We start from the raw sequence: 72,089 nt of genomic DNA on the forward strand, positions 1-72,089 counted from the left end.
CGTGGAGGAAGAACAGAGGGGGATGCGGAGGAAGAATGGAGGGGGACAGCAGCAGACCGGAGGGGGGCACGGAGGAAGAACAGAGGGGGGCACGGAGGAAGAACAGAGGGGGGCACGGAGGAAGAACAGAGGGGGGCACGGAGGAAGAACAGAGGGGGACACAGAGCAAGAACGGAGGGGGACAGTCAGCAACAGAATGGAGGGGGAGGGGGACAGCAGCAGAATAGTACACTAACCTGGACGTTTGTCAATCTCTGTTAAATCACTGCAGGCAAACTTGGGGACCTCATGGGCGGGAGGAGCCTGGACTCTGGAGGAGGACTCTGGGACAAGGAGACTCAAGCTGGCTGGCTGCTCAGGAGACAAATTTAAGTGTGGCGCTCTGTCCCTGTGTCGTCAGTGGCGTCACTCTGCGTGGGGGGGGGGGGGTGCACTGCCCACACTGACTGCCAGTGTCAGACCAGTTCCTGTCAGCCCGCCCCTCAGGCCTCAGCTGACGTCACTGGTTGCTAGACGCGGGGCGGCCCCTAGCCTAGCAACCAGACTGCCAGCCTATGACAAGTCATCCTCCTGTGCTGTGATCGTGAGATGCAAGTGAGTGAAGTGAGTGTGAATGTGGCGGCGCCACGGCGGCAGACAGGCAAAGTCGCGGAGCGGACTGATCTGGTGGTCACTGTTTTTTTTCATTCCGGGACACTGTATTGTCCCGGAATGAAGGTGCCCGGGAAACGGGACAAAAATTTTAAATCAGGGACAATCCCGGGTAATCCGGGACATGTGGGCACCCTAGTGACGTTTATACCATATAAAAAAAATTGCTGTGTCCTGCAAAATTGTTCAGGTTTTACTTGAAGAAAAGGTGGCAACCCTATCAGTGCTGTGTGTGTCTATGGACGTGCACAGCTCGACTCGGGAGCGCACATGAGCACCTAGCTTGCTAAAGGAAGCATCCGGAAGAGGGGAGAGCTAATAGCACGCACAGGGGATTTCCAGAAGAGAAGAAAAGCAGCCTTTCTATGTAATATTGTTGCACATAGCAGGTAAGTATAACCTCTTCTTTATTTAGTAAAGATAAATTTGCCCTAGTAGCACTTTAAGCTTGGGTTCACACTACACACAGACATTGCATGTGATTTGCACCCGTACTGCTGTGCCAATCACATGCAATATCTGTGCAATGCGAGTTTAGCCATACAGTTGGATTTGCAGAATAAAAAGGTGCAGAGACTTTTTTTTTTCTTTCTTCCTTCCCCCTGCACTGGAATCGGATCATGTGGGTGTTCACACCCACGTGATCTGATTCGTGTCCGAATCCACAGTTCGCACTGCGATCTGTGAACCGATCTGGGGGTGTCATTAACATTGTATTGACACCCGCAGCAGTTTGCAGAGGGCAGTGTGAACTGCCTGTGGGAGAGATGCAATGCGGGAACCGGTGCTGGAATAGCTCTGGTTCCCGCTTGCCTATTGTTTGAACCCAGGCTAGAACAACGTTTTAACCACTGGCCGACCACATAACATAGAGCCATAGCTCCCAACTGTCCCTGAGTTGAAGCAATGTCCCTCTGCCCCCCTCATTTGTCCCTCATTTTGGTCAGATCTACATAGTTGTATATAAAATGCACTTTTTATCTTTCAAAAAGTGTTTACCAGTGCTAAACCTTTCATCCAATTTCTAAATGGTGGAATTTGTACATTTTAAAAGCCAATATAAAGGAATAGTAGTGGTAAGAGGAAAAAAAAAAAAAAAGACCTTGTGGATTTAATTAACCTTTTTTTTTTTTTGGTTGATTCTCCTTTAAGGGGGTGTGGCAGGGGGCGTGTCCTATGCCTACATACATTTGTTAGTAGGTGTCCCTCATCCCCCATCTCAAAATGTTGGGAGGTATCAGGGTCGCCAACCACCCGCATTTTTTTATTTATTTATTTTTTTTACTGACAAAACATGGAAAATGTACTGGCAGAGCACAATTTTTACTACCAATAAATATGAGAAATTAAAGAACTCCTACTGAAAACCAAAACTGTGAATATTTTAATAGTATAAACATGATATGGAAACGCTGACAATACCTATAACAAAGTCATTTGCTTGATTTACACTTAAAAAGTCAACACAGCATGAAATTATCAGCCCCTGATACTTACTGGCAGTTGTAAAAAAAAATTTTTTTACAAACTGTCAGTAAATTTACTTGTAGTTGGCGGGAGGTATGTAGATCTACAGTGGCAAGTCGACCCTGCTGCACCAGATCAAATATCTAGTACATTATCTGACACATCCAGGGAAGGGGGGGCGTGCTTATTCCGGTTATTATTACAGCGGAAGCCGATGGGCTGGATGCCCGCCGATCATTAGGCAGAGAGCCATAACTGCGATCTGCCTATGTAAACAAGGCAGATTGCAGTTCTGATAGGAAGAAATGGAGTTTGTGTCCTGCAAAGCAGCGAATAAATTCCATGTCTTCCCCTAGTAAAAAGCACCTAACAGTGTCGTTGGTAGAACACTGGCTAGGTACACTGTTAACCCTTTGATTGACCCTAATGTTAACCCCTTCCCAACCAGTGTCATTAGTACAGCGCATATTTTTTTTAGCACTGATCACTGTTTTTGTGTCACTAGTCCCCAAAAAGTGTCAGAATGTCCACTGCAATCTCGCAGTCGCTGATCACCGTTATTACTAGTAAAAATTAATAAATAAATCTATCACATAGTTTGGTTTGCACAAAAGTTATTGTGTCTACAATCTATATACGCTTATTGGGATCTTTTTTTATTTTTCTTTACCGAAAACATGGAGCAGAATACATATTGACCTAAATTTGTGAAGAAATTCGATTTTTTTCTATCTTTTTTTTATTAGATATGTTTTTTAGCAAAAAATAAAAACTACTGTTTTTATATTTTTTTTTAAATTGTCCTTTTATAGTGCAAAATATAAAAAAAAAACTGTAGCTGTTAACTTTTAATATAAGGACATTTAACTGTCCAGTAAATGTCCGTACTGTCCGCGACGTCAGCACCCCAAGCCGATTTCTTCATCGGCTTCAGGTGCAGGTCTCGGCATTGCAAGGTTTCTTACTGTGCAAGCCCAAGTTGCGCTCTGCTTTCTGAATGGTCCCGTCGTCTTTTTGGACACGCACAGGTCCCAGAAGGCAACAGGGGGAAGGAGGAGGGGCTGGACATGACATAGATCGCTAGATCGATCTTACCAGGAAGTGGGAGCGGGTACCTGTCAAAATTAGGTACCCGCTCCCCTCGAAGAGTGATCAAATGCCACTAGAAGAAAGCGCTATGTGTGGGAGGGAAAAAAAAGGACAGCAATTTTATTTGGGTACAGCATCGCATGACCGACCGTGCAACTGTCAGATAAGCTCTACAGGCTGACTAAAGTTGTACCTAGCCAATTATTGGACACTTCAAATTATATTTATAAAAAGATCGCAATTGAACATTTTTTGTTAGTTATGTATGCAGTCTGCTCAGTGCTTTATGCAGTTTTTATATTGTAAGGAATTCTGCTTTTTTTTTTTTTTATTTTTTTTTTTTATTAATACTTCTTTTTCGTTTTTGTACTTTGAACGTTGTTGAAAAATGAGGAAAGGAATATTGCAACTTGAAGTAAGTTTCACTGTCGCAAGAGACACGAGCAACTCTAACGTCTTCTCCAATTTATTTTCAATCACGAGGAATAAACAACTGCAGTGACGCGAAATTTACAGCAGATTGTTCCTCCTCGGGCACCGTACGCGTTCGTACGTCCTGGAAGTGCACACGCAGCGGACTTTGCGTACCGCTGTAGTGATTGGCTGGAGGATTGAATGACGATTAGTAAGCGCCGGAAGTGTGCGACAGCTAGTGGAGGTGGTTGGCACACAAAGATACGTTTGTTTATATCATGGAGAATAGCAACGAGAGGAAAGTAAGTGGGGGTTCAGCAGGAGAGAGGGAAGTTTTGTAAGGGAGTGAATGATTATCGTAAGGGTAATAGTATGTCTTCTCACAGTAGCCAGCTTATCAGACCCCATACTAATGGTGGTTACACACACACACACACACACACACACACACACACACACCTGTATGGGACTTACTTTTCTCTGCTTCCTGCACAACACTTTGTGCATATATCACCCTTAGATGTAGGATGACAAGTAGGGATGAGCTCAGGTGTATTCGCATGCTCCACGTGCAGAGCCCGCCAGGAAGTCGGCGCAGTGCTGCGCTAATCACAGGCAGTGAGACATTGCCTGATCTCTGTAGCTGCACATCGGGGCAATGTCTCGCTGCCTGTGATTAGCGCAGCACTGCGCCAACTTCCTGGCGGGCTCTGCACGTGGACAATGCGAACACGCCTAAGCTTATCCCTAATCACAAGTATCACTGGTCAGGGCCCAGTTTAATTAAAGAGGGGGCAGCAAGGCCAGGAAGATATAGGTATTGCACACTGCTCAGACGTTCAAATTCTTCCATTTACATCACTTGTAACTACAAACAGGAGGAGAATATAGGGGGAGAAATTGAGAATAGTAGTATGTACTACATTACTCAAAGTACCCTGTTTCCCCTAAAATAAGACCTAGCGTGAGTGTCAGTGATGGCTGCAATATAAGCCCTACCCCCCAAATAAACCCCACCCTCTTTCCCCGAAAATAAGCTCTACCCTGAGAATAAGACATAGAAGGACTTTAACTAGGGCTTATTTGGGGGGTAGGGCTTATATTGCAGCCATCGTTGACAATCACGCTAGGTCTTATTTTGGGGGAAACAGGGTAGAACTATAGGACAATTTTTTTTTCTTATTTTAGAGCAAGGAAAGGCTATAATCCCTGCCATTTTTATTTATGATGGTTTTAGAGTTTATTTTTGCCATCTTTGTCCCATTGCAGAGCTTACCCGTCACTTCCTGTCTCATAGCCAAAATAGGAATTAGAGGAACTCCCTGTGAGTTAAGGGAATCTATTGCCTCCCCAGGGTCTCCACAGAACTTGTGTCCCCATTTGAAGATTTACCCTCTATTACTTTTCTGGGGACATTCCAAACTTTGGGATTTTCTTTTACTTTCACTTTCAATGACAACGATAAACAGAAAAAATAGACAAGAGTGAAACTCCCTAATGGGGGCACAGACAGCAATAAAAGCCTGACAGGCGTTCTAATCCATCTCTCCGGAAAAAAAGTTTTGGTTTTAGTTACACTTTAATTTAGAACATGGGGAAAAAGTAAAGTTCCACCTAAGAACAGCTTCTATATAAGACTTGTTAATAAATTAGAAAATTTTATATTTATATATTATTTTTACAGCAAGCTGCTTAAAAACTGCTCACCATTTCTTACTTTATTTTGCAACAAAATGGAAGGGAACTGTAACGTAGTTGTAGTGCATATAGATAGCGTTGTACTGCGGTTTGTACAATTCTTATTCTCCGGATCAGTGGGATGTCAGAATGAGCACTTCACAATGGGGGTCACATAAGCTCCCCAGCCCTATGATAACAGTTCATGATCTTACTATAATAGCTTTGTAATTTAATTCAAATGAAAGAGGACTTCAATCAAGAACATGCATGCGCAGGATGTGATTATGCCAAAGTTCTGGGCTAAGTGTTAGGAGATAATTTTTCATTTGAAGTGGAACTAAACCCATTAATTTAAAGTAAAACTTTACCCTTAACAACTTGATAAAAATAATGTTCTCTAGCAAGGAACATACATTCTACGTTAATAATTATGTTACCAAAATGAATGTGCTCTGTAAATTACCTCCAGCAGTGTTCCTGTTTCTTTTTTGCTGGAGGCTGCCATTTTGCTGAAGCCCAGAGCCCCAGCTGTAAACCATAAAGCAGAACTAAACCCTTTGATTTACCAGTTTCAAAAAACTGTTTGTTTTGATTGTGTCCTCAACCAAACGGTCAAACCATTAAACGACTGGTGTCATAACTGATCACATGTGCAGCACCATGGCATTTGCAGTTCAAACAGAAGCAGCTTCATTGGCTGTAAAGGATGAGGGTTTAATTCCACTTTAAGGCTGTCAGCAGATAGGCCTCTACAAACTCAGCAATGCCTAAAAATGGAGAGCAACTGAGCATGTGCAGAGCAGGGTCAGATGGTGTGTTACTGAATTTTAAATAGTATAGGGACTTTTTTAATGATTTACATAGCTAGACCTGTAAAAGAGGCGAACCGGAAGTGCTCTAGCACAGTGGTAATCAACCCTGTCCTCAGAGCCCACTAACAGGTCAGGTTTGCAAGATAACTGAAATACATCACAGGGGATATCATTTGCTGCTCAGTGATTGCAGTATTCTAGTCTGCATCTCCCCAAGGTAATACATAAAACCTGGCCTGTTAGTGGGCCCTGACTAAAGTTCTTCTTTAATGGTTTAAAAAAAAAGTTACATTCCCAACATGCCAGGACTGCAAACTGTCACATTTGCTTGTGCTTTCAATGAATTTGTCAAACTATCACATGGCTCGTGTCATAGCTGATGACATGTGCAGCATCATAGTAGTTGCAGATAAAACAGAAGCTAAGATGGCAGCTTCCTTCGCTGAAAAGGATAGGAGGGTTTAGTTTCACTTTAAACTGAATTCTGCTTAATGTCCCACAACCCCAACGTTTTATGTAACCATTAAAGTGAGCCCTATCACTTAACCTTGATTTGGCCATGCTATTTTTTCGGTCTGCGCCAGGAACTAATGCAGTAGTGGCATGTGGGTCCTGCACTTCAATTATGCAATGATGAGATTCCTTATGCCAGAAAAAGCTGCTCTGCTGATTTAATCAGCAAAAGCATTTGTTCCATTTAATTGTAAGTTTTAATGACTAATGCCACGTACACACGATCGGAATTCCGGCCGGAAAAAGACCAATGAGAGATTTTCATCGGAAAATGCGACCGTGTGTATGCTCCATCGGAATTTATCTGTCCGAATTTCCGACAGCCAAAACTTGATAGCATGTTCTCAATTTTCCAGACGGAAAAACTTTCTATAGGAAGTTCCGATCGTGTGTATGCAATTCCGACACTCCAAAAATCATGAATGCTCAGATTCAACTACGAGACGGAAGCTATTGGCTATTGAACTTCCTTTTTCTAGTCCCGTCGTACATGTTGTACGTCACAGCGTTATAAATGATCGGAATTTGGTGTGACCATGTGTAGTCAAGACAGCTTGAGCTGAATTCCGTCGGGAAAACCATCAGAGCTTTTTCTGACGAGAATTCTGATCGTGTGTACGCGGCATTAGTCTTTGAGAATGTGTTTTGTGTGGTACAAGTAACTTTCTTTTTGTGGCGCCACTTTGTTTTTAAGAAAAAAAAAATAATATTTGGAAATGTAAACCTTTTATTTAAAAGGGCATTATTGCCTGTTTTAGAGTTTTCTTTTTCAGCATGCGTTTGGATTTAGTTTTTGTAGAAGAACCTTTCGTTTGGGGTGGCACCTTAAATTTGATTAAGTGGAATAATTTAACCCACAAAAACAGCCATTCTTAGCCATGGTTACTTCAGAGGTTACTAAGGGTTCAATGAGCTTTGTCTAAGGCTGCTTTCACACTGCAGCGGGAGCGGCGTCGGCGGTAAAGTGCCGCTATTTTTAGCGGCGCTTTACCGTCGTTTTAGCGGCGGTGTGCGGGCGCTAGCGGGGTGGTTTTAACCCCCGCTAGCGGTCGAAAAGGGGTTAAACCCGCCCGCAAAGCGCCGCTGCAGCGGCGCTTTGCCGGCGGTATTGCCGCGGTGTCCCATTGATTTCAATGGGTAGGAGCGGTATAGGAGCGGTGAATACACCGCTCCTTCACTGCTGCAAAGCTGCGGCTAGCAGTACTTTTTTCACCATCCTGCCAGCGCATCGCTCCAGTGTGAAAGCCCTCCGGCTTTCACACTGGAGTTAAAGGGGCCGGTTTTTTTTCAGGCGTTACACAGGCGCTATTTTTAGCGCTGTAACGCCTGAATACCGCCCCAGTGTGAAAGCAGCCTAATTGTCTTTCCATCTGATGGTGCCTGCATAGTTCCTGGTTCATCGCCACTAAACAGAGGCAACAGCTTGACAACAGTTATTTATTTTTTATCTTACTCTAAGGGTGGCAATAAAAACTGTCACTGTAAAGGGGGCATTCTTTCTACTGACGACCAATGAAAGGGGCATTTTCCTTATGACCCCTGATTGACTAATCTTACCAGGGGTTCCTTGAGACCTGAAAATTGTTTCAAGGTTTTCTTTGGACTAAAAAGTTTAAGAAATGCTGCTCTAAAAATATAGTTTATTCAAAGACTAAACAAAGCTTACACGTGTAAACAGGAAAATTAAACAAATTAAAATAATCCCAGGATATATTGTATTAAAATATAAAAGTTAATATACATCCACAGAGGCTGTCCATCTAAATATAATAAAATACGGGATCAATGGCTAGAACACTCAGCCATTTGTATGTAAATACCCGTATTGTAATGTGTGGAGGGCTTGTACAATGATCCTCGGGTTGTTCTCTATCCACCCAATCTTTGCCCAGTCATATTGATACTTTGTGGCAAATAGCCTATAAACCTCCTTCATCTTGTTACCTTAGCACCTTTTAATTATGTTACCTCTCACCTCTATAACCTCAAGTATTATTTTATTCTGTATATACACATATGTGTGTACTTACATTGCTGTAAGTCACAGTCTATTAGGTTGTGTTTAACATTGTCTTTTTTTACTTGTACTGTATATGTGCAAAGAGTCTCAATAATGAACTTATTTCTTTCAATATAAAAAAAAAAATGCCTGTGTTCCCACAGAGAGCCCATCCAGAGGATGAAGAGCCTGAACTTTCGGAAGATGAGGACTATGTACCCTATGTTACTGTCAAGGAAAGAAAAGCTCAGATGGTATATTGTTTTCTGGGTTCTTACCTTGAGATTTAATCATTTGTGCAATCCAAGAAGCAAATTCGATTTTACATTTACAGTCAAGTCAACCATCAGATGTGTCATGATGGTGCCACTGTGAAGTTTCATAGCAGCAGAATATTTAGGGACATCAAACCCTTCTGTATTATATAACCGGTGTATAGCGTGCACCTTTTCTACAAGATTCAGTCAGACCATGGAAACTTCAACTTTCTCAGGCTGAACCTGATTTTTTTTTCTGTAATATACAATGTAATATATATAAGCTCCTTAAAAAAACAAAAAAAAAGGGGGGGGGGGCGGCAAACGAAAGGACTTTAGAATAAAAAAAGGCAATTTTTTTTTCTCCTTTTTAAAAGTATCCGATATAAAATGTGTGTGTGTGTTTTGGTGTTTTTTTTTTTTTTTTGTTCCTTATCCATACAGGTTTCATGTGCAGTACTCACCTCTGACATTCCCATATATAAAATATGACTACATAAAGTTATTTCACAATTCATATTTCCATTGTTGATTTAGGTGAAAATCGAGGAAATTTCATATGGATTGTGAAAAAACGTTATATATGTTCTACTTTATGTATTTGAATGTCTGGGGTGAATTGCTGTACGTGAAATATGTATGCAGCACATACACATATTATCTTGAATACATTTAAAAGGGAAAAAATTAACTTCTTTTTTTTTTTTTTTTATAGTCAGTTTTTGATTTGATAAATAACAAAACTATTTGTGCTGCTACCTAAATAAAAATATATATGTGCAAGTGAGTGAACCAAAATAATATTCGTAGCTGTTCACACCTTGTATCACTCTCCTCTGTGCATATACAAATCTACAAATCAAAATGGTACAGCACTACTTCTATCCATATATTAGTGTGCAGATTACAAATGTAGCCAATTTTACATGTTTAAACTAATGTTCCATATACACCAGCCTCTTGGGGTCTTTCTTATTCTTTCATTAAAATTATGATGTGTAAAATATCCTGTTCGACCAATCACCAGATGTGCTCTCACCTTATACATGACTTACACAAACTGTAAGTTCAAGTAGTGCATGTGACCCTTTTTTAAAAGAGATGCATTTCTTTCCAGCCAGATGCTCCTTTTATCCTCCCTCTCCTGCTCTTGGGGTTGTAGAAAAAAATATGCTACATAGTGTTTACCCTGTAAAATATCTTTCATTCTTATCCACTCATGTAAACTCACATTTCCTGGTTTGCAGAGTACATTGTGATGTCATCCAAAGCCCCGCCCAAGGCTTTTCGTCAAAGGGACACGTGATTTCCTTGGGGGATCACCATCTTATGGAAGGGTGATCTACCTTCGATTCTACAACTTAACTTCATAACAAGTCATAAAAAAGAATTAAACACTTTGCAGAATTTAAAAGTGCCATAAAATATACATAAAACATGGTTAAAAACCTAAGAGGAAATTCTCTCAACAGACATAAGCACAAACCTGAATTACATAATTGATAATATAATTTAAATTCACAGACTGAAATATTGGACAGAGAAACATAAGCTAGTATTAATGAAACCATTCACATCCCATTCTTTAACCAAATGGGGTGAATGTTTTTAAATCATAGATCCAACGAGTCTTCAGTTTAGAAATGTCCTGTCTAATTTGACTACCTCTCCAATTTGGAATAAATTGATCAAAAGCCATAAAAATAGTACCCTCTGGATTTTTTTCTATGATGAACCTCATAGTGCTTTGAAACACTACGTCCAGAAAAACCCCAGCCATATATTTACATGTTTATTCAGATGGGTTTGTAACATTCGTACTAGAGCAGGGGTCTCAAACTGGTGGCCCTCCAGCTGTTGCAAAACTACAAGTCCCATCATGCCTCGGCCTGTCGGAGTCATGCTTGTAACTGTCAGCCTTGCAATGCCTCATGGGACTTGTAGTTTCGCAACAGCTGGAGGGCCACCAGTTTGAGACCCCTGTACTAGAGGGTCAATACCTTCTGGTAAGGAGCTTATGTTACTCACTGTTGGTAGCACTTGGGTAAATACTACTTTACATAATTCTTTTTATGGTTTGGAGGTGGTTCACATTTTTCTACAAATATTTTCATTTTTTTGGAATTCAGATGGATTCATTTCTTTTTAGCACTCCCTAAAAGAACTTTATTTTTTCTTTTATAATATTTTTATATTTAAAGTCTTTATTGGAAGATTATTCATGTATTGTGGGTTAGCACTACACTTGCATATATCATTTTACAATTTTATGTCAACAAATTGTGTTAGCTGCTCTTATACTTTGAAAATCCATGAGCAAGGTGGCATTTTGAAATATTTTTTCACCTGGTTGCACTGCAGGTTCACGATAAGCATTCTGAAATTTTATTTCAGTTTCTAGAATGGATGTGTATTGAAAGCATGCTAGAGAGGTGGATACAGTGGTGGGGAACTGGCTGCAGGCCTCCAGTAGTCAATTCAGAAATGTGATTACGGTATATAGAAGCTCAGTGTAGAGATTTAGCTGGAAAGAACTTGTACATATATGCAGGCAAGAGTGCATATTGGAAACTTTGCAAACAAAAAAATTGATGATTGTTAAATAATCACAACGCAGATTTGTCAACACCATTTAGTTTCACATTTTGATCGATGTTAATGTTTTCCATAATCGCAGCTCCGAAAGCGACTACAGATGCGAAAGAAGGGTGTTATAGAAGTAGAGCAGAGGGACAGTGGAAGTGATCAACGAGGGGATGAAGATGACATTCCTTTGGGACCCCGGTCTAATGTCAGCCTTTTGGATCAGCATCAGCATCTAAAAGAAAAAGCAGAAGGTGTGTGATTTTTCTATGTGTTAAGTGATTTTTTATTTTTTTTTGCACAAGTTTTGATGCATGATATTTAAACAAGAATTGGTTGCTGTATTAATTGGTGCGCATCTTTCACAGCTAGAAAAGAATCTGCCAAAGAGAAGCAGTTGAAAGAAGAAGAGAAGATCTTGGAGAGTGTTACAGAAGGAAGAGGTGAGCATTTTGGGCATATTTAATGCACTGTCACATGTAAGTTTCAGATACCGTCTACTGTGTAGTGCTAATTGTGAGTTTTAAATATTTTAGTTATACAAAAAAAAATAACAGTTAAATACAGTTCGTTCTTCATACAAAAGATAAGATATACACATTACAGCTTAGGTTGTTACTTGGCGTATGCCAAACAACATAAGGAAAGATGCTTTCTCTTCAAATATATATTAAAAAGCAATATATGTTAAAAAAACATTATTAAATGTTTGTCACTGTTAATGTGACAGGCTTGAGAGCATAGAGATAGATGGGCCTAAGATTGGGGAGGACAGCCAGGGGGACCGAATTTTTTGACAACCCTTATCTTTTAAGTTTGTTTTCTTCCTATCTAGGATGGTCATTTGTCCATTGTAGAAAAGTTGAGGGGATGGCCATCTTTGATCATTCAGTTTGCGAGCAAGAAATTGTAAACATACTAGTAACAGCTTAGACATTGGAGGTACCCTATCCTCTGGTATTATACTCGAGCAATTTTGAGGTGAATGGGTAATTGGAGTGATCACAGATTGTTTGAAAAATGGATGGCCAGTAGGGAAATGGCTTGGAGCACCTCCAAAGCATGTGAATTAAGGTGCCGATATCCCTAGAGCATCTGGAACAGCAGAAAGATGTAGCTTGGCTCCAAAGGGAAATTTTACTTTTTTTCTTTCTTTTTTTTTCTGTGATTGATAATTGATTTGCACAGGTCACCAGATTCCCATTTATTTCAATTTTTGCAGTGTGGGTGACAGTTATGAGGCTGTTTTGAACCTACTTTTGCATCACTTTTCTTTGAGCAACCTTTTGAGCACCTAACTGCTTAAATATATTGGCCTCGGAAGGAAGCAGCTCACCCATGATCCTGGTATCATTTTTTATTTTTTTTTATAGTTAGCAATTGGCTTCACTGTAAAAGAGATCCGAGTGGCTGTACAGCCATCCGGTCACTTTTACAGCATTCAGAGGGCCTATCGTTCCTTTGCTTTCCCGTTCCACCACAAGTGGTTGGGTTGGTATGACAATTGAAGCTGAAAGTGATGATGACGTTGTCATTTCTGGTTTTGGTGCTGTTTCCCTGGGTAGTACATAGTAGTGGTGGTACAGCAGATCAAACCGATCGGTCTTGGAGAGACATAAAAACATAAGACTGACTGACAAGCTATTGTAATAAATATAGGACTCTCTAAACAAAAGCTATTGTAGAATGAATTTTTGTTCTAGTGCTCAGTTTCTAATGCTGGATAGTTATCCAGCATTAGAAACTGAGCACTAGAACAAAAATTCATTCTACAATAGCTTTTGAATAGAGAGTCCTATATTTATTACAATAACTTTTCAGTCTTTGCAAAATCCCTGCAACATCTATTTCAAGATTCATTGATTCCTAGGGAACTGTTTGTGGGAGTTGATGTTCTGAAAAAGTTTTTTACTTTCTCTGCAGCTCTGATGTCTGTAAAGGAAATGGCAAAAGGAATTACTTATGATGATCCTATAAAAACGAGGTGAGTCTTGAATTTTACCGTGCTTGAAGTCATTGGATGTGAGAGTCCTGAAAACTGATAAGTGGTGAACCTGCTGTAGTCTTTTTGTTTTTCCTTGGGGTCTATTTATCGATGCTTTCTCCCTAGATTCACCCTTAAAGTGGTATTGAAGGTTTGGCTTAAAAAAAAAAAAAAAAAAAAAAATTCATACGTACTTCCTCTGTGCAGTGGTTTTGCACAGAGCTGCCCTGATCCCCCTCTTGTCAGGTCACCCACTGGCATTCCCTGACCAGTGCCCCCATTAGAAAGCAGCTTGCTATGGGGGCACTGGTACATGTTCACTTCTGAGCCCTGGTCTATGCGTTCATAAGACACATTCCCTGCTCTCTCCTCATTGGCTATGATTGGCAGGCAGGGACCACCAGCCCTCTTGTAGGGGGCCCGTCACACAGAGGGGCCCAGGGAGCAGGAGTATTGTTGGAGCAGAGAATAAAGGATGACAGAACGATGCCATGTGTGTCTCTCTCCAGCAACTGACAGCCAGTTTCTTTCACCCCCTCTCCCTCCCTGCAGCTTTCAGCTGCTAGGTGAGAGACGCACATGGCTGGATTTGGGGGGGGTTCTGGGGTGGGTTGCATCCAGCCAGATTGCAGTTCTGCCCCCTGAGCTGGTCCTTCCTTGATTTGAAGTGCGGTGCCTGTACAGTAGCCGCTGAGCTCCTTCCACAACCCACAATCGCAGCCGGGACAAGGTGACGGCAGCCTGTAGGTTTGAGCAGTGAGAAGAGAAGTAGCAGAGAGAAAAGAGAGGAGGTGCACTGTTTTGTGTTCTCTTCTCTCCTTTCAGAAGAGGGTTCATCTATTCAGTGCAGGATCAATCTTACTGTAGATCGCACTGTACACGCAGTCCACGTTTCCGTCTGACAGAAGGTGAGCAGCCCTTGGAGAGATGGGGGTCGCTGTGTGTGTACAGTGCAATCTACAGTAAGTGCGATCCTGTGCTGTATAGACGAACACTCTTCTTACAAGAGGCAAGAGCACAACACTGCGCACCTCCTCCTGACTTTGTAGTGGCTTCCCCTGTAAGTTGGGGAGGGGGGATATATGCTAGGAGTGGAGGGTTTGGGGGGGTGGGGGGGGTGGGGGGAGGGTTGAGCCAGGTGATTGGGGATTTAGGTAGGGAGGGTAATTTAGAGGAGGTTGGGCTAGGAGGAGGGCCTTGAGGGGAATTGAATGAAGGTTTCTGCTGAAGGGGGGGGGGGGATTTGAGGTAGAAGATTTGTGCTAGAATACAAAGATTGAGAAGAAAGAGGATGTATGTTAGGGTGATATTTTTTTTTTTTTTTTTTGTGGGTGGGGGTGGGGGATTTGTGCTGGGGGGGGAGCCGTCGGGTTGTACGGGGCCCAGTGTTTTCTAACAGAGGCTCTGTTGGCAGCTGTGGGAGACGATGGCTCCAGCTGCTGTCTCAGCCAATTAGGAGAGGGAGTCCTGCGACAGCTGAGGCTCTCATGCACATCGCTGGATTGAGAGGGAGCTCAGATGAGTATTAGGGGGACTGTGGGGAGACCAACAGACAGAAGGTTTTTTACCTTCATGATATATGAAGGTAAAAAAATCCTTTGGCCTTTACAACCACAATTTATTCACACATTTTTCAGATAAGAATCAGAAAAAAATGATTGAATCATGAGTGAAATTTTTCTGAATCTTCGGTAAAACCATAAACAGACTAAAGTTTTATTGTGTCCCTGTGCAGGTAAAAGCCAGTGACAACAAGGATTATGTGCTGCTGTTTATTTTTATGGACCCATATTATATGTTGTATTATTTTTCATTTTTTTTTCCTGATCTTTAATTTTTTTAAACCGCGTGACGCTCATCAGGACATTGGCTGAGACCCATTGTATTTTGAGTTTATTTACTTTAATAAACCCTCCAACTTTAACAATCAGGAGAGTGATGGTAGGGGATATGTGGTTTTCCTAGAAGCAGCAGCAGACCTTTCTTTATCTTGAACATTGCATATATCCATAGATTATGTAGTACTGTGTTTCTCATTTTCTACTAAAAAAGTTTCATAGACACCTTGATGAAAGTGCTATTTTTAATTTAGTGTTTTTCTGTAGATATTGTAGTAGTACTTTCAGTTCAAATATATCATTTTTTTTTTTTTCTGACAGCTGGCGAGCTCCACGTAATATTCTAGCAATGTCTCAAGCACGCCATGAACGTGTCCGGCGAAAATACCACATATTGGTGGAAGGCGAGGGCATTCCACAACCTATCAAGAGTTTTAAAGAAATGAAGTTACCTGCGGGTAAGTATGAGTACCTATATTTTCACATTTAATATTGTTGTGATGGACATTTTTTTTTTACACATATGATTTTCTCTTAAGCAATTTTACGAGGGCTAAAGAAAAAAGGAATTCTGCATCCTACTCCGATCCAGATCCAGGGCATTCCTACCATGTGAGTAGATTTTTATTTTTATTTTATTTTTTTCATATGAGGTTTGAGAGCTCACAGAACATGTTAGGAGGAGGCCAGGAGTGTGTCTAAATCTGAGAAGGCAGCTGTGCAGCTACCAGATCGCTTCCACACATTTGCATAAGTGGCGGCCCTCTCCCGCATGCCCTGGCCATGTTTCTCTGACTCCATGTACTCATCGATGGACCTGGGATCTGCATGGTGGGAGCAAGTAGGTAGAAGGGAGTGTGTAAACCTTCACTTCTGGGTACTGGTGTAACATTCCCCAGCCCCTAATATCTCATTTAACAGAAAGAAACGCCAAAGAAAAAAATCATCACATAGGGTACTTTTTGCCCCCTATGTGAGGAAAAATACAGTTTAGTGGAAACCTTTTTAGCCTCCACATAAATGCATGCGTTTGGGATGCCTAAGCATAATAACATTGATTATGATACACGTGTTGCATATCGCCAAGCGCACCAGTGTGTGAGCAATCATTCTAGGCCTATTACTCTAAACTGATGACCTCTAGTGGCTTTTAAAGCGTCACCTATGGAAAACATAGGCACTAAAGTTTGTTGTCATTTCACAACTGCATGTGATTTTAAGCCTTGATATACTGGGTATCTATCTCTTAGGTGCTACCTCATCTTTTATATTTTGCCAAAAAATTGGGTAATATATTGTGTTTGTACACTGAACTTAACTTTATTGTATTAATTACTGAAAGTTTGCATTTCATAAAACCGTGCGCTAATATCGTGTGACATTAAAAATTATCTGCTTTCAGAAAATATATAATGTGTGAGGGTTTTAACTATTTTTCAGGCCTTAAATTATTCTTTAAACATGTGCAAAAAACAGCTCCAGCAGGGTAAAGGTTAAAATGAGTATAGTAAACTTTTATATTGACTTTTTTATTGCAGCTTATCAGGAAGGGATATGATCGGCATTGCATTTACTGGCTCTGGAAAAACGCTGGTGTTCACCTTGCCTGTCATTATGTTCGGTCTGGAGCAAGAAAAGAGACTACCTTTCACAAAGAGAGAAGGCCCTTATGGACTCATCATTTGCCCATCGGTAATTCAGTCTTCAGATATTGTACTCGCTGTGCCACTCCTTTTTTTATATATATATATATATATATATATATATATATATATATATATAATATATATATATTTTTTTTTTTTACATTTTGTAAAATGCAAACTATGTATCAGCCACAGATATAGTTGGAACATAGTTATAGTATGTAGTTAGAAGATCGCCAATCATTGCCCATGGAGAATTATTTGTCTACTAGAAATGGTTAAAGCTCAATTACTGGGCTGCGACTACAGCACAGCATAAATCCAATAAAGTGCCAAAACACAACAACCCTATTTACACGGATAGATTTTGTTTAGATTTGGGAATCCAGGGGCTGGGCTGCCTCTCTCATAAATAGTTAAAACAAACATTGCTTTAATCAGTAAATTCGTTGCAATAAGTAACCAATCCTGCTCCTAAAAATATCCCATGCTGGGCCCGCCGTCCAAAATTAATTTCCAATCTGTTAGTATTGATTTGGGACCCTTAAGATTTTTACTGGTTTTAAAGTATAAGTTCACCTTTAAAAATGCATATCTTTTTGCACACAAGGAAAGCATTGCACCTGCGATCAGCAGATCAGGGGTGCCATGCAGGACTCCTGCAGACTTTTCAATTGAAACGGTCTGCACATACCTTGTATGAGTAGGCAGTTGCACACTGACAGGAAGAGGCAACGAACTACCTAGAGCTCTCAACAACAGTGCCCTAATAGTTCAGTTGAGGACTACATGCCGGCAGCTGCTGTCAGTACTTGCAGTTTCCTATTCACAATTTTTATTTTTATTGGTGACAGCAAGTGGGGGGAGGTGATTCTCCCACTTGTCACTAGATGCAGCGTCTCAGAGAGACACTGCAGGAGTGGGAACATGTTACATGTTTCACCCACAAAATGGGTGGAACATGTAACCCATTCCCAAAGGTGAACTTATCCTTTTACTTTCAATATGTTTTTATTTACAATGCGAAGTAAGACAACAAGATGATATCACAAAAAGTACAGTCAGTAAACATCAAAATTCTAAAAGATTTGACTTCCAACATAAACATCAGCTAGGTCCTCCGACAGTGAAATTGGGAGTGCAGTTTCTCAAAGCTGTAAGTTGAATATAAACTATATGTAACAAAAATATTGATGGACTGCACATTACTTAGCAACCTAGAAGAGTATGGTGCTTCATCGACCAGGTTTTGAAGTATGCCCCACACTCTGCCAGGCCCACTTGCACCTCACCCAGAGAGCCATTTATGCCCATATTGTCAGGGGCAATAATAGCGCAGGGAACAGAGCAGGGTGAAGGGGAAGGAGAAAAAAAAGGCGGGGGGGATTTCCCCTGCGCCCTTCTGCCGTGAGTACCTGAACTTATCCTTTTAAATAGTGTAACCCTACTTACCCTTACTCTTCTACAGCCTAATCCTTTGAAGGGGAGCACCTTTTCGTTTCCAGTAAAAAAAAATCTAAGCAATGTCTCTGTGCAGTAAAGACTGGGAGTACTTAATTCTCCAATAGGCAACTTGTCTGAAATCCTTCATCCACAACTGCTGCAGCCTTTGGCTGCAGCAGTTGAGGTCTTAAAAAGGCACTATTTTTGGAAATGTTGAATGCTTGTGTTTCCCACTGCACACTGTGGTTTCTTTTTCAAACCCCTAATTTACTACAGGTCCAGCAGGAGGAACCACAGTGTAGGTACTGTACTGCCTTTCATCTAAATGGGGACAGTAGAGCTCCGTTAAGGGAAAGTTGGTTAGAAGACTGGATGAGCTTTTAAGGTAGGATCTTGCGGGAGGGATCAGAATGTGATATGCCAAAAGCAGAGCAAGGGTCTATGGGGGAACAAGATATATAGGGGGTGGAACAATGGGGGAGCACAGGGCTCAGCTGGATAGCAGAGGAATTGCATTACCTAAGAGTAGTGACAAAAAGCTTACAAAAGTCAGGTGCAATTTCTAGTCACCGTGGTTACCTGGCACCTGGGATTTGTTGAGCTCTGCCATGTTGCAGGAAAGAGAGGCAAATTGGTATGACCACAGCGCTAAATTAAAAAGCAAATAACTTCAATAAGTTGCGATCCACTAAATGGGACCAAATATTTGCAACAAAGGCACGTGGGGATGTTCTTAAAAATGAATGTAAACATGTGCACCCTTGCTCCCCTTATTCCCAAGAAACATGGAATTCCCCAAACCTTAAAAAGTGTGACTCCCGGCAGACCCTCAGTTTTAATGTTTCTCCTGGTGGGGAAACCGTGCATGGGAGACAAGGGGAGGGTGCTGTCAGGGGGAGTCTGCCGGCTGCCAAAATCTAGTAAGGGCATGAGTGAGCTGCGCTTTCACACTGACCTATCCTAGTTGCTTTGAGTATGCTGTTTTTGTCCACTCCCCCCAGGGGAAGGAGATATTTACAGTGGTGTGAAAAAGTGTTTGCCCCCTTCCTCATTTCCTGTTCCTTTGCATGTTTGCCACACTTAAGTGTTTCGGAACATCAAACCAATTTAAACAATAGTCAAGGACAACACAAGTAAACACAAAATGCAATTTGTAAATGAAGGTGTTTATTATTAAAGGTGAAAAAAAATCCAAACCATCATGGCCCTGTGTGAAAAAGTGATTGCCCCCTAAACCTAATAACTGGTTGGGCCACCCTTTGCAGCAACAACTGCAACCAAGCGTTTGCGATAACGTGCAATGAGGCTTTTACAGCGTCCTGGAGGAATTTTGGCCCACTCATCTTTGCAGAATTGTCCTAATTCAGTTACATTAGAGGGTTTTCGAGCATGAACGGCCTTTTTAAGGTCATACCACAACATCTCAATAGGATTCAGGTCAGGACTTTGGCTAGGCCACTCCAAAGTCTTCATTTTGTTTTTCTTCAGCCATTCGGTGGTGGACTTGCTGGTGTGTTTAAGATCATTGTCCTGCTGCAGAACCCAAGTTCGTTTCAGCTTGAGTACACGAACAGATGGTCGGACATTCTCCTTCAGGATCTCTTGGTAGACAGCAGAATTCATAGTTCCTTTTATCACGGCAAGTCTTCCAGGTCCTGAAGCAGCAAAACAGCCCCAGACCATCACACTACCACCACCATATTTTACGGTTGGTATAATGTTCTTTTTATGAAATGCAGTGTTCCTTCTACGCCAGATATACTTGGACACACACCTTCCAAAGAGTTCCACTTTTGTCTCATCGGTCCACAGAATGTTGTCCCAAAAGTCTTGGGGATCATCAAGATGTGTTGTGGAGAAATTGAGACGAGCTTTGATGTTCTTTTTGCTCAGCAGTGGTTTTCTCCTTGGAACTCTGCCATGCAGGCCATTTTTGCCCAGTCTTTTCCTGATGGTGGAGGCATGAACGCTGACCTTAACTGAGGCAAGTGAGGCCTGCAGTTCCTTGGACGTTGTTGTGGGGTCTTTTGTGACCTCTTGGATGAGTCGTCGCTGCGCTCTTGGGGTAATTTTGGGCGGCCGGCCACTCCTGGGAAGGTTCACCACTGTTCCATGTCTTCGCCATTTGTGGATAATGGCTCTCACTGTGGTTCGCTGGATTCCCAAAGCTTTGGAAATGGCTTTATAACCCTTTCCAGACTGATAGATCTCAATTACTTTCTTTCTCAATTGTTCCTGAATTTCTTTGGGTCTCGGCATGATGTGTAGCTTTTAAGGATCTTCTGGTGGACCTTACTGTGTCAAGCAGCTCCTATTTAAGTGATGCCTTGATTGTGAACAGTTGTGGCAATAATCAGGCCTGGGTGTGGCTAGAGAAATTGAACTCAGGTGTGGACAACCACAGTTATAGTATGTTTTAACAAGGGGGCAATCACTTTTTCACACAGGGCCATGATGGTTTGGATTTTTTTTCACCTTTAATAATAAACACCTTCATTTACAAATTGCATTTTGTGTTTACTTGTGTTGTCCTTGACTATTGTTTAAATTGGTTTGATGTTCCGAAACACTTAAGTGTGACAAACATGCAAAGGAACAGGAAATGAGGAAGGGGGCAAACACTTTTTCACACCACTGTATGCTCACCACCCCAGCTTTGCCCTGTGCTTAATCCTCCTGTGGTTTTTTTGTTTTTGTTTTTTTTGTTTTGGTCGATAGGTGCATAGAGTCCTGATAAATGACTCCTTCCTCAAATGGTCTAAAGAGGTTGTAATTAATCTTAATTTCAGTGTTTGCTAATGCTACCAAATTATGCAGGGAAATAATTTTGGCACATGACATAGCATCATTATAAGATAACCTAAGCAGCTACATGGCAGATGAGATACGGTATTGTGAAATGTAAAGTTATGTACTTGGGTGCCACAAAATCACATGCAAGTTGCACATTAGAAGGGGCTCCTCCTGAGAGAATTGGTAAGTGCAAAGGATCTGGGGGTGCTTGTGATGCAAAAAAGGTGTACATTGAAGAGCTAAATCAATTCCACCCTTTTACAAAACACTGGTTGGTCTTTTCTTGAATAAGCAGTTCAGTTTTGGTCACCAATCCTGAGGAAAACGTTTAACTAGAAGAAGTTCAGTGATTGGCAAAAAATGAATAAGTGGGATGGAGGACCTTGGCTATGAGGATCGATTACATAGATTACAGTTAGGGATGCGCCGAATGGGTTTTTTTTTGGTCCCGAAACCGATACCGCAAATAAATCTTCCTTGATCCCGAAACGGCACCAATAGCGAAATTTACAATTTTTAAAAAATATTTTTATAAAGGAGATGGTCAGAGAGTGGGGACATGCCACAGGAGATGGTCAGAGACTGGGGACATGCCACAGGAGATGGTCAGAGACTGGGGACATGCCACAGGAGATGGTCAGAGACTGGGGACATGCCACAGGAGATGGCCAGAGACTGGGGGCATGCCACAGGAGATGGCCAGAGACTGGGGACATGCCACAGGAGATGGCCAGAGACTGGGGGCATGCCACAGAAGGAAACACGCACGCACACGCACGCACACACACATGCACACGCACGCACACACACATGCACACACACAGGCATACAAACATAGATATAGATGGTCTTTTTTTAAATTGGCAGCTGCAGCTCTGTACATTAATCTCCATGCTGGGTACTGCACTCTAGGGGGAGGCAGAGAGCACAGCACACACTGCTAGACACCTCTCCTTTGCTTAGACTTTCACAGTAAACAGCGTGCCCAGCTTCTGCACAGCCGATTTACACATCGGCTGAGGAGCCATATGCAGCCACCGCTGTGGAGAGGGGGACTTTACTGCGAGACCCCACAGGCTGACTGCAGCATGGGTGGGGAGGAGGAGAGCGTGAAGACAGAATGACACCCGCGTGATGGGCAGCACCGGGGGTGGGGCCAAGCCCAGCAGACCCCGCCCCATTTTCGGCACTAGTATCGGCGAAAATTCTCTTTCAGCTCTTTGCCGAAAGGGCCATTTTCGGCCGATATGTTTCGGCGGCCGAAATTTCGGTGCATCCCTAATTAGTTATTATAATTAGTTATTCACTCTGGAGAAGAGGCACTTGAGGGGATATGATTACATTGTTAAATATATCAAAGATAATTTCAGTAACTATAATAAACTGTTTACGCAAGGTTGCTGAAGGGGACATGTGACCATGTTTTGAGGTTAGAAGAAAGGAGGTTTAACTGTAGATTGCAAAAAGGTTTCTTTACAGTTAAAGTTGTAAAAATCTGAATCTTCCTCCCCATAGGAAGTGGTACTAGCTGAGAGTTTCAACATCTTCTAAAAAATGTTTAGATAGCCTCCTCAGGAAGCAGAATATACAGGGCTATGGGAAGTGTTAGAGAATAAAAATTACATAGTACATAGGTTGAATGGGCCTCTGTCTTTTTTCAGCCTTCTACGCCATGTCACAGTGCATGATGGGAGATACAGGCATTTAGCACTCTTTACCAAACTTTGATTCAAGTAGATAAAAATCTTGACAAATATCTTAGCTCTAAAAATGACAAGATCACAGAAGCCCCCTTAAAGCAAACTTGTGCTTTGTCCATGCAGTCTATAGGTGCAGAAAAATAGCTTGTGTTGGGAATAAGGAAAGGTAAGTATATGCAGCTTGCTGGGCTTTTTATTGTATAGGTAAAGTGCAAGCTCAATTTAGGAATTCTACGGATATTCTAATGGGGTTCTTTATCACCTATAAGAAGGAATTTTCCCAGTGAGCACTCAGCCCGCAGCTGTTTCTAAACCTTCTGCAGAATACTTTTGCCATTAATTAGCATTCTGAAAGGTGTTGGAAGATGCCTCCTGTTTCTCTGGTAGCCATACCAAAATTCATGATCTTTTCTTATGATTTACTGATTTATTTGTATCTTGTTTTTGTCTTGCACAGAGAGAGTTGGCACGTCAGACACACAGCATCATTGAGTATTTTTGCAAATTGTTGCAAGAAGACAACTTCCCAACTTTGCGTACAGCGCTCTGTATAGGTGGCATGTCTGTCAAAGAACAAATGGAAACCATTAAGCAGTAAGTCTTGATTTCTTACACAAAGACACAGCATATAATCTACCTGTCTGTAGAAAACGTGGCCCCCCTATACTACTTTCTTCTTTGTAAGGGCAAGTATGGCTCCTACTACACATTTTCTCTCCTGTCTGGGTTCTTTGCTTGGAGATTTACCCCTACCACTTTTATTAGCACCGTAGTGACAGACTGAGCTTTACTTTTCAGTTGAACTGCTGGTTTCTTCAGCCAAGTTATGTTCTCCTTAAAGGGTAACTCATTTTGGAGGGCATTTTTTTTTTAATATGTTTAAACATTTATAGACTGATGTTTTGAAGATTTTTTTTTACAGATATTTATTACAGGAGTACTTGCAGAACATACCAGACTTTCTAGAGAGAAAAATGAAAAGCCAAGCACTGCATGTGCACTTGTTGACTGCTATGCAAAATAAAATTGTAGATGGGTCTTCTCTTGGAAGGTGGCATCCCTCTGCTGGCATAATTTAGTTGTGTATATGTAATTGGATTCCCTGCTATACTGGTTTATATCCAACCAACACAGGCTTTCTTATCATAGATCACGGGACACAGAGCCATAGTAGTTACTATATGGGTTATAGGCCACCTTCAGGTGATGGACACTGGCACACCCTAAGAGAGGAAGTCCACTCCCTATATAACCCCTCCTACTACTGGGAGTACCTCAGTTTTTTCGCCAGTGTCTAAGGTGTTGGTCACAAGTAAAGATGTGCTGTGCTGAGCTCCACTGGAGCAATCCTTGCTGGGGCTAGCTATGCAGCTGGATGCATTCAAAGTGTCTTTTAGGCCGAATTGAATGGTACCCAGGCCTTGTGTCTGAAGAAACAAGGTTTTACCTGTAATGCTTCTCTTTTTAGAGAGCTGGACCCCGGGATCCAGTACTTTGGTATTTTAAAGCCATAAAGTTTACTGGTGGGGTGCTATTAAAGGTCCAGGAGTGTGGGTTCTCTGAGGGTCCCCGGTTCCTGAAGCTTTAACAGAAGAAGAGGATTAAGCATTTTTCTTTTAAATGAGCTTCTTCTCCAGTGCCGGAAGCATTAGCCTCCAGGCAGTCACCATGGCCTCCACCGTCAAGTTCAAGAGGTAAACCTCATGGTCAACCCCAGGGACAAAGGAGGCCCTGAAGGGAGGAAACACAAAACAAAATACTAAAACCTCCTTATGAAGGGGCACCCCTGCTCACTCGAGTGGGAGGAGGGGGGGGGGGTGACTTCTGCAGTTCTCAAGGGTCTGGCAGGAAGAGTGTAAAGACAAATTGGTGGCTTCTTCAATATCTCTAGGATACAAACTAGAGTTCAGAGAGTTCCCATCTCCTTGTTTTCTCAGATCAAATGTTCCCAGGGATCCAGAGAAAAAGAAGTCGCTCTTTCAAGCTTCGGACCATCTTTTGTCTCAAAAAGTACTATCGGTGGTCCCCATGGAAGAGCAGGGGTTAGGGTTTTATTCAAACCTTTTCACGGTACCAAAACCAAACAGGGATGTCTGACCCATTCTAGATATCAAAGATCTAAACCGGTTTTTGAATATCTGCTCTTTTTGCATGGAGTCAATCTAATCAGTGGTCTCCATTCTACAAGGTGGAGAGCTGCTAGCGTCAATCGACATCAAGGATGCTTGCCCCCCTGTAGCTATTTTTCCCCGCTCACCAGAAATATCTACGGTTCGAGATAGAAAATCTTCATTCAGTTTGTAGCTCTGCCTTTCGGTCTAGTTTCTGCACCTTGTGTGTTTACAAAGGTCTTGGCTCCCCCTTTGGCCAGATTAAGGGCTCAAGGTATAAAAATTCTAGCTTACTTAGACGATCTATTCTTGATAGACCAGTTGGTAGCCCGCTTAGACCAAAGTTTGGTCACCACAGTCTGCTACCTGGAATACCTAGGTTGGATTCTCAACCTAGAGAAATCTTCTTTAAAACGATCAAAGAGATTGGAATACTTGGGTCTGATCATAGATACAGCTCAGAAGAGGGTGTTCTTGCATTCCCTCCTGTTCTGTTGCTTCTGTGGTTTCTACACAGGATCAAGCAGGAAGGGAAGGAGCGTGATTCTTGTGGCCCAGGAGATCTTGGTATGCAGAGATTGTAAAGATGGCGGTAGGAGACCCATGGACTCTGCCACCACGACCAGACCTTCTCTTGCAAGATCCGGTATTCCATCCTACCTTACAAACGCTAAATTTAACGTTTTGGCTATTGAGACCCACATTCTGAAGAAGCGTGGGCTATCAAGTTCAGTAGTGTCTACTCTGGTTAATGCCAGGAAACCGGCCTCCAGAGTCATATTATAGAGTCTGGAAGGCATATGTCTCCTGGTGTGAATCCAGGGGTTGGCACCCCAGGAAATATGTCCTAGGTAGGATCCCTGATTTTCTACAGATGGGATTAGAATGAAACTGGCCTTGAGTACTATCAAAGGCCAGGTTTCGACCTTATCGGTATTATTTCAATGACCGCTTGCTTCGCATTATCTGGTTCGTCGCTTTATTGAGGGGGTAACGTGGTGTAATCCTCCGATTAGGTCACCCCTGAACCCTTGGGACTTGAATTTAGTCCTGTCGGCATTACAGAAACAGCCTTTTGAGCCGATAAGACATATTCTCTTGGTCCTTTTTAACAAGGAAATTTGTTTTTCTGGTAGCCATATGTTCTGCAAGAAGGGTATCAGAGTTGGCTGCTCTTTCTTGTAAAGAACCATATTTGATTATTCACAAGGATAAGGTTGTATTGTGTTCCTCATCAAAAATTTGTGTCCGGTTTTCATTTGAACCAGGATATTATTCTACCTTTATTTTCCCCATAAGCCTGTTCTGCGGGAAGAAAGGTCACTACATTCTCTTGATGTGGTGAGAGCAGTCAAGGTCTACTTGAAGGTGGCTGCTCAAGTTCATCAAACAGATGTTTTTGTTTTGTGTTGCCTGAAGGCCCTAAGAGAGGACAGGCAGCATCGAATTATACTATTTCTAAATGTATTCGTCAAGTGATTGTTCAAGCTTATGGTTTAAAGAGGAAAGTTCCACATTTTTCATATTAAAGCGCACTCCACCAGGGCTGTTAGTACCTCCTGGACAGTGCATCACCAAGCCTCCGTGGCTCAAATCTGCAAGGCCGCAACTTGGTCTTCAGTCCATACTTTTACCAGATTCTATCAAGTAGATGTAAAAGGTCATGAGGATATTGCCTCTAGTCTCTTGGTGCCCTACTTTTTCCCTTCAGTTGGCATTGCTATGGGACATCCCACATAGTAACTACCATGGCTCTGTGTACTGTGATGTATGATAAGAAAATACGATTTTTATAACAGCTTACCTGTAAAATCCTTTTTTTGAAGTACATCAGGGGATAAGGAGGCCCCTCCCTTCTTTCTAGTATACACATGTATTGCTTTGCTACAAAAACTGAGGTACTCCCAGTAGTGGGAGGGGTTATATAGGGACTGGACTTCCTGTCTTAGGGTGTGCCAGTGTCCATCACCTGAAGGTGGCCTATAACCCACATAGTAACTACTATGGCGCTGTGTCCCCTGATGTACACCAAAGAAAAGGATTCTACACGTAAGCTGTTAGAAAAATCCTATTTTTCACGACATAGCAAAAAATCTACCTGAAGAGCCTGAGTTGTAGTCTTGTGCTTGTCACCTGTTGGCGGCAAGTGCTAAATACTTAACTGAAAAGAACTAAAAATACACTTCAAACGTTTGGTAGATTTTTATGTTCAAGATGGGGAAAAAAAAAAAAAAAACACTATTCACTCACTCCTTTTTTAAATGACTAAGAACAATTTGCTAGGAGGGCCCTGACTCCTACATACCCTTTCATCCTCCCTAGTGTAATCTTCATATATCTATCTATCTTATACTGTGTTACTGGTCTTCATTCTTCTGTAAAGTGCTACATGTGCTTAGGCGTGCCATATGAATGAGCAGACATTTCAGCAGTGCAACTTAGTTAAAATATATATTGTATTTATATAATATTGTGAAGCCTCAAAGCTGCTTGGCTGAAACTTGATGCACATATTTTTCTTGTCTTTTGTAATGCAATCCCTGCATTATCTGTTTGTGAGGTATCTGTAAGGACTTGTTAGTGTTGTCAACATTTTTAATAACCTTTAATACTTTAATAACTCTTTGACAGCATTGGCTTGCCACGTGTAGCACTGCATATAGCTGGATGTAAAATGAACAACATGAGTCTAAAGCTTAATACTAGTACAAAGAGTAATTTACATACCTAACAACCAGTCCGCTTTTTACAGACCAGTGCATTAAGAAATGGGTCCTGTTTTAACTGTCCAAATATCTTTGCCTTATTAAAATTGCCCTGTAGTTTGCCAAATGTAGGGCATACAGCCTTGTGTCATTTAAAAAACAAAACAAACAAAAAAAAAACTCAATATTGCTGTGTGTGTGTGTGTGTGTGTGTGTGTGTGTGTGTGTGTGTGTGTGTGTGTGTGTGTATATGTATGTGTGTGTGTGTATATGTATATGTATGTGTGTGTGTGTATATGTATATGTGTGTGTGTGTGTGTGTGTGTGTGTGTGTGTGTGTGTGTGTGTGTGTGTATGTATGTATGTATGTATATATGTATGTGTATATATATATATATATATATATATATATATATATATATATATATATATATATATATATATATATATATATATATATATACACATGCATGCAGGCGTCTCAATACTTTTGGTAATATAGTGTGTATGTGTATATACACTCACCAGCCACTTTATTAGGTACACCTTGCTAGTACTGGGTTTGACCCCCCTTTTGCCTTTGAAACTGCCTAATTCTTTGTGGCATAAATTCAACAAGGTGTTGGAAACTTTCCTCAGATTTTGGTCCATATTGACATGATAGCATCACACAGTTGCTGCAGATTTTTTGGCTGCACATCCATGGTGTGAATCTTCGGTTCCACCACATCCCAAAGGTGCTTGATTGAGATCTGGTGACTGTGGAGGCCATTGGAGTAAACCTGTGGTGAGAGGATTTGACGTTTGTGACATGGTGCATTTACCCTGCTTTAAGTAGCCATCAGAAGATGGGTACACTGTAGTCATAAAGGGATGGACATGGTCAATAACAATACTCAGTAGGCTGTGGTGTTTAAACGATGCTCAATTGGTACTAAGTGGTCCAAAGTGTGGCAAGAAAATATCCCTCGCACCATTACACCACCAGCCTGAACCAACAATACAAGACAGGATGGATCAATGCTTTCATGCTGCTATCTGAATGTCACAGATGAAATTGAGACTCGTCAGATTAGGCAACGTTTTTCCAATCTTCTATTGTCCAATTTTGGTGAGCCTTTGTGAATTGCTGCCTCAGTTTCCTGTTCCTAGCTGACAGGAGTGGCACCCGGTGTGGTCTTATGCTGCTGTAGCCCAGCTGCTTCAAGGTTTGATGTGTTGTGTGCTCAGAGATGGTATTCTGCATACCTTGGTTGTAACGAGTGGTTATTTGAGTTACTGTTGCCTTTCTATCATCTCAAACCAGTCTGCTCATTCTCCTCTGACATCCAACAAGGTATTTTTATCCACACAACTCCTGCTCACTGGATTTTATTTTTTTTGGCCCATTCTCTGTAAACCCTAGAGATGGCTGTTTGTGAAAATCCTGGTAAGATCACGAGTTTTTTAAATACTCCGACCAGCCAGTCCGGCACCAACAACCATGATTGACTGATTAGCAATTTGTGTTACCAAGCAATTGAACAGGTGTACCTAATAAAGTGGCCGAAGAGTGTATGTGCGTGTGTATGTCTGTTATTAATAATAAATATATATATTGTTTATACAGGATTTATATAGCGCCAACAGTTTGCTTAGCACTTTAGAACATGAGGGCAGACAGTACACTCACAATACAAATCAATACAGGAGGGATCAGAGGGCCCTGCTCATTAGAGCTTACAATCTAGAAGGGGGGATCAAGTGGAACAAAAGGTAATAACTGTGGGGGGTGAGCTTATGGAGAAAATGAAAATACAGTTAGGTGTGGGTAGGGTAGGCTTCTCTGAAGAGAAGGATTATCTAAAAGCTAATAGAGTAGGAGATAAGCGGACAGATTGGGGTAAGGCATTCCATAGCATTGGAGAAGCTTTGGAAAAGTCCTGGCGGTGAGCATGGGAGGAGGTGATGAGGGAGCTAGAGCAGGAGGTCTAGACTAGGCTAGTGATGTAGCTGGGGGCTAAATTGTGGATGGCTTTGTAAGTAGTTGTTAGTGTGTTAGTTGTTCTGCTGTATGCTTGTAAGAGGTGTTGGTAAGTATATGTAAATGGTGAATAGACAAGAGAAAAATAAAGGAAAGGAAAAAGGGTCATTATCTAACAACCAATAACTAAGAGATTTTTGCCCGAAGAGGCATAGCAGCATTGGCTAGTTATGAGACAAAAGAAAAATCATTTAGTACACCCTTTTAAATTCATCCCATAAACTGTAGCTTTTTGTAAACGAGTCGTTTTCCTGCTTTTAGAGAATTTTCTTTTGTTGTTTTCGAGTGTAATGTATAGTAACAATAAAAGCAAGTTACACCTGGAAAAAACTGCTAAACACACATTACATTTATTTTCTGTATTAGGGGAGTTCACATGATGGTGGCAACTCCAGGTCGGCTTATGGACCTCCTACAGAAAAAGATGGTGAGCCTGGATATCTGCAGGTATCTGGCTCTGGATGAGGCTGATCGTATGATTGATATGGGCTTTGAAGAGGATATTAGGACCATCTTTTCTTACTTTAAGGTTAGATGCTAACCTTCCACTTATTACGTTTATCGCCTGTGTTTTTTTTTTTTTTTTTTTTATTGTTTTTTTTTTTTTTTTTGGGGGGGGGTTGTTATTCTTGCATATGAACACATTTTCTATTAATCTCTTAGTTACTCTAGCAAAGAAAACATTTTCTGTGTGTTTACTGTACACATTTTTTCTTATTGCACTGCCTTCTAAGTTAAACGTTGAGCATAGGTGAAATTACACTGTGTTAATAATCATCTCCAGCCATATCTGTAATGTGTGTTTTCCAATATAAAGGTTTCCCTGCCAATTATATATCTAAAAAAAAAAAAACTACAGTTGGGCTTTAAATAGGCCAATTTTTCACATTGTCTTTTTTTTTTTTTTTTTTTTTTTTTTACCTTCTGCATATAGGGGCAGCGACAGACATTGCTTTTTAGTGCCACTATGCCCAAGAAGATCCAGAACTTTGCCAAGAGTGCCCTTGTAAAGCCAGTCACCATTAACGTGGGGCGAGCAGGTGCTGCCAGCTTAGATGTGATACAAGTAAGGCCCTTCTCTTTACATTTCTATACAAGTCCCTTTTCAAAGTTTGTAAAGTATAACCTGTCTGGTAATGTAAATAGCATGAGCACATATGGTGTCTCAATAGCTATGTAAAATGTAATGGTATAAAACCACTTATGTCATGCTTTTCCATTTTTCAGGAAGTGGAATATGTCAAGGAGGAAGCAAAGATGGTTTATTTATTAGAGTGTTTGCAGAAGACTCCCCCTCCTGTGAGTATAATAATTTAACCAGTTATTAAAAATGCAGAAAAATAGTATTTTAATAGTCAAAAAAAGCAAATAGAATAGCTGTTCTGTGTCGAAAAGCCTGCCACAAGCACAGACCTATATTTTTTCCATTGTTGAAGCAGTGACTTTTTTTTTTTTTTTTTTGTAAATTCTGCATATGGTCCTGCTGCAGCTGCTGATGTCAAGAAAGGAATCTCTGGCTGATTGCTTTAGCAGCACTGGTGATGTTGTGTTGGACAAAAAGGCTAGCCAATCCCCTTTGATACTCTGTCATGCTAATTCAGTTACATTCTGAGTTCCTGAGGCTCTGGTATTAATTGCAAAAAGGGTGAATACAATGTAGTAACCTAACCTGTTTTTCAATCAATAACAAAAAAAAAAAAAGTGAGTGAAGAACAAATTATGTTTTTTTGCTTTGTGCTCCATGTTTAGGACGGAGATGATTTTGTACTGAATTTTTATATGTGTAAGAAACTATAAATGTGAACATGAAGTTTTATACACAAAATATTTAAAAAGCTCAAGATAATGGAGGAGAAATACGACCAGTTCAGTGTACAATCTATACATTTTCAGACCTCCTTGCCCTTGGACTGCATGTTTGTCTACCCACTATACATTCTAAATTCTTTTTTTTAGGTGCTGATATTTGCAGAGAAGAAGGCAGATGTAGATGCTATACATGAATATCTGCTTCTCAAGGGGGTGGAGGCAGTGGCTATACATGGAGGCAAAGGTGAGAATTGTATTATCTTTTTGCCTTTTATGAATTTCTTTACGCTGAGCACACAAGTAGAAAGTTTACATGTAATTGGCCTTTGACATTTGCACAATAAAGGGGCAAGCGGGCCGAATATTGGCCAGCATTAGAAACCGGTTGTCCGGTGTCCTACCTGTTAGAACTCAATAGCTCAACAAGGGAGATCACTACAGTTCTAGGGCGCATATTATCTATGATCCTAATAGTTTTCCCCTACCGGAGACTCCAGGTTTTTGTGTATTTCTCACGGTTGTGTTGTGCAGTAAGGACCAAGTCCTCCACCTTCTGCAGCCAACATGCAGTGTTTGGCAGACACTGCTGTTTCCAGTAAAGAGGTAGTCATGCCTTAGTGGCATTTAATAAGTGGCATACTAGGGATTTTTTTGTATTTTGGCAAGTAATTTATTGTCCAATACCACTTCTGCAGGGGCTTCCCCACCACTCCCTGAAGTATTATTAGGCACAGAAATTTCCAAATGTCACCTCACTGGTTTCCGCTTTCTGCATCTTGGAAAGTTCTGATGTGTAGTAGCTACATGTTGCTCTTTGTACCTGTGTGTCTCGGTAACAATTTTTTCAATACCTCTTTGGTCAGAAATAATTGTAAGTATGCCAAGGGGTTGTTGTGTTTTTCATGCCAGATGCTCCGTGATCCGTACCACAGTCAATAGAGCACCAAGTTCGGACCTCACTGAGTTAAGTCGCAGAAGCGTTGCTGTTGTCTTTCAGTGTCTGATGACTAATTTCCCCATGAATCACTATCGCTCAATTCTGCAAGTGATTCTAATTCACTATCGCTCTTTTCTAGCTGGTCTAAAACCGCTTTTGAACTAAAGGGACACTTTTTGGACATTCTCAAGTTTCTAGGCAGAAAGAATGGTAAAAGGGCACTGGACAAAGCACTAGGGGCAAAATCTGAGGTGAAATGGTTTGAGACAATAATGTAATCCTAACAGATTACAATGTATTGTGTGTGTGTGTTATGTTATGTTTTGAACTTTTTTGAATTTCCTGCCTGGCTCTGCCCCCCTGCGCTCGCAGGAAAGGGAACCCGGAAGACTGTTGCATCGGCCGTAGGACACAGCGGGAGGATCGTAGGGACAAGGTAAGTACCATTACAGGGATACTACAGTGTAACCCCAAGTGTGGCTCGGGGTTACCCCTTTTGGTACTGAAAATTAACCCCAGGCCACACTTGGGATTACCACCAGGGACGTCAACTTAATACGTATAATTATGCATTTAAAAGGGTGCCTCTGACTGGTCCTTTATACCGTGCTATTTAGGACAACATGCAGCCAAATATAAGAATATTGTTCTGCTTAATGCTGTTAATTCATCTTGCACCAAACAAGGTTACAGTTGGCATACTATGCTTGTACATTTTCCACACCACTTTTTGTTTCTTATCTGTCAACACGCCTTGTCTTGCTCTTTCAGATCAAGAGGAAAGAACAAAAGCAATTGAGGCTTTCCGAGAAGGCAAGAAAGATGTTCTGGTTGCTACTGATGTTGCTTCCAAAGGTCTGGACTTTCCAGCTATACAGCATGTGATCAACTATGATATGCCAGAGGAGATAGAGAACTATGGTGAGTGTGAAACATCAGATGCATGCTGCTGGGATGTGAGGGAGTGTTAACCGTTCTGCAGTTCTTGTATGTGCTGTTCCTGGTAGTACATTTTAATGATCTCTGCGTATGCTGTTAGTGAAAATGCAATGCATCTTAAGTGCATAGTTCTCCTTCTAAGAGAGGAAGGATTTAGGGGTACACCTAGTTGGAGCATCACAATAGTTTTTTTTTTTTTTTTTTTTTTAATCTGTTTATTAAATTTAATAACATTCAACAGAAAAAACAACATACATACATACATACATAGGTCATGACAGAGTAGACTTGCCAGGGTGGAGCATCACAATAGTTAGGATAGCAAATGGTTAGGACTACTGTGGGGGTGGGGGTGCACATTTCCCAGCCACTGGGGCTAAAAGGCTGCTTGTGGCAAATGCCTTAATACACATCACTTGTAAAAGGCCAACAAAGTACTTTGCGTTCAGAGGAATGGTGCCTGCTTTATCTGGCAAGATTTGATACTGAATTTGAATAAATTTTAGTTTAATAAATGGAAACAGGTTTGAGATGACAGTGCCCCATATTTTTTAGGTTAGAGTATGTGGACTTGATTAGCTTCTTTAAGTTGATGCTGTAAAGCATGTTGTTTTTATGAAAGTCAGGCTGGATAGTCCTGGTGTGTTTTTTTGATTTTACTGTACACAAAATGGATGATGTGTACAATAGAATGGCATTTGTTTTATCACAACAATGTCGGTGCCAGAGAGGAGAATTTTGCATGTCAATTGACCACCCAAAAGTCGTCGCCTTCATTAAGTGAAACAGTCAGCTTTGTGGCTTCAAATCTCGCTTTCAACTGCGCATGTGCAAACCACGCTGCACTTTGTGATTGATCCCAGGAGGCTGCAGGGGAGCAAGGGCAAGCCAAACTTCCTCTCAGATTGCTGGTAATCTGACCGGAAATGGGGAAGCTGTTACCTGTCATAAATCGGGTATACACCCCCCTCCCTCCCTCCCCCTCCAAAAAAAAGTAAAGGGGGAGGGAGAAGGGAGGGTGGAACTTCCCCTTTTGGGTGAAGTTCCGCTTTAATAAGGAGAGAGGGCCACCATAATCCCCGGTGATTTTAAAATCTTTATAATCCATCAAAATCTTATAAGAAAACTGTTATAAGAGAAATATTCTTCTATTCTCAGTCTTTTTATGAGCAGTCTTGCTCTCATATTGATATTCCAGCTTCATTACTTTAAGTCACAGACCTTAAATGCGTATATATAGCTGAGGGATACTGCATTTTCTCTAAACTGTTTTCACTTCAGGCTTGTTCTGGATTGTAATTGAGAAACATAAAACCAGACATGGCCAGGGTAACCAGTATTTACAGGAGGCCAGCAGTGGTAGCCTCTGGTTGCTCTTATGTCAGGTGTGCTTTAAATCTTAGTTATAGGTTAGTTATAGGGTATGCAGGACCATCTCTTAGCGGTAGCAAAGGTTCCACTGGGTCTGCAATCTCTTACACAAATGTCCCGGTTTAAGAAAACCGTTCCATCTGCAGGCATAGATCTTTGCCACAATAGTGACTATACTGTGCTTTTAGTAAAGTTTCATCAATGCATGATCTCCCTTCGCTTAGTGAACAGTTTAACCAGTGTACTTTGCAGACGGGCCCTGGTATCCTCTCATTGTATCCTTGCTCTCAGCTATCCGAGCCTCGTTGTCACTCCCAAAGCTGCCCAGGGCACTTCTGTTGGGTTCCTCAGAGTTCAGCCTCAGTCTTACTTTAATCAGCTGGATCCCCTCCAGCAAACTCTTAGGCTCACCTCACCTTATATTTCATAGGAGATCAAATTAGCTTAGCTCTTCCTTGATCAATAGGACTCGCAAATAATTGATGCTAATGCAGGAAATCTTGTGGACCACCAGCAAAAAATAACGTGCTAACCATTGTATGTTCTGAAAAAAACAATTTGTTCATCCAATCCTTTCTCAAGCTGAGTCAGACATCTGTTTGTGGAAGATTATTAGAGAGAGTACTATATTGACTTTAAATCAATATAGTGGGCAAAGTGCTGGCTCTTTTCTTATCAATTTGATTTTTGGTGGGGTTTCTTTAAAGGGATAGCACACAGATCTTGTCTTTAACTAAATCGCCTTTATTCTGTTTAGTCCACAGAATAGGACGTACTGGTCGATCGGGTAACACTGGCATTGCGACCACTTTTATTAACAAGTCATGCGGTAAGTATATTTGTTTGTGGTCATTAGACTTCACTTGGTGACTTTTTGTATGGTTATGGTGATTTAGAATTCATAATAACAAATTTACCATTTCGTGTTGCAGATGAGTCTGTTTTGATGGACCTGAAGGCTCTGCTTCTGGAGGCCAAGCAGCGTGTACCTCCTGTACTGCAAGTGCTCAATGGCAGTGATGAAACCATGCTGGATATTGGAGGTGAGCAATCCCAAACATCACCACTAATTTTCTCTGAGCTCTGTATTCACATGTTTGCCATTGTTTTAGGCATTTCCACATGTGAACAGCTTATATTCCTCTTACATTGAACATTTAGAGATTAAAGGGTATAATTACGATGCCCTGAGATGTGCAAACAGATTAGTGTAAAGGGCGTTGCTCTTAAAGGCATGAGCTGAGCAGTGTTTGTTTGGTTCCTATTTGTCTCCTGAAAGCTGTAAATGAGACTTTAAAGCCTGGATTACATTGGTATTGTGCAAAGGCTGTTTTATAGTAGATCGATATAAGGATGGTAATTACTGTATATTTGTCCTTCAATTCATGTAAGTACTAGTTGATATATACTTTTGAGGCATTTAATAAAATACAGAAACAGTAATCCCGCCCAAAATGCATTGTAGGAGGTGGAACTTGGCACACTATCAATTTTCCTGATGTTACCAGTTGCAGATGTGTTTAGTTGTTTCCTTTTTTAGATGTTTTTTCTGATCAGCTAACAGAACTCTTGAGTCTTATGGGTTTCAAAAACAATATTTAAGTGGAACCTGGTGCAACATTATCCTCCTGCTTCTTTTATGTATTGGATATTCCAACAGAGAGATCTCCCTTTCATAGTTCACAACTCAGTTCCTGTCCATTTTCTGAGTTTTTTGTGTTCTCAAGCAGAGATCTCATCATTGGAATCCCTGTGAGTTAAGAAATTGTTAGATGGTTTAACTCTCCAGTGCTTACAAAAAAAAGTGCTTGTTTTGGGTGACCAACACTTAAAAAATAAAATAAAAAAATCTGACGGCTGGTTATTTGTTTTTATTTAAACCATAGACGGATGATTTTATTTTATTTTTTTTCTCCAACCATGTGGTTGGGAAATCCCTCCTGCGGAGCTATTCCTGCCTGGGAGAACACACAATGCTTATTGGTTGCGCCTATACCCACTGGCAATAATTGCATGAAAAATCTGACAGGCTGGTTGTACCCAATTTGGCCAATTAACTTGGGTACAATCAGCCTGCTTTATAGATGGTTTCAAATCTCGGCCGGTCCCTGATGAAAGGAAGATATTCAAACTATTTATGGCCAGCTTTAATAGTGCTTTTTGTTAAGATGACTAGTCCCCCTTTTTGGATTTGTACATTTTGATTTGATTCCTTATCTAATCTCTGGGGGGTAAATCTCTCTAGCTCTGCCCCTAATGTTTTAAAGGGTATTGTCCTATATGACATGTTAAAAATACTATATGGACACTTTTTCAATATATAGCACGTTAACCATTAAAAGTTGAATATTATTACCCCTTCTGCCTTCCAAAATCCACCTGACTTCTGAGTTTGTTTAAAGTTTTACACTGTTATTCCTGTTGGCATAAAACATAAACTAGACTGAAAATGCAGTATGCTAATCTTGCCTAAAACATAGTTTGGGCAGGGTGAACAATGGAATAGAGGTGTGTTGCATGTCATTACCATAAATGGAGTCTCACATTTTGAGGTGTTCCTGTTTTAACACATCTAACATTTTGTATGATTTTGTTGCATGCTGCACCAAACTGCAAGGTGTGCACTGTGATCTGTAATAGATATGGTTACTTGAATGTCTTGACAGGTTGATATGCTACAAGGTTCACCCAAAACACAAACTGTCGTGGCTACTGCCTTTTCTATAATAATAAATGGATACATCAGCAATTATAATTTTGGCTCTAATCTGTGTTTTTTTTTTTCTGTCTTTAGAGGAACGAGGCTGTGCCTTTTGCGGAGGTTTGGGTCATCGTATCACAGATTGTCCCAAACTGGAAGCAATGCAAACCAAACAAGTCAGCACCATTGGAAGAAAAGACTACCTTGCCACCGGTTCCATGGATTTCTAAGGGTGGAAGGCCACGGCTGGCTCTTACATGGAGGATTCTATTTTGTGAATCTCTTGGATGTATCTGTACATTGAGCGATGTCTCTGTCTTAAAGAAATACTCTACAGCAAAGTATGTATTTATTTGTGGTGATTTACCTGGTAGTGACTCGTCCTCTGGGCACCAAAACTTAAGTTTCTATGAAACCTTTTATCTGCTCTCAGAACATGTATAAATCCCCCCAACTGTATACATTTTTACTTGTATCATTATCTTTCTGTATTTTTATGGTTGGTGAACACTGTGATGTCTGTCTCCATAATGTGTCTGCCTATGAACTGTCTCTTTTAATGCTCTCCTCAACAGACTGTGAGAGTGTCAGCATGGAGTTCTTTTGATGATGGTAAGCCACATTATGGGAGATTGCATTCTGACTAATGAAGTGTGCATTGCCAACTGGTAATATTGGAAAAAATATCAATTGCTAATTCTCTATTTTGTACTGATTACTTCTTCTGCTGTAAATCCTCAATAAAAGATTGTGAACACAATAAAAGATGAGTGAAATGTTAAGTTTTTAAAGAAAACAAATGAGTAAAATTCATTTCACACTTGTTTGACTTAGGATCCAACTTGTGAAAGCCAAAATCTCAGGACATGTAAAATGCAATGTATCTCTGAGAGCCATTCCAATTATCACTACAGAAGTCACTGCGACTACAGAAAAGGTACCTGCACTACTTTGATCTGACTTTGACACAGCGTCAATGCCAGAGAGTGTAAAAGTCTTATCAAAGTAATTTCAAAGTCGGACTCCAAAGTTGTACCAAAAATGGTACAACTTTGGAGTCAGCTAGTGTGAAAGGAGCCTAAAAGAACCTAAAGGAACAAAAAACAAAAGGTTTTGCTTTTCAATGTTAATTGATTTATTTTTACCCAGGCCAATTCTGACATTTCTCACATGCATGAAAACATCTTCCTCTTTTCTTTGCTAGAAAATTACTTGGAACCCCCATTTTTTTTTTAAATTGCATGAATGTAATGTCCTGGAGAATAAAATGGTGTTTTTTGCTGTGTGGGTTTTTTTTGTTTTTTTTAATCATGATATTTGCACAATGGTTTATCAAATGCAAATTTTCAGGAAAAAAAATGCTTCTGAAAAACTCAGTGTAAATAGATACCTAATATAATATGTCACACTTTTAAAATTGTGGAATGGAAACAAACTATGGTACATTAAATGATCCATAGAATGTGCTTTAAAGCCTTTACAAGTTACCAGTTTAGAGTTACACAGGAGGTCTGGCATTAGAATTATTGCTCTCACTCTGACCTTCGTGGCGATGCCTCACTGTTTTACTTATGGTGTGGGATTTATGTGCGTGTTCACATTTGTGCATGGGGGGGGGGTTGGCTGGCTTTAAAAATGTTATTTACATTTACACAGTTTTTATGATCAGATGCTTGCCTAGCCAGTAACAGCTAGCAAACAACAAACCCAAACCGGAACTGACTAAACTCTTGATGCTTTCAGACTTATTTGTGACACAGTAGGGAAAGAAACAGATGTTCCTTCTCCTCCTTTGTCTGTCTGCAGCTGGCCCATACAGCAGTTGGGAAGTGGTTAAAATGACCAAAACATGGCTGTGTGGGGCGCGCGGGCAGGTCATGTCATTCATTCATTCATTCAGAGTTCTGTGAATATGAAGCTAAAAGTACCAACCGCCTTTGCGGCTGTTGGCTTGTTGTTCCCAAGGAACTACCACAGCACTAATGAGTGCTGTGGTAGTTCATTGATTGTTCCTGTCAGTGTGAAACTGCTTGTTCATACGGGCTGACAGCTTACACTGACGGTCTGCAGGAGCCCTACATGGCACCAGCAATCTTCTGATTGCTGGGGCAATACTTTAAAGGCTCCTAAAAAAAAAAAATGTAAATAATTTTTTTCCCTGCAAAAAAATATGCATTTATAATTTACCGTATCTACTTGAGTATAGGCCGGCCTGAGTATAAGCTGAGGCACCTAATTTTACCACAAAAAACTGGGAAAACTTCTTGACTCAAGTATAAGTCTAGGGTGAGAAATGCAGCTATTGTAAGTGGAAAAGAGCGTCAACAATGCTCATCTGCAGCCTTACTCTGCCTATCTCCCTGCACTGTGTCCACCTGCAGCCTCACTCTGCCCATCTCCCTGCGCTGTGTCCATCTGCAGCCTCATGTACCTGATCTCTGGCGCTTTGACATGCAGTCAGTCTAGTTGGTGGCTGTCCAGGTTAACAAAGCCCCACCGCCTTCTCATTCGTGATGAAACACTGATTCAGTTTCCCAGCAGTGAGTCAGTGTGGCGCCTATCACGGACGAGGAGAAGGCGGGGCTTTGTTACACTGGACGGCCGCTGACTAGACTGCATGTCACAGTGCCGGGAGATCAGGCGCATGAGGCTGCAGATGGGCACAGTGAATAGAGTATAAGCCGAGGGGGCTTTTTCAGCACAAAAAAAGTGCTGAAAAACTCTGCTTATACTCGAGTATATACGGTATTTATTCATTTTTTTTCTCCAAAAAAGATACTTTAGCTTCTTTGCCGTGTTTTTCAAGCGTAGGATTGCTAATTGTGAAACATGCACTAAAAGGCACGTATGCTTGATGCACTACATAGTGTGAATCGCGGTGGTTCAACAAGGAAGAAGGCTTTAGAGCAGGGATATGCAAGTAGCGGACCTCCAGCTGTTGCAAAACTACAAGTCCCATCCTTTGCCTTTGGGTGTCATGCTTGTAGCTGTCAGTCTTGCTATGCCTCATGGAACTTGTAGCTCTGCAACAGCTGGAGATCCGCTAATTGCATATCCCTGCTTTAGAGTTTCTGTGGGAGCAGCTCTAGAAATGAGCTGAGTATCGGATACACCTGTACGCTGTACTAGTGTTTACAATAGAACCACCATATACATGAACACAGCAGTGCACAGCCATTCATGTCAGGGACAAGCCATATGCTGCCTCGGCAAAGGAAATATGCTGAATGGGCTCAGCCAGCCTGTGTGCAAGAGCTCTAAGGATTCTTCACTTCAACTACAATGGTTTGGTAGTAATTTGCAATGTTTGTGCAAGTAAGGGCTGGGCACATGCTTTATTAAACATCTGGTAAATGTGGTTTTATTATTTTTATGTTTGATAATAAACAGTATTATATAGCTTTTTTACTAGCCTGTAGAGAAATTCTTTTGAGCTGTCAGGAGTGTAATGAAATATGTAACATTAGTTCAGAAACAATGTGATCTAAAATGCTTTTTCATATTTTTTAATCTGTTTTATTAGTGAGCCATTAATTTTAACTTAAAGCGGAGTTCCAATTTAAAAAAAAAAGTCAGCAGCTACAAATACTGCAGCTGCTGACTTTTAATATTCAGACATTCCCTGTCCAGCGATGCCGGGGAACGAAGCCCTGCTCATCTCCCCCTCCTCTCTCCGGCGCCGGCATTGTCACTGTGGCTGCCCGGCTGTGGCTTCAAAACTGGGCACGCTCAAGCCGCACTGCGACTGGTCGGGCAATCATCTGGGACCTGTGATGTGTCCCAGATGATTGCCGAGAGGGGGGAGAGAGGTGAGCTCCCTTCTGCGGAGCGAAGTCCTCAGACTCCTCCTGTGTTAATGGGCGGAGCTGCGATGATGTCACTCCGGTGCATGCGCAGGGGAGCCGCCATCTATGGCAAAGGATTCTGAAGCAACGGTCGGGTGGCCATACCTTCAAAACACATGCGACGATGTCACCGGCTGCATTAATAGTAAATTTCTCCTAAACTGTGCATGTTTAGGAGATATTTACAATAACTATAGGTAGGCTTACCTATATGTACAAGTATAAGACACATGTTAACCACCACTTTAACAGACCAAGTTGTCCAGCAAAACGGGGTTGAAACAAACCATTTAACACCGACAAGGGGTGCTTACAATGGTCAATTTTTTAATTTATTTTTTTACTATAGTTTTTATAGATTTTAAAAATGTACGGTACAAGGTAGGTTACAGTTAGTAAATCATGTTAGATATACAAAGTGACAAAAAGAGAGGAGCTCAAGGTTTATACAATGCCACAAATATGCAGGCCTCTCGTGGTATAATAAAAAATGCCCTCATTAGAAGGTAGAACCCGTCACCCCATCTAGGTACTCACTATGAGCGGGTTCTTGGTGGAACGTTAGTAAGTGGCCTGCCTCTGTCCCAAATGCGAGTCTCTGGAGCTCTAGCTTGTAAGTGCATACGTATTTTAGTATTAACTAAGGAACAAAGAAAAACTTGCTATGGGTGTAGCGCAATACATATAGTTTAGCTATAAAAACTATAAAACTAAACTATATGAGTTATAGTAGTTAACAGTAACAGTAAACATTGTATTAACTGAGAGGAGTAATGCAGGTAAACAGGGTTACATCATTCGGATGCTGACGGGTTAGGGGTATCAGTTGTGTGGAAGTTCGTTCATAGGGAGTTTGCATTTAGGGTGTTTAATCCAAAAGTCCCAGTTTGTTTGTAAGCTAGGAATTTGGAGGTAGGCTTTGGCATGCATGCATTCCATCAGGCAGTGGTTCTTTAGGAGTGTGATTATTTCCACGCTGGAGGGGGGTTGAAGGGATTTCCAGTTTTTGGTGATGGCTAAGCGTGTAGCAATAAGAACACGGGAGATAATATTCTGTGAGGTTTGAGGCAAAGATTCCAAGTCAAGACCTAAGAGTACCATTTGTGGAGTCAGGGATACAGGAACCCATAAGATGGAGAGGAGGAGTTTGCATAGCATTGACCATAGCATGGTTAGGATCGGGCAGTCCCACCATATGTGGAGCGGGGTACCCGGGGATCCACAATTTCTCCAGCACTGATTGCTTACAGTTGGGTATATGTGGGCAAGTTTGATTGGTGTGAGGTACCAATTATGGTATATTTTTTGGACTGTTTGCCAATGAAGTAGGCATTTGGAGAATTTCAGGGGTGCTTGGAGTGAGTGCTGCCATTGTTGGGAAGTGTAGGTGCGTTGTAAGTGTTCCCATTTTAACATCGTGGGGGATTTGACCATTGGGCAATGTTTCGGCGAGGAGTTTGTATCAAAGGAAAATTTCTCGGTGGGGTGAGGTGAGATTGAAAAATGTCAGTATGTGTCATATAAGAACATTTTTCGACCACTGTATTTTAGAAAGGATCAATCGTGTTCTAAGGTGTTTGAAGAAGTCCTTATGATCTAGGTGAAAGGTGGTTTGAAGAGTATGGAATGATTTGAGATTGGAACCTTGGTAGAGGATTCTGATATTGGGGATGCCCATGGCTGTCCATTCAGAGACATTAATCTCAGGGGTGAGAATGTGGAGAGCTGTCAGTGGTATATGCTGGAGTAGGCCTATTGGGATACCCTTAGAGGTTTGTATGGTGGCTTTCCATACCCGGATAGTGGCATTAATTGTGTCTAGGAAGGAGTGTGACTTGTGGTGTTGCAGTAAAAGGGCACACAGGATCAGTTTGGGGTGGGAGGTGAGTGCCGCTTGTTCTATTTGTAACCATGTGGTTCCTTGAGCAGTGTTCCACCAGGTTTTGGCCTGGTCAAGTATAATCACTTTATAGTAGGCCTGGATTTGGAAAAGTTGGTTTTATAGAAAGAAACTTTGCTGAATAATTCCAAGGTATTGTGTAGTGTGGGAAGTGAGGTGACGGGGTCAGTTAGGGAGATGATAACCTCATCCGCGTATAGGCCAATTTTGTGTTTTTTTCTCGTGCTATTCCGAAGTGGGTTGTCTCTAATTGATTAGGCTAGGGGTTCCATGATGAGGGCGAATAATGGGTGAGAGTGGGCACCCCTGACATGTCCCGTTGGAGACATGCTAACAGTAGCCCGGAAGTCATTACTTTGGCACTGGGGGAGGAGTAGAGGGTGAGTATTGCCTGTAGGCTGGTTCTAGTAAAGCCAAACTTGCGGAGGACAGCAGTTTGGTAGGACCAATTCACTCTGTCAAACGCCTTCTCTGTGTCAAGGGAGAGGAGCAGAGAAGGCGTTTGATGGTGTTCCACCCATTGTATCAGGTTGCTGAGCCTGCGAGTGCCGTCTGAGGCCTGCCTGCCTGCCTGCCAGCCACACAACCCACCTGAGCAAAATGAATTAGTTGCGGTATGATATCAGATAGTTATTTGCCAAACTCCTGGCCACGCGACTAAGTATCAGTGTTTAGTAGGGAGATGGGTCTGTAGCCGGCAGGCTGGACAGTTGGTTTAACCGGTTTTGGAATCATGACAATGGTAGTTTGGAGGGATTCTGGTGGTATGGAGCCTGTGTTTGTGATAGAATTGAAAGTGTGGCATAAGTAGTGGGTAAGGAGTTCAGAGAACGTTTTATAATATTCATTATTAAACCCGTTGGGGCCTGGGGCTTTATGCAGTGGAAGGGCGTTGATGGCTGTTGCAACTTCTGATGGGGAGAATGAGGAGGAAAGTTGGAGAATTTGTTCTTGTGAGAGTGGGGGAAGGTGAAGGCTTGCGAGGAAATCCTCTACACAGAACCACGATTGCTGGATTTCATGATAAGACACAATACTGTGCCAGTAGTAGCTACCGAATGGTGTCTTATTCACACAAGTTGGGAAAATCAAACAATCGTGGTTGTGTGTGTGTGTGTGTGTGTGTGTGTGTGTGGGGGGGGGGGGGGGGGTTTACTTCCCCCGCCAGCACACGGCTCTTTCACCTCAGTCTGAGCATCCGCCCTTGATGAGTGGTTTACACGAAACACGTCGGGCTATCTGTAATGCAGACATATGTTTGTAGGCTATGGCACATGCGCTGCTCTGTGTGCGCACAATGCCTGTGGTGAAGCCGAGTTCAACATGGATGCAAACACTCGTGTGTCATGGCAAACCAAGATGCGCAATGGTGCACCTTCGCGTGCGGACCATCCATAAGAAAAAGTGGTCAAGCCAACAAGAAAAAAAATTTACTCTTTGCAAACACCCACAGCTAGCCCAAAACTCCCCCCCCCCCCCCTGTGGTCATCGCACACAGGTGTCCAGTCTCTACCCAGCTTGGCTGATTTTTACAATCACTGGGGCACCCCACCATAAGTAAATAAGGGGGTTTCACTTACCCTACCAGGCACAGGACAGCCTTAGAAACTAAGCCCAATCTTCACCCATCATGGCGGGTTCTGTCACTTGGGGACCTTCAAGGACCGGGTACCCTTTCAGTTATAGGGTCCACTCCCTTGGACCTGTACAGCACACTTCAGGAATTGCCTTACCTCTATGGTGTCTAAGATTCCACTATGCAGGGTCCAGTGCCCAAAGGTAGCATTACAAGCAAAACCTGCAGGATCCTTGCGTCTTCTTTGCGAGGTTTGGGTACTATTTATTTAAGCATATAAGCCTTTTTTTTTTTTTTTTTTTCAAATGGATCAGATTGGTCAATCCCTTGATTCATTTAGGAACCATTTTGGGACTAAAGAACTGGAGCTCTAGAGGGCTCAAACAAACATGCCCATCCACCTTGCAGACACTGGTAAAAAACTGAAGTACCTCCTGTATGGAAGGGGTTATATAGGGGCGGACTTCCTATCTAAGACTTTGTCTACCAGTGTCCATTCACCTAGAGATGGCATATAACCCAATAGGTAATCAATGATAGCCTAACTCTGTGTTCCGTGATGTATGATAAAGAAATCGCAGTCAGCCCTGTCTAGTTCTCTTCTGTAGATTAAGGCTATGCGCTGCTGTTTGGGTGCAACACATTTACTGTAGGGTGCACTCCCATTGACTTCTGTTAGACCATGTGTTTTCTGAAAGTGCATTTAAGATTGGACATGCAGGACTCTGATGAGCTTTCACGAAAATGCACTGTTTATTGGAAGTAAATGGGGGTGCATCAAAAGCCACATGTAAAGTGAACATAAATCACGCTGCCTCCAACCTGCAGTGCACTGATGTGAACGGGCTCTTAGAACACCTAACCCGTATGTTTTTTGAGACAAAGAGGGGTAGATATCCTGTAGTCTAGTTCAGGAGCTGGTAGCTTATCCACGCTGCTCCTCCTGAGATGCAGTAGACTAAGCGTTGTCGCCACAGGACAGGAAATGTATTAGGCTGGAGTCACAATTAATTCAGATGTGGCTCACAGCAGGGTCCATTGCGTCTCTATTCTCCGTTTCAGGGACGAATCGGGCCAGAATTTTTGCCTGAATTCGGACCTAAAAACGGAAGCAAATATGCACAGGATGCCCAGGAAATGTGTGAACCGGCACCATTCAGAGCTGGTTATAATCTCCTGTCATGTAAATTGGATGCAAAGAAATCCTGTATCCAATTCGCATAAGTGTGAACCCAGCCTTACTGGGCAGAATTATCAGGTATTGATACAATAAAAAAGCCTGGAAATAAAGAAAACTGCATATAAAATATATTACATTTATGTTCATGGTATTAACCAGTTCCGTACCACGGCGCACGCCGATATAGTGCTTTGGCGTGGGATATCGTTGTTATGGCAGCAGCCAGCTGCTTACTTTGACGGCGATTCACGCAGCTGAGCCATGTTGCCACAGTATAACTGCAGCGGGTGGTCGGCATGCGGTTAAGGATGACTGCCGGTGCGCGTCCGTGGCACGCAGCATGATTAACGGTGGTGCGGCGTGTCAGTCTGACACACAGCAACACCGATTTCAGTAAAGAGCCTCTGACGGAGGCTCTTTACCACAGCATCACCCGTGTCCAATCACGGCGGATCACAGTGTAAACAGGAAGAGTCGTTTATTGGCTTTTCCTCACTCGCGTCTGACAGCCGATCGGCGACTCTCCTGACAGGGGAGGGGGGTCTGCGCTGACCCCCCCGATGCCCACACTGGACCAGCACACATGGATGACCGGGTATGGCCACCAGGGATGCCACACAGGGCCCTAAAATATGCAAATCAATGCCCAGAAAGGGTGGCAGTTAGTACCCATTACAGATGCCTGCCAGATGTCTCCTCATGAGTGATGCCCATCAGTGTCACCTATAAATACTTATCAGTGCTGCATACCAGTTCCACCTATCCGTGCCACAGAAAGGCTTCACTGCCAGTTTCCCTTTTCACGAATGGCGACAGCAGCACCCGAGAGCGGATGGAAACATCGGCTGGGGTGCCGACATTGCTTGTTTCGAAGACAGGTAAGTGTCCTAACATTAAATGTCAGAAACGACAGTATGTGTAGCTGCTGACTTTAAATTTTTTTTTTTTGGGGGCGGGGGCAAATTCCGCTTTAAGTGTGAACCAGGCCTTACTGTGTGTGCTACTCAGTACAGTCTGTAAAACATCAGGGCGCCCGACTAATAGAGTATCTAATTCTAAATCAACCATTACATCAGGAATATGATATGCTTTCTCACGGCATGCAGTTTGCTCAGCAAAGTCTTTCACCCAAATTTACCCTGTGCATTTGCATGGTAGAGGCATTGCATGTTACCTTAGGGGCAAGGACTGTTGGGAATGCTTCTTAGTACATATTAAATCATTATTTATGTAATGAATTGGCACCTAAACGAGTTGCAAACATTACATGATGGTGTATCTTTCAGATTTTGCTTCATAGCTCATTCCTTAGATGGGCAAATGCACTACAGATGGGGGAAGTTATTACCACTTAGGAATACTGGAAACAGAACGACATTATGCAGTTATAGTCTGGATGAAAATGGCAGCAGCATTGTGCATCTGCACTGCAGAGGATTTTATGTCTGTTGCCCTAAGCTGAATGCAGTATCAGCCTGGATCCTGCAGAGGTCAACAGTGCTCAACCTTCATGTTTTAGAAAGCCTTGATTCAGTCCCTGAAAGGTAACTTCTGAAAGATATCACCAAATTAGGAAGATGAGAACCTCCGTCTGAATTCCTGAAGCTGTGCCAAATCCTAGGAGATTTACAAAGGCCACATTACACTGCAGCACTAAACTGTTAACCCGTTGTCTATAATGTACTTGCTGACTGATATTTAATGAACCAAAATGCGTATTACACTAACAGCTTTAAATCATAAGAAAAACGACAGCTGTACCATAGTAACCAGAATCTATAAGGAGCCGCATTAGCATGCCTAATTCAGAAACAGTTTGGATTTTGTTTTACTTCACTTTGATCAGTTTAGCTCACATATTGCTGAAAAAAAATCACCCGAGTGTCCACAGTGGAGTTACCCCCTTTCTGACCAGAGCACTTTTTACAATTATCACTGCGCTGCTTTAACTGGTAATTGCGTGGTCATGTAATGCTGTACCCAAATGTCCTTTTTTGTCCCACAAATAGAACTTTCTTTTGGTGGTATTTGATCACCTCTGCGGTTTTTATTTTTTGCACTATAAACGAAAAAAAGACCGAAAATTTTGAAAAGAAATTGTATATTTTCTACTTTTTGCTATTAACCACTTCAGTACTGGGCACTTGAACACCTTCCTGCCCAGACCAATTTTGAGCTTTCAGCGCTGTCGCAATTTGAATGACAATTGCGTGGTCATGCTACACTGTACCCAAATGAAATTTTTATCATTTTTTTCCCACAAATAGAGCTTTCTTTTGGTGGTATTTGATCACCTCTACAGTTTTTATCTTTTGCTAAACAAAAAAAAAAAGACCGAAAATTTGGAAAAAAAATATGTTTTTTTTTTGTTTCAGTTTCAAAACTTTGTAAATAAGTACGTTTTCTCCTTCCCTGATGGGCACTGATGGGGCTTCACTGATGGGCACGGATAAGGCAGCACTGATGAGGTGGCACCAATGAGGTTGCATTGATGGGCAATGATATGTGGCACTGATAGGCGGCACTGATGGGCCATGATAGGTGGTACTGATGGGCGACACGGATGGACACATAGGTGGCACAAATTGGCACTGATAGCTGGCACGAATTGGCATGGATAGGCAGCATGAATGGGCATGGATTGGCGGTATGAATGGGCATGGATAGGTGGCACGGATGAGCACTGATAGGTGGCATGGATGGGCACTGATAGGCGGCATTGTTTTGTTTTGTACTGATGGATGCCAGTGCCAAACAATAATGCATGCCAATCGGTGCCCATTGTGGGCACTGTTTGGCATCCATTGTGGGCACTGACTGGCATCCCTGGTGGTCTAGGGTGGCATACCTGGTGCTGGGCATCCCTGGTGGTCCAGAGTGGGCATCGTCGGGGGGGGGGGGGGCTGCGCTGATAATCGATCAGCACAGACCCCCCTGTCAGAGAAGCAGGCAATCGGCTCTCCTCTACTCGCGTCTGACAGACGGAAGTGTGCAAAAACCGATCAATGGCTCTTCCTATTTACACTGTGATCAGCCGTGATTGGACATGGCTGATAACGTGGTAAAGAGTCTTCATCCGAGATCGTAGTTGCAGGGTGTCAGACAACAACGATCGCCACGATACGCACCCCCGGGGGCGCGCAGCTCAAAATCCTGGGGATGTCATATGACACCCAGTCAGGATTTTGAAACCACTTTGCTGCCGTCATTCGCCTATAGGGCGGGCGGCAAGTGGTTAAAAAAATACAATAAACTCAATTTTAGTCATACATTTAGGCCAAAAAGCCTTCAGCCACATGTCTCAGGTAAAAAAAAAAAAAATTCAAAAAGCGTATATTTATTGGTTTGCAAAAATGACAAAAACAAATAAATACATTTTTACACAAAGTTGTCACTGAAATGATATATTGCTCAAACATGCCATGGACATATGTGAAATTACACCGCAAAATACATTTCTTATTGTACATCACGGGACACAGAGCCACAGTAGTTACTATGTGAGTTAAAGGCCACCTTCCGGTGATGGACACTGGCACACCCTAAGACAAAAAGTGCACTCCCTATATAACCCCTCCCACTACTGGGAGTACCTCAGTTTTTTCGCCAGTGTCTAAGGTGTTGGTCAGGAGTAAAGATGTGCTGTGCTGAGCTCCACTAGAGCAATCCGTGCTGGGACTAGCCATGCTGACCTGATTCATTCAAAGTGTCTCTCTGGCCAAATTGAATGGTACCCCGGGCCTCGTATCCAAAGAAACAAGGTTTTGCCTGTGAATGCTTCTCTTTTCAGAGAGCTGGGCCTGGGCTCCAGTACTTTTGGTAGTTAGGCCATAAAGTTTTACTGGCGGGGTGCTGTTGCAGGTCCAGGATAGAGGGTTTCCTGAGGATCCCCAGCTCCTGAAGGTTTAACGGAACCCACTGTGAAGGGTGAAGATTGGGACTGTTGGTTTACCACAGAAAACCCTGTGGCAGGAAAGGTAAATTTTTAGAATTTTCTTATGAATGTCTCCTTTAAAGATCAGTAAAATGTTGCCATGCCTATGTGTCACCACTGGGGGCTGTATTGAGCACTCACTGCCTCACGCTGAGAGAACATGCTTTGTCAGGGAGCTGAGATGCTTCTTCCTCCAGTCAGACCTCTGGTAAGCTTGAGGGGGAGGGGGTTCTTCTCCCCGCTTATCGCCCCCCCCCTGTGCTGACAGTCTCCCCCTCTTGGGGGAAGAAGCGCTATAAAAAAAGCAGAGAAAACTGGCGCGATCAACTGCACCATTCGGCGGCTTGCAGCCCCCTCCCCTCGCCATGCTGTTTCTTCCTGTAGGTCCGAGAGGACCTGTAGTCAGCCGCTCGCGAGGGAAAAATCTTTATTTTAAGCAAGGGGGAAGAGCTCTAGGCAATGCGGGGGGGGGGGGGGCGGGCTTAGAGGCAGCGGCGGCGTTCTCCGACACTCAACACGTGAAGGCAAAGTTTTAAAAGCACCTTTGTGTGTTGCTGTAGGCTGTGGATGGACACAAGAGCAAAAGGTGGCGTTAACAGGTTTGGTGACACAGGCATTTCCTTTGACACATTTTTACTGCTGCATCAGGCTGGGCATTAATAGCAGCAATTGTGCTGGACTATAGCCCAAGCAGTGTATGCATTCCTCCTGGTAGCGCCACTGTTTTGTGCATCAGGCTATGAGCGGAAGGGGGACAAAGAACACCTCAAAGGGCTGTAAAGGATCTGTTTCATGACAATCTAGATCCATATCTAAAAAGATGGCATCCTCCCCTGAGAGTGATGTGGCCGGTCAGAGTGAGCCATCAGGGGGGACTGGTGTTGCAGTAGCTCTGGACACTACAGCCCCTATATATATATATATATATATATATATCACTGAGGAGGTTTTTTTCTTCTAGCATTTTAAGTTTGGAACAGAAAATGTATGCTTTATTCGTTTCCCGAAGTGGGCCTAAGCATAACAGATTCCCGTCCATTGTTCAGGACCCTCATACTGAGGAGCAAGGTGTGAGAGATCATGAAATTCTCTCAAAAAAAAATCAGGAAAGACTTGATGACTCCTCTTCCGAAGATCCTAATATGGAAGGATCGGCCTCACAGGAGAGATTGTTGGTACACTCCCTCACTAAATTGGTCTGCTCAACCTTTCTGCTGCCTGTAATGCAGCCAATCAATGAGCCCACCTCTGGTTTGGGATCACTAAAACCTCCCCAATCTGTTGATACCTTTCCTATCCAATCATGGCTAAAGAAGCTCATGTATTCTGAGTGGAAGCATCCAGATAAAATGTTTTTTCCTCCTAAAAAGTTTTCTATACTTTATCCTACGGAGGAGGAATTTTATAAGAAATGGGGGATTCCAGCAACTGATGCTGCTATATCCTCTGTAAACAAGAACCTGACTTGTCCTGTAGACAATGCACAAATGTTGAAGGATTCAACAGATAAGAAGTTGGAATTTCTTTTTAAAAACAAAATTTCTCTTGCAGATTCAGTCATTCCTCCGGTATTGGCGTCAAGTGGAGTATCTCAGTCCATAAAGGACCAGTTTGTAGAGGTACTCAAAATTATTCCTGATCAGCAGGCGCAGCAGTTGGCTGGCATATCAGAAGCACTGTGTTTCACAGTAAATGTTATGAAACATTCTATTCTCCAAGCCTTGCGGCTTATGCTAGGGCTGGTACATGTGCGTACAATCCTATGGTTGAAAAATTGGTCAGCTCAAGCGGCATGTAAAAAGCCCTAGGCCAGTTTCCGATTTCATGGTGAACAGTTGTTTGGAGACGGCCTGGATAAGTATATCCAAAGAATTTCTAATGGGAAAAGTTCTCTTTTACCAGTGAAGAAGTTGTTTAAAGCTTTTCCTTTAAAACGTGCATCTTCTCCAGTGCCAGAAGCATCTATCTCCAAGCAGTCACGACGGCCTCCACCGTCAGGTTCAAGAGGAAGACCTCACGGGCAGTCCCAGGGCCAAAAGAGGACCTGGGGCAGGAAACCCCCGTAGAAAAATACTAAAGCCTCCTTATGAAGGGGTGGCCCCGCTCGCTCGAGTGGGGGGAAGGCTTCTACACCTTTCAAAGATCTGGCAGGAAAAATGTCAGGACAGATGGGTGGCTTCTTCAATTTCTCTAGGTTACAAACTAGAATTCTGAGAATTTCCGTCTCCTCGTTTTCTAAGATCAAATGTTCCCAGAGACCCAGGGAAAAGAAAGTCTCTCATTCTGGCTCTGGATCATCTCTTGTCTCAAAAGGTGATATCACAGGTTCCCACAGAGGAGCAGGGATCAGGGTTTTATTCAAACCTCTTAACGGTACCGAAACCAAATGGGGAGGTCAGACCCATTTTAAATCTCAAGGATTCTAAACCAGCGAAAGGAATATCCATTCCTTTTGCATGGAGTCAATCCAATCAGTTGTCTCCATACTACAAGGAGAATTTTTGGCATTGATTGACATCAAGGATGCCTGTCTCCATGTGCCAATTTTCCCCGCTTATCAGAAATTTTTGTGGTAGAAAATAATCATTTTCAGTTTGTAGCTCTGCCCTTTGGTCTAGCTACTGCACATCGAGTATTCACAAAAATCCTGGCCCCTCCTTTAACCAGATTAAGGGCTCAGGGTATAACAATTCAGGGTATAACAATTCAGATCAGTGAGTTACCTGTCTAAACCAATGTTTAGTCTCAGTCGTGAGTTACCTAGAAATTCTAGGCTGGATTCTCAACGTAGAGAAATCCTCCTTAAAACCGTCAAGGGGATTTCAGTACTTGGGGCTGATCATAGATACAGTTCAAAAGAAGGTATTCTTACCCCAGGAAAGAATCAGTTCCATAAGGGAACTGATTTGGCTTATAAAAACAAAGAAAAATCCTTCTATTCGGCTTTGTTAATAAAGATGGTGGCCTCCTTCAAGGCCATTCCTTATGCGCAGTTTCATTAAAGACTGCTGCAAAACAGTATTCTGTCAACTTGAAACAAGAAGGTCCAGGCTTTGGACTTTCCAATGCGCTTATCCCCCGAGGTGCGTCAGAGCCTGAATTGGTGGTTGATATCCAGCAATCTTCAACAGGGGAGATCCTTTCTACCAGTATCCTGGAAAGTGGTAATAATGGGTGCCAGCCTTCTAGGCTTGGGAGCAGTCCTCGAAGAAGCATCTGTCCAAGGGAAGTGGTCCAAGTCATAAAGGACCTTGCCCATCAATATTCTTGAAATTTGGGCAGTATGTCTGGCCCTAGAGGCCTGGACGCTCAGACTATGGAATTTTCCTGTCAGAATCCAATCTGACAATGCCAGTGGCCTACATCAATAACTAAGGGAGCACGAAAAGTCGTGCGGCCCAAAGAGAGGTGAATCCTATTCTATCTTGGGCAGAAAGCAACGTCCTTTGCCTATCAGCAATTTTCATTCCAGGGATAGAAAATTGGCAGGTGGACTACTTGAGTCGCCAAAAATTGTTTCCGGGAGAATGTTCCCTTCACCTCCGACATTTTTCTGTCGATATGTCAAAGATGTTCCAGTTGTGGATCTGTTTGCGACCAGATTCAACAACAAGGTCGAAACTTTGTGTCAAGGACGAGGGATGGCATGCGGAACAGATGCCTTGATCTTTCCATGGGATCAGTTTTCACTGATCTATGCGTTCCCCCCTGGTTCTGCTACTTCTGCGCCTTCTCCGCAGGATCAAGCAGGAAGGGAAGGAGGTGATTCTGGTGGCCCAGGAGATCTTGGTTTGCAGAGATCATAAAGATGGCAGTAGGGGACCATTGGACCCTGCCACTGTGGCCAGACCTTCTCGCGCAAGGTCCAGTATTCCATTAAATGTCCAGTATTCCATGAAATGCTAAATGCTAAATTTAATGGTTTGGCTATTGAATTGACATTCTAAAGGACCATGGGCTGTCACCTTCAGTAGTGTCTAGTGCTAGGAAGCCGGCCTCCAGAGTCATACACTATAGAGTGTGGAAGGCATATGTCTCCTGGTGTGAATCCAGGGGTTGGCACCCCAGAAAATATGTCATAGGTAGGAGCCTTGAATATCTACAGATGGGATTGGAAATTAAGCTGGCCTTGAATACTATCAAGGGCCAGGTGTTGACCTTATCTGTATTTTTTCAACAGCCTCTTGCTTCTCACTCTCTGGTTTGTAACTTTATTCAGGGGGGTAACGTGGATTAATCCTCCAGTCAGGACACCCCTGAACAATTGAGATTTGCATTTAGTCTGTTGGCTTTACAAAAACAGCCTTTTAAGCCTATACGGGATATTCCCTTGGTCTTTTTGATGAGGAAAATATTTTTTTTTGGCTGCCATATACTCTGCCAGAAGAGTATCGGAGTTTGGCGGCTCTTTCTTGTAAAGAGCCATATTTGATTATTCATAAGCATAAGGTGGTGTTACGGCCTCATCCTACATTCCTACCAAAGGTAGTGACAGGTTTTCATTTAAACCAGGATATTGTCCTACCTTCCTTTTTCCCAGAACCTAGGTCTATGGAAGAGAGGTCACTACATTCCCTTGATGTAGTGAGAGCAGTCAAAATCTATTTAAAGGTGACCGCTCAGACGGCTTTATATATTTACCAGATTCTATCAAATTGATATAAAAGGTCATAAGGATATCACCTTTGGACGCAATGTAGGCTGCAGTATGAGTCCTCTAGTCTCTTAATGCCCTACTTTTTGTTGTGTCTACTGCTCTTCAGTTGCCATTGCTATGGAACATCCCACATAGTAACTACTATGGCTTTGTGTTCCATGATTGACGATAAGAAAATAGGATTTTTATAACAGCTTACCTGTAAAATCCTTTTCTTTGAAGTAAATCACGGGACACAGAGGTCCCTCCCTTCTTTGATATACACATGTATTGCTTGGATACAAAACTGAGGTACTCCCAGTAGTGGAAGGGGTTATATAGTGAGGGCACTTTTTGTCTTGGGGTGCCAGTGTCCATCACCTGAAGGTGGCCCATAACCCACATAGTAAGTACCATGGCTCTGTGTGTCAGGAACTTACCAGCAATAGACAGGTACAGCTGCGTGCACACAGGCGTCGGCGTGTGTCTTCTGCGCGTTCGCGTACGCGTTCGCGTGCGCGTTCGTTTACGCGTTAGTGTGCACGTTCGCGAGTGGCGTTCGTACGCGCGCTCGTCCACGTGGTCGTGCGTGGCGTGCGTGCGCTCCTTCCCGCCACTGAGCGTTTAAAGGACTCTCAAGTGCGCCGGTGCGGCGCTGTTTCGTCTCAGCTTCCGTGTGTCTGAATATCTGATCCTGAACCCGGTTACCTTTGAATACCTGATCCTGAACCTGATTACCTGCTACCGTTATCGACCCGGCTTGCTTGACTTCTCTGCCTTCTCCAATCCCGACCCGGCCTGCCTGACCTCGAAACCTCTTCTGCTTGTGATCCCGTTGCCGACCTCTGCCTGCTTACCGACACCTCTTCTGCCTTCCGTTACCATCAGTCTGCTTACCTTCTGACCCGGACCGTCTGACTCTTCTCCAGCCTGCTGCCAGTTCCAACCTTCGGTCTCTGAAGCTACTGCCTGCATTTCTCAGCTTCCAGCAACCCGCAGTCCACTCAGCCTTCAGAGGGATCTCCGCTCTTCTACCAGCTCCAGCGGCTCTATCCAGCAGGCCCTCCTACCCACTGTGCTCTCGAGACCGCTGTTCCCATTCCAGCGGCTCCTGAACCAGCGCTGTAAGAGAGGTCTCCTCCTACAAGTCGGGCTCCACATCTGGACTCTAACAGTACGAAACAGCCATGACTGAGCCCGCAGGAGAGACCTCTCCCATGAAGGAGATCTGCACGCACCTGTCGGCCCTTACCCAAGCGGTAAAATCGCTTCAAGATAGCTACGCCAGGCTTGAAGGACAGGTCCAGGACCTTACAGATACTGGTCACATGGCCTCTGCTCCTGCCTCCTTATCGGCACAGCCCGTCGCCTCACCATCCGTTGTCATGCTTCCACCTGAACCAAGGGTACCCATTCCGGAAAGGTTTTCTGGGGATCGAACCAAATTTCGGGCTTTTCGGAGCGCTTGTCAACTCTATTTTGCCCTACAACCACGGACTTTCTCCCTGGAAGCCACGAAGGTAGGATTTGTAATCTCCCTCCTACAAGGAGAACCGCAGACCTGGGCCCACCGTTTACTTGAAGGAGATTCACTCGCAACCTTCTCTCTGCAATCCTTCTTTGAGGCCATGGCTCAGCTTTACGAGGACCCCCAAAAGACTGCCACGGCTGAATCTGCTCTGGTTGCGCTCCAGCAGGGCCGCAGACCGGCTGAAGATTATGTCTCGGACTTTCGACGCTGGAGCGCAGACACGGAATGGAATGATGCGGCTTTAAGGCATCAATTTCGCATGGGGTTATCTGAAGGACTTAAGGACGAACTGGCTCGAGTCGGTATACCAGAAACCCTGGAGGCCCTGATCTCCTTGGCAATCCAGATTGATCGCCGTCTCAGGGAGCGAAGATCAGAGAGCTCCGCTCAGCAAGTCCGTCCAGTCTGGATGACAGCGAGAGCCCCAATGCCTGCTTCTCGCTATGTATCTCCGTCCAGCCCTATTCCGCCCTGCACGGCTCCTGACACCTCCGAGCCCATGCAATTAGGACTACTGCGCCCCGCTTTGCTTCCAGAAGAGCGTGCACGTCGCCGGCAGCAGAATCTCTGCCTCTACTGCGGTGGTTCGGGTCACTATGTCTCTAATTGCCCTGTCAAGACAAGTAAGTGTCTACCTTCTGCTTCTACCAGTCTCTCTGCATTGACTGCCAATTCAACCCACCTTGCTGTTCCTCTCTCACTACAGCTCCAAGGAAGGACGGTGACAGTCAACGCTATCATTGACTCCGGGGCATGCCGCTGCTTCATAGACTCCACCTTTGCGGGCCGACAGGGCATCCCGTTACGAGGCAAGGCTCATGAACTCTCAGTTTTTCTGGCCGATGGGTCTAGCATCAGTTCTGGAAAGGTAACTCAAGAGACTCTCCCTCTACCTGTCATTATCTCCTCTCAACACAAGGAATTCCTGACGTTGGATGTCATCTCCTCTCCAATGTTCCCAATCATTCTGGGCATACCCTGGCTCCAGGCCCACAACCCCTACATCAATTGGGTTACCAGAGAAGTCACATTCCCATCTTCCTATTGCTTGAAACACTGCCTAACAGATTCCACCAAGCCTTCCGCCACCCTTTTATGTGTAGACTCTGATCAAGACCTACTGCAGACTGTGCCCAAGCACTATCATGACTTTATTGATGTGTTCAGTAAAAAGGGAGCAGACACTCTGCCTCCTCATCGTCCCTATGATTGTCCGATCGAACTACTCCCTGGGGCCGAGATTCCTTTCGGACGCATATTCCCTTTATCAGAAAAGGAGCAGGGGGCACTGAAGACCTACTTGGACGAGAACCTAGAGAAGGGGTTCATCCGTCCTTCAACTTCCCCAGCAGGAGCTGGAATCTTTTTTGTCACTAAAAAAGATCAGTCCCTCCGTCCATGTGTGGACTATAGAGACTTAAACAAGATTACGGTTAAGAACCGCTACCCCTTACCCTTGATACCCGAACTCTTTCAGAGACTGAGATCCGCTAAAATATTCACCAAGTTGGATCTAAGGGGGGCGTATAACCTAGTTCGCATCCAGGCCGGGCATGAATGGAAAACAGCCTTCCGGACCCGATTCGGTCATTATGAATATTTAGTGATGCCCTTTGGGCTCTGCAACGCCCCGGCCACATTTCAACACCTAATCAATGACGTGTTTAAGGATTTCCTCGACGTGTTCGTGATTGTCTACCTGGACGACATTTTAATATTTTCCAACTCTCTTGATCAGCATCGAGAACACGTCCGTAAAGTCCTAGACCGCCTTCGCCAGCACCGACTCTACGCAAAGGCTGAGAAATGCGAATTTGAGTTACAGAGCATCCGATTCCTGGGACTAGTAATCTCTCCAACGGGTATCAGGATGGATCCCCAAAAGGTGTCTGCTGTACTAGATTGGCCAGCGCCTCTGGATAAGAAGGGTGTACAACGCTTCATCGGTTTTGCGAACTTTTATAGAAAGTTCATAAGAGACTTTTCAGCTATAATTGCGCCCATCACGCAACTGACCAGACAAAACTTCCGCTTCTGCTGGACTCAGGAGGCCCAGAGTGCTTTCGAAAGACTTAAAAAACTCTTCACGTCCGCCCCAATTCTCAGCCATCCGGACCCGTCTCTACCCTTCATCCTCGAGGTAGACGCCTCTGAAGTGGCCGTAGGAGCGGTCATCTCCCAACGTCAAGGCAACAAGGACCTAATGCATCCCGTGGGGTTCTTCTCCAGGAAACTCTCTTCCGCGGAGAAGAATTACGACGTAGGCGACCGAGAGTTGCTCGCCATTAAGGCCGCCTTGGAGGAGTGGAGATACCTATTGGAGGGCGCTGCTCACCCGGTACTAATATACACAGACCACAAGAACCTAGAATATCTACGGTCTGCCAAGCGACTGAGACCCCGACAAGCCCGCTGGGCCCTGTTCTTTTCACGTTTCTCCTTTCACATCACGTACCGACCCGGATCGAAGAACGTGAAACCGGATGCGCTGTCACGGATGTATGACAATCCTAAGGACTCATCTGTTCCTGACACCATTTTACCTGCCGGGAATTTTTTACTTTTACAGCCTGACCTCCTCTCTCTGATCAGAGAAGCATCCTCTGACTCCTCAAGACCCCCCGGAATCACCTTAATGTCCAGAGATGGCTTGTTCTGGAGGGGAAGTCAAATTTTTGTCCCCAAGAATGTCCGAGTTAAGGTGCTGTCCCTTCTTCATGACCACCCACTGGCAGGCCACTTTGGGGTCCGTAAGACCCTTGATCTGGTACAACGCACGTTCTGGTGGCCCAATTTGAAGGACTTTTGCGAAAAGTACATCAGCTCTTGCCCCGTCTGTATCCAGAACAAGACACCCAGGAACCGGGCTTGGGGACTGCTGAAACCCCTACCTGTACCCGACAGACCCTGGAGAATGATTAGTATGGACTTTATTGTCGAGCTTCCATGTTCTGAGGGATGTTCAACTATTTTTGTGGTTGTAGACCGGCTATCCAAAATGGCCCACTTCTCACCCTTAAAAGGCACCCCATCTGCCGTGGAGACTGCCCACGTGTTCATTAAGGAGATTGTGAGGCTACACGGGATTCCAGCGAATATAGTCTCCGACAGAGGAGTGCAGTTCACCTCACGCTTCTGGAGGGCCCTGTGCGAGATCCTGAAAATTGAGCTGGCACTGTCCTCGGCCTATCATCCCCAAACTAATGGGCAGACAGAAAGGACCAACCAGACTCTTGAGCAGTACATTAGGTGCTTCACATCATTCGTACAGAATGATTGGGTGTCCCTGCTGCCTTTGGCAGAATTTGCCTACAATAATGCTTGTCATTCGGCCACCGGTCAGTCCCCTTTTTTCGCCAATTATGGCTTTCATTTAACCTTTTTGCCTGATTTTCTTCCAGAAACCTCAGTTCCAGCGGTCCAGAAGACAGTGGATTTCCTCAGCCACAATAACCGGGTGTTGCAGGAAGCAGTGGCCAAGGCCCAGGCAGACAGTAAGAGAGCCTTTGACCGGAGAAGAAGAGGGGAACTGATCCTACAACCTGGCGACCAGGTATGGCTTTCTACCAATAACATTAAAATGGCTTGTCCCTCCAGGAAACTTGCACCTAAATTTATGGGACCATTTCCGGTTAAGAGGAAAATTAATGAAGTTTCCTACGAGCTAACCCTGCCTGAGTCGCTTAGGATTCATCCTGTGTTCCATGTGTCACTGCTGAGACCTGCCACCCCTGATCCCTTTCCTGATAGAGGAACTAGACCTCCAGAACCCATCTTAGTGGATGGAAACGAGGAGTACGAGGTGGAGGCCATCCTCGATTGCAGAAGAAGACAGGGACGCATCCAATTTCTGATCAAATGGAAGGGATTTGGGCCAGAGAACAATTCCTGGGAACCAAACAGCAATATCCATGCCAGGCGGTTAATTCACGCATACTTGTCTGCCCATCCAGAAAAGAGGAACCTGTTGGGCATCCGGAGGCTGCCCCTTGGGAGGGGGCAATGTCAGGAACTTACCAGCAATAGACAGGTACAGCTGCGTGCACACAGGCGTCGGCGTGTGTCTTCTGCGCGTTCGCGTACGCGTTCGCGTGCGCGTTCGTTTACGCGTTAGTGTGCACGTTCGCGAGTGGCGTTCGTACGCGCGCTCGTCCACGTGGTCGTGCGTGGCGTGCGTGCGCTCCTTCCCGCCACTGAGCGTTTAAAGGACTCTCAAGTGCGCCGGTGCGGCGCTGTTTCGTCTCAGCTTCCGTGTGTCTGAATATCTGATCCTGAACCCGGTTACCTTTGAATACCTGATCCTGAACCTGATTACCTGCTACCGTTATCGACCCGGCTTGCTTGACTTCTCTGCCTTCTCCAATCCCGACCCGGCCTGCCTGACCTCGAAACCTCTTCTGCTTGTGATCCCGTTGCCGACCTCTGCCTGCTTACCGACACCTCTTCTGCCTTCCGTTACCATCAGTCTGCTTACCTTCTGACCCGGACCGTCTGACTCTTCTCCAGCCTGCTGCCAGTTCCAACCTTCGGTCTCTGAAGCTACTGCCTGCATTTCTCAGCTTCCAGCAACCCGCAGTCCACTCAGCCTTCAGAGGGATCTCCGCTCTTCTACCAGCTCCAGCGGCTCTATCCAGCAGGCCCTCCTACCCACTGTGCTCTCGAGACCGCTGTTCCCATTCCAGCGGCTCCTGAACCAGCGCTGTAAGAGAGGTCTCCTCCTACAAGTCGGGCTCCACATCTGGACTCTAACACTGTGTCCCATGATGTACTTTAAAGAAAAGGATTTTACAGGTAAGCTGTTATAAAAATCCTATTTCTGCTGCTTCTCCTGAGTACGGGATACCACATGTGGGAGACTTTTTGACAGTCTAGCAGCGTACAGGACCCCGAAAACCAATCACCGCCTTCAGGATTTCTAAGGGTGTAAATTTTTTATTTCATTCCTCACTACCTATAACAGTTTAGAAGGCCATGAAATGCCCAGATAGCGCAACCCCCCCCCGCCCAAATGACCCCATTTTGGAAAGTAGACACTCTAAGATATTTGCTGAGAGACATGTTGAGTCCATGGAATATTTTCTTTTACCAAGTTTTATTGATAGAAAAATAATTAAAACAGAAGAGTGCAATAGCGTGATGGTTACATCAAACATAGGATAAAGGAGGAAGTCCCAACACAAGGAACGTAGTATACATTTCACAGTATTCATTAGTGCGATGACAACATAAAGAAGAAGTGGGTATATATTGGTAGAACAACTATATATTGGTGTTAAGAAAAAATAAAGGTGGAAAGAATAATGTTCATTCTTGTTTTGTCCCTTTGTTTACATTTCTTTTATTATTTTTGTTATTAGTTTATAATGTTGCAACCATCATCATTAAATCAACTCCTTGTAGCTAGGAGTCTTAAGGAAAAATATGCAGAAAAGGAAAAAAAGAAGGCAGACTACAGAAAATAAGGAAGGAAATGAAGAAAATGAGAAAAGAAGGAGGGAAGAAGAGGAGGAAGAGTCCGTCAGAAAGGGGGGGGGGGGACGCGCCCAGAGTCCCCTAGATTAAAAGAAGTAGGTTATCAAACCTGGATGGTTGGTTATATAGTATCCATGGCTGCCAGACCCTGAGAAATGTATTATGAATATGCTTCGAAAATAAGTATAGGGGTTTCCCATGCCCTCGCAATGGTCAATTTTGTTGCGTTAAAGAGGTGCAAAGCTAGTTGGCATTCCGGACGTAGGAGTTCAGGAATTGGTTTGCATAGAAAAGCTTTGTAGGGGGTCTCTTTTAAGGTTAGAGTGAAGCATATTGCGTAGAAGAGTATAAACCCTGACCCATAATCTGCATACCTTAGGACACGTTCACCAAATATGGGCCATTGTACCTTCCAGTGAACATCTCCGGTAACAATGGGGGGAGTAGGAAGAAATATAGTGGGCTAGCCTGGCTGGCATGTAATACCATCTATAGAACACTTTATATGCATTTTCCAGAATAAGAACATTCCTAGAGCTCTTTGTAAGGGATATCGTCATGATCTGCCAGTCTCCTGGAGCCAACTGTTTACCCAGGTCCCTCTCCCATCGAGGAAATGATTGAGGAGTAGATTAAGGATATTAATCCCGAGGAATGGGGTGTAGCCCTGCAAATGCATTCAAAGGGGGTCAGAGTATATGGAGTAGGTTGTACTTTTATAAGTAGCTGTAGGTAATGTTTTATTTGAAGGTAGCTATAGTGTTCCCTAAGTGGGATATCATTTGAAGATCTGAGAGCTTCAAATGTGATTATTCTTGTGGCGGTGAACAAAAGAATGGGCATCAGTGAATCCATTACCTATCCACCATGAAAATAGTTTAGGGTTCTCACAGCTGGGGGGGTAAATAATGGACAATGAGTAAGATGCAACAATGGTAGATGTGGGGACAATAGCCATGCAGAATATTTAACAGAGTCCCATAGGCGGTGTGAGTGTGCCATACTGGTCCAAACCCGTGTGGCGCTTTATGGGGGAGCCAGGGTATAGAAGAAATGGGGATAGGGTGAGCGTCGACCAGATCGATAGTGGCCCATGGTGGCATTTGATACGTGTCCCCATGCTTCGGCATATATGCTCTTTTTTTCACCTGAAAATAAAATAATGGTTAATAATAAAAGAACAGTAAACAGTAACATATAAAGGAATACCTGAAAAGCAAACATGATAAAACATAGTAAAAAGAGCAGAACAATAGAGAGAGCTTTTACATTTTATTATTTATATATATATATATATATATATATATATATATATATATATATATACATACATATACACACATACACACACATATTATTTATGTATATATATATATATATATATATATATATATATATATATATATAATAAATTTTTTATTTTATTTATTTATTTGCACTTTTATATGTAACTGTAACAGTAACGGTTCCAGGTTCGGGTCTCTCAAAATACGATGGCATCTTTGGAGACCCTGTGAAAGTGTGTCCTAGTCTGTGCAGTGCTGTACCCCACGCTAATACTCCACTAGTGTCTGGTAGCGTTAGAAAAATACACCAATGCAAAGACCAGGATGGTCAGGACAGGAGGGACAATAATAGCAGGTGTCACGCCTATAACCGCACTTGCTACAGACACAACATTTTCTATGCCTACCATGCAGCCGGCTTACTGCATTTGCGTTAGGAGGTTGGGGCACAGCACCATCTGAAAACAGAAGGGCTGTGATGATCTCTTCCTGGAATTTAAGGAAGGATCCAGTTCATCCTGACGCTTTGTATAGCACTCAGCGTCAGAGGCGGCTCTAGGCTTTGTGAGGCCTTAGGCAAAACTTAAACAGGAGGCCCCACTCATGCCCATAATAGGACAAATAATTCAAGTGATAAAAATTTACTGTATAATAAGGGTACAGGGGGAGGGTAAGTGGACACAGTATAGGGGGCAGGAGGGAACAGTACAGGGGGAGGGTAAGTGGACACAGTACGGGGGGAAGGTAAGTTGACAAAGTACAGGGGGCAGGAGGGTACAGTACAGGGGGAGGGTAAGTGGACACAGTACAAGGGGCAGGAGGGTACGGTACAGGGGGAGGGTAAGTGGACACAGTACAGGGGGCAGGAGGGTACAGTACAGGGAGAGGGTAAGTGGACAAAGTACAGGGGGCAGGAGGGTACAGTACAGGGGGAGGGTAAGTGGACACAGTACAGGGGGCAGGAGGGTACAGTACAGGGGGAGGGTAAGTGGACACAGTACAGGGGGCAGGAGGGTACAGTACAGGGAGAGGGTAAGTGGACAAAGTACAAGGGGCAGGAGGGTACAGTACAGGGGGAGGGTAAGTGGACAAAGTACAGGGGCAGGAGGGTACAGTACAGGGGGAGGGTAAGAGGACAAAGTACAGGGGGGGGGCAAGTGGACAAAGTACAGGGGGAAGGCAAGTGGACAAAGTACAAGGGGCAGGAGGGTACAGTACAGGGGGAGGGTAAGTGGACACAGTACAGGGGGCTTGATGGTACAGTACAGGGAGAGGGTAAGTGGACAAAGTACAGGGGGCAGGAGGGTACAGTACAGGGGGAGGGTAAGTGGACACAGTATAGGGGGCAGGAGGGAACAGTACAGGGGGAGGGTAAGTGGACACAGTACGGGGGGAAGGTAAGTTGACAAAGTACAGGGGGCAGGAGGGTACAGTACAGGGGGAGGGTAAGTGGACACAGTACAAGGGGCAGGAGGGTACGGTACAGGGGGAGGGTAAGTGGACACAGTACAGGGGGCAGGAGGGTACAGTACAGGGAGAGGGTAAGTGGACAAAGTACAGGGGGCAGGAGGGTACAGTACAGGGGGAGGGTAAGTGGACACAGTACAGGGGGCAGGAGGGTACAGTACAGGGGGAGGGTAAGTGGACACAGTACAGGGGGCAGGAGGGTACAGTACAGGGAGAGGGTAAGTGGACACAGTACAGGGGGCTTGATGGTACAGTACAGGGAGAGGGTAAGTGGACAAAGTACAGGGGGCAGGAGGGTACAGTACAGGGGGAGGGTAAGTGGACAAAGTACAGGGGGCAGGAGGGTACAGTACAGGGGGAGGGTAAGTGGACAAAGTACAGGGGGCAGGAGGGTACAGTACAGGGGGAGGGTAAGTGGACACAGTACAGGGGGCAGGAGGGTACAGTACAGGGGGAGGGTAAGTGGACAAAGTACAGGGGTAAGGTAAGTGGACAAAGTACAGGGGGCAGGAGGGTACAGTACTCATCAATGCAGCCAACTTGATCGGGAGTAAACAAGGCTGCAAACTGTTGGTTGAAGTGGTTTACAAGGGGCCGAATTTTGTGGCGCGATAGTATTCAGGGTCGCCCTGAGGACCACAGGAGTTCATTGTCATTGAAGTGCATAAATCGCAAGATCTGCTCGTATCTAACCCTGGTCATGGAGGTAGAGAACATGGGCATATGGTGCATTGGGTCAGTGGACCAATATGACCGCAACTCACTTTTTTTAGTTATGCGCATGAGGAGGGATAGGCCCAGAAAGGTCTTAAATTCAGAGACCGTGATAGGTCTCCAATCTCTGGCAAGGGTCAACTGGGGGTTAGCGGCGATGAATTGACCAGCATACAAATTTCTTTGGTCCACAATAGATCTATAGAGAGCATCTGTGAAAAACAGCAAATAAAAATCAAGTGAAGTAAAATCAACTGTTTCCACCTGCATTTCGGGTGGGCCAGTGAATGGGGGAAGTACGAGTGCTGCAGAAGTGGTGGGCTCCCAATTTAGACTGGCAAATGCAGCAGGAAGGGCACTATGGTCTCGACAAGCCTGTCTTTGTCTTCTACAAGCATACTGGCTCATTATGCCTTTGTCTTTCAGGGTTTTTTTTTTGTTTTTTTTCAGAAGTTTACAACCTCTTTAACATGCACAATATAGCTTTTAGGTCCATCGTAAATTGATCACTTCCCCATGTATATGTAGAAAAGTTCCCAATTAACAGAAAATAAGCAGCATAGAAATGAATGAAAAGGTTAAGGTATATTCGTTTACCAAAAGACCGGTATTGATGGAAAGAAAGCAGAATGCACAGCAAGCAACCTGGAGAAGCTCCAGCTCTCATTATGTGCAGGATGTTAACACTGCTGTCTGGGAATGCATGACAGGGCCAGAAAACCACAAATTTGCGCATTCCACAAGTTCAGAAAATCATATTTTTTGCTGAGGTCACCTGATAAAACTTATTTTCACAAACTGGCCATAGGGTGGCTCACTAACCTAGACTATTATTGTTTTTAACTGGTTTTATTCTTCTAGAGAGAAATTATTAAAAGTTTAACTTCAGTTTTGTTGAACGCTCTCTCTCTAGCTGAACTTCATACAATGTGAGGAAATGAGCAAACTGTTTTGCAGATTCGCAGTTCTCTGGCATCTTTTCTCTAGCTCATTCCTGTATTAGAAGATCAGTCTTTATTACAGGGGGCTTTGCTAGGGTTTTGAGAGACTTAAGTCGGGTATACACTATAATGCCGCGTACACAGGATCGGACTATCCAGCGGACTTGGTCCGGCGGATCAGAGTCCGCCAGACAATCCGCCCATGTTTGGGCTCCGGCTGACTTTTTCTTTCCAAAAGTCTGGCAGACTTAGAAAGAAGTTTTGACTCGGCAGTCCGGCAGACAATACGCCCATCTGTGTGCTAGTCCGCCTGAAGTAACCGATCAATTCAATCTAGTACTACTATTATCAGTTATGTATTCCTTTGTCTAGTCCCTATAGTTTAATCTAACAATCTATTACGCCAAGCACATGTTATTGTTAATACCACAATGCTACCACCCTTGGCTATGAAATCAATACACGGTCTAAGGTCAATTAAATCTTATTTATTTCCCAAGGAAATAAGAAAACGTGCATCAAGTATCAGTAGAAGTTACAATAATACATAGCATACAATCACAGTGCAATATAAGCCTTACACTTATCGATCCTCATGACTGGGTCTCCTGATGGAATAAAGAGGGACAGCTCATGGTTGCAAACCTTTTTGTTAAACATACCTCAGCCATACCACACCCTACTGCCAGTCCCATTTGGTTTGGACCAATCAGTGTTCACATGACAGCCCTCCTAATACTACTGACTGCCTTGCCATACTTGGCTTCTATGGCCAGTATGCATCTGATGTGCCCTGGGCCGTCTTCGTCATCAATCTCTTTGAAGCTTTGTGTACACCAGGTGGGCTGAAGGTAACTCCTTTGATATGCAGATTCTGCCACATTCCTCTACACATTCTAAACATGTGTCATGCAAACATCAATATGGCTGAGTTCGGCTGTACCAACAAATGTGTAGAACTTTAGATATATATAACGTTACTTCTTATTCACTTCCAACATATTCCGCTTTGCGCCTAAAAGGCGCATACCACCCTTCTTTAGACACGGCTCCTTCTGAACAATCCATAACTGTCTCAACGTGTGTGGTTCCCCAACATGTGCTTCCGAACCAGTACCTGTAGCACAGTCCTTAGCTCGTGTAACGCATGGTTGTTTTCAACGAGCGCTCCAGAGACATCTCTCATGGAACAGTACACAATTGTCTTACCACGCTGTGTTTTCAACGTGTGCCGAAGCAGGTCCTATGGAGCAGTCCATAATTGTTTTACCATGTGATGTCTCCCAACACGTGCCGCTTTGCCACTGAGTGACACACCTCCACCATTCTTCAGCGACAGCTTCCATGTCACCATTCTGTATCTTGGGTATCTTCAGGACGGCAGTACAGGCAAGGGGTGCCCATTCATTCACCATTCACCAGCACCCATTCAGAGCAACATATCACCCAGCTTTCAGACCCAGAGTCTTGAGGAGGGCCTTTCTTGCCCATATTACTAGCCCACAATACCCATAGGTCACACTCTACCACAAACATAAATCAACTTATTACCATAATATATACATATATATGTATTACGCACCCCGCTCCCAACCTCCTATAACCTTTTACTGTAACTACGGGTTGGGATTAGGCAGGCTTGCTCGCAGCGGCGTTGCAGGGCTCTGACTTGGCAGCAACGTCTCCAATTTGTACACAGAGAGCTCACCGTCAAATCGTCCCTCAACTTGCATAGACAAATGGGAGACCCTTCTAGATAAATATCGCTTAACTACACATATACGTTTACAACAATTACCAAACCCACACAATTCCACCCCTGTGCCTGGATTTCAGAGATCATGCCCATTGTATACCATGCACCTCTACCTACGGTTAGGTTCAAGGAACCCTCTAGTCCCATGACTAACACTACACCGGTATTCTTTAGGACAAAGAAACAAAAACTCGCCTATGTCCTAAATAATACCTGGGTGCCTTCTTCCCAGCAATGATCTCTCCATCCCGAACACAGAGAGAAATAACTTCCCAACATTATTCGTTCCTCCCCATGTATTGACCTGGCCTACAAAGGACATAATGGTCATGCTTCCGACAAAGGGAAATATCAACCTGCCTCCAGCGTTCATCTTCTCTGATCACATGTGTGATATAGCCTCAAATGCAACAAGATAGAGTCCCCAGTCAGTAAGCCCATTGATGCCACCAAATATACAGACCAAGTCTGCACTTCTGTATATGAGAACATACAGCATAACACCTTTCACAATCCAACTTAGCACCACCCATACAGGCATTCGACCACTACTTTGGATTAGTGTAAGCAACGTGTTTTGGCAAAATCTTACTGAGCGGTGATGCTAACTCATCAGGCCACTGCCCCTTCATACAGAGACAGTACAATCAGCTTGATGTTGGCTGATATTTCCACCTGCCACAGAGTGCGCGCCAGAGCCAATGACAGGTTTCTGTCCTCCCTACCAACCTCTCAACATGGTTGACAAAATCCGGAGCCACTCTAACCTGAGTGTTTCTGTGACTTCATTGAATGTTATCAAGGATACCACCAATCTCCCGGGGTAACAAAGTCACGCTCCTTCTCTGAAGCTATGGCTGTGAGTTTGTTCCTCAGGAGGCTGATGTCCCCTCCATTAACAACACCCATCCCAGCTATTGTCCCCCCCCAATATAGTGCTGAATACATCCCTCCTCTTTCGGGTTACTCCTCAGAAATAAGCATCCTGCATGGACCTCATTCTCATCTCTGGGAGTAAGTCACTGGTACAATAACCGCACCTGATTCAGTGTATACTCAGCACATATAGGGTGATAGGTTTTTGTCAACCACCATGAGATGTTGCAGCACCATGTGGTGAAGTCCTACGGTACCCTGGTAGCCAGCGTTTGTTCCCTTTATTTTAACAGAGCATGCTCCTGTGTGTATTCACTGGCATTATCTGTGCAGGGTTTCAACCTCTCAGGTGAGACACCAACCGGGCGTATCTTCCTCGTGTCTAGTTCTGGTGTCCCGCATGTCCTGTAACCGAAAGCTTCTCTCTAGGACCGCTAGGATTGAGACACCACCCCTACGAGGAAGTTTTCACCCCATTGATGTATCACCTGGCACCCTTTAGTCTGACCAACAGCCACCTTATTATGCATAAGCGCCAGTATACCTCCTGGGTAACCGCACCATATTGTCTCCGTTACATCAATACATGTAATACATTAAAACCTTTCTTCTTTCAATTCCTCCTTCCAACAAAAAAACACATATTTTACATTTTCATGTTTTGACGGATTGGATGTGTCATAACTCTTCCCCAACCTCCAACCCATTGCACATGTATAAATAACATGTTTGCATTCATCAGGAGAGACTTCAGCAAAAATATTTCACAAGTTCTCTTGCTAGGCACAGTCTTTCAGATTCAGCATTAGCACCAAATTGTCCATACGAAAAAAAAACAGGTATTAATCTGAATCTTTCAGTTTTCCTTCTCTCCTGATGTTTATCGGAACTAATTTGTGGTATGGTGTGGCACAGACAAACTGCCAACCAGATGATCATCTGTCATCCATGTTCCAGAAGCCTCTCCAATTCTCGCTCCACTTGGATTCTGGAAATGAAAAACAAGAGCAGTATCAAATTCTTATCCACAATATCTGATCGCTTACCATGTTTACTTATAGTTCCCTCCTTGGAGCTCAGGACCTCAGTATTCCTGGCTTCTGCAACTCTGACCAAACTATCCAAACAACCATGACCTCTTTAGGCTACACCCACTGTAAAATGGATCCCCATGGTATGATCAAAAAACGTTTAAAACTGAACGTCAGTGTTGCTTCGCAAAAACTTCAAATTTTACAAACTAAAAAAAACAATGCATCTATCTGTATCTTTACGATGTATGCACTACCCCTTTTCAGGTGACTGGTTCTAACTGAGGGCATTGTCAATTCCCCCCCTTTCAGGTGGATTAGACCTACTACTTTTCCACCTGAATAAAAATATAACTAAAATAGAGGACTAAACCAGTATCAAAAACAAAAAATTTGAGAAAAAAAAAACAAAATTAACTAAATAAAAAAAAAAATGTAAAAAACTTAAAAATCTGGCCATGATCCCACAAATAACATGACAAGACAACCATCATACGACAAGACAACCATCATACAACAATGACAAACACTCAACTTTTAGTTGACAACATCCATGGACTTTTCTCCTGCAAAGAGTGCTTATTCCAATCTGAAATACAATTAGTTAATGGGGAAAACGAAAAACACAACAAAGCATATGTATCATCACAACATTTTAGCTTCATTTGTAACTCTTTTTAGTACTATTATTTTTCATTGTTTGCAAACAATTACTAACTAATGAGCTCATGGTACCATGTGATAATCGATTATGCATTTACAATAACCTAACCCCTGTTCTGTTATATTTTACCACTGTTGTTACTTTGAGAGACCTGCAAACAAATGCAAATGTCCGTATACGAACCAGTTTAACTTCTTCCTGGTCTCTGGAAAAAGGAACACACAAGTGATTACACACAATTCTTATGTTAATCAGCAGTATTGGATATTACTCAGGAAAAGTTTACAAAGACTGACAATAAGAGAAGAGTAAAGAAACACAAGATAAAAAAAAACTCATAACAGAAACATCTTTTAACCACCCAAAAGAAAAACCACAATACCAATTCAGGGGTTTATCCCTAAAAGTACAAAAACAAAAAAAATGTATATCTATATCCAGGTCCTCTATCATATTCTGAACTTGAAACTTGCATCAAACCTTTTTCATAGCCGGGAAACATTGACCAGAATATTCTTACCATGCTTGCAGCTCACTAAGTTCTGCTAACATTGTTTCCCCCAGTGCTATATTTGAGTAACCATGCGTCTATCTCCATTTTGACTCTAAGCAACTGTCCTACATATTGCTTTTTAGTTTCTAGACCCCGCATTTGCGTTTTACACGGGAAATGGGTTTGATTACTATGGGTTCCGTGCTGTGGATGGCTACCCCACCTGGCTGAATAACACACATGAAGCCTTGGGGTCGTTTTCGGGTATAATTTCCTTTCGATATCATTATTCGCCGCCCGACAATATTTTGAAGTGTGACCCCCCCCTTTTACACAAAAAACATTTTAGTTCTGGTTTCCCTGCATAGGCCATTTTTTTAGCATATGGCGCTGGAAACCCACATTGCTGGATAATATTACTGCGATTGGAATGCACAGACTTTACACTTTCGTTGTCTGAGGAGTCATCCGAAGTGTCAACTCCTGAGTCAATTTCAAGTGCAGTTATCCCACCTTTATTTGCTTCTTCCACATCGATTCCCATCACAGTACTATCATTTGCAGTGATAATAGCATACGGGTTTTCTTCATATTTCACTTCTAGCTTTTCTATACACTGAGCATGTGTGGAGGGTACCTCCACTATTGCACACTTGGAGGATAACTCCATTATGGCTGCTTGTGCCTTAAGCCTTGTGATAACCTGCAAATTCTCAGCCTCCCTTTGATTCAAAGAGGCAATGCAACTTTCTCTTAATTTACACGTTTGTTCTAATTCATCTAATCTCTGTTGCAATACACATTTCTCAGCCACTAATTGTTTAATCCGACTACAAGCATCCGCATCAGCCTTTTCAATCCTCATTGATATATCACTTACCTGTTCCATCACTTTTTCTCTATCAGCAAACCATTCTAATTCTTTTTGTTGCGCAATTTCTTTCATTCTCATTAACATGCATAAGGCATTGGCCATTCTCTGTTTCCTGCCTTTTTTTGATTTATTAAATATGCGACTGTTATGTGTATTACATTGTTTTAAAAGTTCATTAAACTGATATGTTAATTTACTTTCGTGAGTAAATTGAAATCTAATCCCACCATGCTTGCTAATGAAATCTTCAATGGCTTCCATTGATATGCTAATTAGCCTATCCACACCAGGTTGCTCCACCAGTTGCTTATACAATAGACAAACAACTATATAACCCCCACAAAGACAGATTCCTACCAACAAACGAACAAAAAAAAAAATAGATACGAACCGTTTAAATTTCCAGTGACTTGTGGTTCTACAGCATACAAGACACAAGGCACACTCT

General features: G+C 43.2%; 1 protein-coding gene across 1 annotated transcript; it reads left to right on the forward strand.

Annotated features, from left to right (window-relative positions):
* The first annotated feature begins 3,793 nt into the window (after positions 1 to 3,793).
* DDX41 (DEAD-box helicase 41) lies at positions 3,794 to 38,750 on the forward strand. Its single transcript, XM_077472525.1, has 17 exons — positions 3,794 to 3,923; positions 8,790 to 8,879; positions 11,560 to 11,719; positions 11,834 to 11,908; positions 13,389 to 13,449; positions 15,609 to 15,745; positions 15,827 to 15,899; positions 16,826 to 16,979; positions 23,327 to 23,463; positions 30,075 to 30,237; positions 30,643 to 30,774; positions 30,936 to 31,007; positions 31,665 to 31,761; positions 33,226 to 33,375; positions 35,522 to 35,593; positions 35,697 to 35,807; positions 37,559 to 38,750. The coding sequence occupies exons 1-17, from the start codon at positions 3,900 to 3,902 to the stop codon at positions 37,693 to 37,695; spliced, it is 1,845 nt and encodes a 614-aa protein (XP_077328651.1). The 5' UTR covers positions 3,794 to 3,899; the 3' UTR covers positions 37,696 to 38,750.
* The last annotated feature ends 33,339 nt before the right edge of the window (positions 38,751 to 72,089 follow it).

Source organism: Lithobates pipiens, unplaced genomic scaffold, assembly GCF_037356315.1.
Source record: "Lithobates pipiens isolate NorthernLeopardFrog02 unplaced genomic scaffold, aLitPip1_a1.2 Scaffold_8, whole genome shotgun sequence".
Taxonomy (NCBI): domain Eukaryota; kingdom Metazoa; phylum Chordata; class Amphibia; order Anura; family Ranidae; genus Lithobates; species Lithobates pipiens.

Bases quoted from the DNA above. Each gene is read 5' to 3' on its own strand.
- DDX41 (XM_077472525.1), top strand. From the start codon at position 3,900: ATGGAGAATAGCAACGAGAGGAAA. The intron at 11,909-13,388 runs GTGAGCATTTTG...CTTTCTCTGCAG, and splicing joins GAGTGTTACAGAAGGAAGAG to CTCTGATGTCTGTAAAGGAA. The intron at 13,450-15,608 runs GTGAGTCTTGAA...TTTTTCTGACAG, and splicing joins GATGATCCTATAAAAACGAG to CTGGCGAGCTCCACGTAATA.